The sequence below is a fragment of the Bos indicus x Bos taurus genome, chromosome 7 (assembly GCF_003369695.1).
Source record: "Bos indicus x Bos taurus breed Angus x Brahman F1 hybrid chromosome 7, Bos_hybrid_MaternalHap_v2.0, whole genome shotgun sequence".
NCBI lineage: Eukaryota > Metazoa > Chordata > Mammalia > Artiodactyla > Bovidae > Bos > Bos indicus x Bos taurus.
Genome location: NC_040082.1, coordinates 96,154,719 through 96,226,807, shown reverse-complemented (window position 1 = coordinate 96,226,807; position 72,089 = coordinate 96,154,719). Strand labels below are relative to the sequence as shown.

The 72,089-nt window shown below is 41.2% G+C and overlaps 2 protein-coding genes and 2 long non-coding RNA genes across 6 annotated transcripts in view; 1 reads left to right on the top strand and 3 right to left on the bottom strand.

The window, feature by feature from the left end:
* The window catches only part of LOC113895970, an 8,758-nt gene extending 5,254 nt beyond the window's left edge, over positions 1-3,504 (bottom strand). For both annotated transcript variants that reach the window (XR_003511957.1, XR_003511958.1), the window contains exon 1: positions 3,312-3,504. This is a non-coding gene — a long non-coding RNA (uncharacterized LOC113895970). The remainder of the gene's footprint in view (positions 1-3,311) is intronic.
* Positions 3,505-4,677: 1,173 nt separating this feature from the next.
* LOC113895946 (zinc finger protein 266-like) lies at positions 4,678-23,243 on the top strand. The gene is given in 8 exon segments (XM_027547816.1): positions 4,678-5,534; positions 6,173-6,341; positions 13,560-13,648; positions 14,149-14,275; positions 14,899-14,979; positions 15,709-15,791; positions 20,419-21,839; positions 21,841-23,243. Coding segments are annotated over 7 exon segments (1,926 nt in total). The 5' UTR covers positions 4,678-5,534; positions 6,173-6,322; the 3' UTR covers positions 21,947-23,243.
* A 29,642-nt stretch (positions 23,244-52,885) lies between these two features.
* Positions 52,886-65,768, bottom strand: LOC113895962 (zinc finger protein 177-like). Of its 2 annotated transcripts, none has more exons than XM_027547835.1 (6): positions 65,729-65,768; positions 61,197-61,285; positions 60,459-60,662; positions 58,941-59,024; positions 57,711-57,793; positions 52,886-56,979 (listed from the first exon to the last, which is right to left on the bottom strand). In XM_027547835.1, exons 3-6 carry the CDS (start codon positions 60,592-60,594, stop codon positions 56,857-56,859), a joined length of 426 nt encoding a protein of 141 aa, XP_027403636.1. In that variant the 5' UTR covers positions 60,595-60,662; positions 61,197-61,285; positions 65,729-65,768; the 3' UTR covers positions 52,886-56,856. The 2 variants fall into 2 exon arrangements, with proteins under 2 accessions (XP_027403636.1, XP_027403635.1); XM_027547834.1 differs by having other exon boundaries at positions 60,459-60,585.
* Positions 65,769-65,782: 14 nt separating this feature from the next.
* Positions 65,783-70,729, bottom strand: LOC113895944. Its single transcript, XR_003511955.1, has 3 exons — positions 70,489-70,729; positions 68,655-68,728; positions 65,783-65,819 (listed from the first exon to the last, which is right to left on the bottom strand). It is a non-coding gene; the product is annotated as an uncharacterized LOC113895944 (long non-coding RNA).
* Positions 70,730-72,089: the final 1,360 nt, after the last annotated feature.

Below are 72,089 nucleotides of genomic sequence, written 5' to 3'. Positions count from 1 at the left end.
ATCAAGGAAATGGGAACAAACCGATCCTGCAACTGAAGATTAACTACTTAAACAAGATGAATCTGATTAGGACACCACATGACCAATTTCAAGGAGATTATCAGAGCTGACTGTACTATATCTGCATGTAGGCCCCTCCCTCTGTCTATAAAAGCTCTTGCCCACTGATTGTCAGTGCAGGAAGTCAGCCTTCTGCTAAGCATCTGCCCTCCCCCTGCCCCCCTGCTGGTTGCCAGCATCCAAAGTAAAGCAAACTTTCCTTTCCACCAATCTCACTTGTCTATTGGCTTTTGAGAGGTCAGCTGCTGGACCCCACAAGGAGACAGGCCTCAGAGGAAACCAACCCTGGTGGGACCTTGACATTGAACTTCCAGACTCTAGGATTGTTAGAAAATATATTTCCATTGTGTAAGTCACCCAGTCTAGCATTATTAGGATAAGGCAAGCACCATTTCAAAATCCTCTTGGTACAGCTGTTAGTTGAGCCATGTCTCCTGTAATTATTTCAGTGGAAGTTGTGACAACTTTTTTGCTCAGTCCCAGCTAGACACCTTGCCAGTCAGTTCAGTTGCTCAGTTACGTCCGACTCTTTGTGACTCCATGAACCGCAGCATGCCAGGCCTCCCTGTCCATCACCAACTCCCTGAGTCCACCCAAACCCATTTCCATCAAGTCAGTGATGCCATCCAACCATCTCATCCTCTGTCATCCCCTTCTCCTCCAGCCCTCAATCCCTCCCAGCATCAGGGAATTTTCAAATGAGTCAGCTCTTCGCATCAGGTAGCCAAAGTAGTAGAGTTTCAGCTTCAAAATCAGTCCTACCAATGAACACCCAGGACTGATCTCCGCACATACCAAACATCTCCTGCTTTCTGCCCTGAAACTTCTGATACCAAATTATGGGACATTTGAGGGAATCTGCTCTGTATTCAGAAGTGTGCAACTCAGACATAAAGGGATGCTAATCTCTCTAGGACCATCTCTGGCCCATAGAAAGCATGAGCTGAGGTCTTTTCATCTATTGAATGGAAAGTTCTGGGACACATATCATGTTGTACCTCAGGAAGGTTTGGTGGGATTTAGTAGCAGTCATCAATAAAAGCAGTCATTATTATTTTGATTCCTTAATTGATATGGTTTTCCTTCCTTCCCTAGTAGATAATAATAGGAAATATATACAACAAATACATACATATTTGTTCTGTTTCTCTGGATAACCCTAACAACAAGGCCCAAGAGAAATGAAAATATGTTTGAATATATATGGGTTTTCATAGCACCATTATTCATAATATGCACAAAGTGGAAACAATCCAAATATTCATCAATTTATAAGTAAATAAAACAATATATTCACTGCTGCTGCTGCTAAGTCGCTTCAGTCGTGTCCGACTCTGTGCGACCCCATAGACGGCAGCCCACCAGGCTCCCCTGTCCCTGGGATTCTCCAGGCAAGAACACTGGAGTGGGTTGCCATTTCCTTCTCCAATGCATGAAAGTGAAAAGTGAAAGTGAAGTCGCTCAATTTTGCCAACTCTTAGCGACCCCATGGGCTGCAGCCCACCAGGCGCCTCCATCCACGGGATTTTCCAGGCAAGAGTACTGGAGTGGGGTGCCATTACCTTCTCCAATATTCATACTATGGAATATCATTCTGAAATACAAAGAAATTATATATGCTACAACACGTATGAATCTTGAAAAAATTACTGATGAAAGGTTTCATGATCTTATTTACATGAAATGTCTAGAAAAGGTAAATGGATAGAGACAGAAGGTGGAATCATGGCAGCATGGATGTTAAGTGTCTAGGAATATGGGGGTGTAACAATCAAAAGGTACTTTATAATGGAACCAAAATTCCATTATATTTTTACAACTAGGTTTTAAAATAACATAAATCTGTTGTTATCAAAGAGTCTGATACAGGTACAAGTAAATAGTACTGACACAGAAGAGTCTAAAACCTGAATTAAGTATATACAGGAATTTATTGAATAAAGGTGGAATTTCAAATTAGTATGTCAAGGATCCTCTCTCTGGAGGAAAAAACATAATTGTATCCACTACCCCATGTGTGTGTGTGTGTGTGTGTGTGTGTGTGTGTTAGTTACTCAGTTGTGTCTGACTCTGTGACCCCATGGACTGCAACCCGCCAGGGTCCTCTGTCCATGGAATTCTCCAGACAAGAATACTGCAGTGGGTTGCCATTTCCTTCTCCAATGCGAATATTAGTAGTAGTTAGTCACTAAGCCATGTCTGACTCTTGCGACCCCACAGACTGTAGCCTGCCAGGTTCCTCTGTCCATGGGATTCTCCAGGGAAGAACAGTGGAGTGGGTTGCCATTTCCTTCTCCACCACTACCCCATAACACATGCCAAAACACATTCTTTCACGATTAAAATGTCCGTAAAAATATAAATTTTAGAAGAAAATTAGAAAATCTGTATGTAACCTAGAGTTAGAAGAGAATTTTTAAGGAAGGCTAGGAGAAAACCCAGAGTTTTTTGGTTTTTTTTTTTTAAGAAGAGAGTCCTCTGGCTATGTAAAAAGTGAATTTCATTTGCAATTGATGAAACATTAACATGGCAAAACAATTACCAGTTTAACAGACGCATAAAACACATTTGATAAGGCACATAAGCAATTTTCGTAAATGTGCTAACAAGTAGGATTTCAAAATACCTTTATAAACTCCTCTGCGGCCACCCACTAAAATACACAGAAAACATGATTAAGGAGAAAACAGAACTATTTCTGAATGAGTGAAGAAGGCCTGGTTATCAGAGCTGTTTCTCAGCTAGGAGGCCCTAGACGGTATGGTAAGATCGAAAAAATAAAAAATCGAAATACATACTTGAACACAATATATACAAAGGTTACAGGAAAATGTCACTACTTAGAATACTCAAAGGAGTCAATAATTTAAGTTTAGCACGGTGTCCTAACTTCATACAAAGAAGGCAAAAATAAACGTTAAATATGAGATTGATTGAATAGAGGAGATAGACCATATCTCGGGTTGACAGGTTTATCAATATAGGAGACTAAGGGCTCCAGGGAGCTGAGAACAGACAGGTACAAAAGCTTTCGAGTACCATCCATTTGGACGCCTCTCCCTTCTGACCCCTAAACTCGGGAGTGCGCCTCTTCTCGCCTCCCCATCACTTCCGGGCATGGGTCCCGCCCTCCACTCGGAGCTCCGCCCACGAGCCTAGTTTTAGCCTCGGAATCATCCACTGGGAGTGTTTCTGCTTCCAGCCCTGCCCCCCAACCCCCCACCCACTGAATCGACTGCAAGACCCCTCACCCGCAACGTTGGGAGAAACTGCAAGTTTTTTCTGCATTGGCTGAATTTGACTGACAGTCCCAATCTCAGAACTCCACCTCGTCACGGCCGAAGTAGGAAACGGAAGTGGCGTCACTGTCTGCGTCGGTTTTCCGTCCGGCGGCTTCGTGCTTCTAGGAGGGAGTGGTTTTGGTCGTCCTGTTTCAGCGTGTCCTTGGTGAGGCTCGCGTTCAGGAAGGGCTGTGGGATACAAGGAGCGCGTTAAAGGACAGGTTTGGTCCGAGTTTTCGAGAGGTCTCCTTGGGCAGGCCTGGCCCCTCTCTCTTACATCATTCGGGACCTAAGGCCCCGCTTTCATCCAGGTCGTAAGGGGAGTTTTCGGGGTGTTGTCATTCACTGTGCTTCCCTATTCGAAAGCCTTTGTGACTTTAGTTCTTGAGATCATGAATATCCACTGTTTGATTCCGGTTACTCAGGCCCCTGCACCTTCTGGTTATCTTGAAGTTAGTGATCCTGCCGTATTCCTCTAGAGTATGAAGATGTTCACTTGAAAATGAAAGAGTTGAGTTTATTCAGTGTTTTATCTGGGAACTGTTGCCCAGGAATCAGCCTCTGAGATAGCTGTGAGAAATTATTTTGAAGAGATGAGGTGGGATGTTAGTATATATGTGATTCGGGGGAAGGATATGGGTAATTTTCCACGAAAAATTAATCTAAGAAAGAGTTGGACCACTTTATTTGAGCCAGATTTGAGGATTCCAACCCTGGAAGAGCATCTCAGAAGGCTGTTGTGTGTGTATGTGTAACTGAATCTTCTTTGAGTACATCTAAAACGAACACTTCATTGTATTTCAAGTCATATCCGACTCTTGAGACTCCCATGGACTGTAGCCTGCCAGGATCCTCTGTCCATGGGGTTCTCCAAGCAAGAATACTGGCATGAGTAGCCACTCCCTTCTCCAGAGGATCTTCCTGGCTCAGGGATCTGCATTGCAGGCATATACCCATGTGAGCCACCAAGGAAGCCCAATATATACTATAGTATTACTTAAGCATGTAATCTATTTAAAATGAGATTTTTTATGTTGCTTTCTTCATTTAAAGTGTCCAAAATTAGCTGCACCCTAAATTTTTATCAGATGTACTTCATTAGTGTGCATTTAGGATCTTATTTTCACAACCAGGGATTGAACCCATGACCCCTGCAGTGGAAGTGCAGAGTTTTAATCACTCAACCAGCAGGGAAATCCCTTGATTAGTGTTTAAAGTGAAAGTCGCTCAGTCACGTTGGACTCTTTGAGACCCCATGGACTATACAGTCAATGGAATTCTCCAGGCCAGAATACTGGAGTGGGTAGCCCATTCCCTTCTCCAAGGGATCTTCCCAACCCAGGGATCGAACCCAGGTCTCCAGCATTGCACGCAGATTCTTTATCAGCTGAGCCACCAAGGAAGCCCAGATTAGTGTTTAGACCATATGCAATATACAGTTGAAAGAGCAGATTCAAATACTGAAGTTATTCCAAATATAAAACGGACTTAAAAGGTCCTAGTGAGATAGTTGGTACATAATGGTTGTCAATAAATGGCAGTTGATGATACTGATCCTCTTGTTGTAGAGCATACAGTTTTAGTAGCTTTCATATATGTCCTCTGCACAAAAGGAGCTAATTTATCATGTTGATGACTGATAATTAGTATTTGTTGATTTGTGCTTGATACGAAGCTGAGCTCCAGATAACCGTATCTTCAGAGGGATGGAGATAGCCCTATCCACTTACATTCTTAAGCTACCCTGAAATGATCGTGATTCAGGAAAGAGTATGCAAATTTCACTATCCGTCTTGCAGCATAGCAGCCTATCATACGCCCCATGGTAATTTGTCATTAATGCTTTTTTTTTTTTTCCAGAGACTTAGCTTTGGGTTCTGTTTTTTAAGTACAGATTTCTTTGGTGTGATTCTGAGCAGTTGTGTTGCTTGTTTTTATCTAAGAGGAGCTGAAATGAGCCAGAGAATGCTGCTCTCTAAGACAGCTTCCTAGTATGTATGCATGAGGTAGAGTTGCCACATAGTCCTACTCATGTATTTTATTGCCTTGATAAGTAAAAAGTCACATTACTTATGTTTCCTTGCCTGTGAAATGATTACTCTTTGCCTGGTGTGTAACATGGCACACCATTTATCTCTCCGGCTCCAGATGGGACAGGACTTCCCTGGTACTTCATGGCAGTAGTGTGTACTTGTGAGTTTTTTAGTTTTTGGTTTTGAGTGTGTGCTTATCTCAGAGTTGCAATGTCTATTTTATTTTTTTAACTTTTTGTTAAAGTATAATTTATTTACAGTAGTGTATTGGTTTCAGGTATGCAACACAATGAATGTATTTTGATCGGTTATACTCCATTTAAAGTTATTATAAAATATCACCTACATTCCACGTGCTGTACAGTATATCCTAGTAGCTTTTTGACTTTATACATAGTAGTTCATACCTCTTAATTCCCTACTCCAGTCTTACTGGCTCTCCCACTGGTAGCCACTAGTTTGTTCTTTGTATCTCTGAGTCTGTTTTGTTCTATTCGTTTCCTTCATTTTTTAAATTTCACATATAAGTGATAACATGCAGTATTTGTCCTTGTCAGACTTGTTTCACTAAGCATAATAGCCTCCAGGTCTATCAGTGTTGTTGCAAATGGCAAAATTTCATTCTTTTTTATGACTGACTGATATTTTGTGAAACTTCTTTATCCATTCATATGTCGATGGATACTTAGGTTGCTTCTATATCTTGGCTCCTGTATGTATGTAATGTTGCTATGAACATTGGGGTGCATGTGTCTTTTCAAATTACTGTTTTCATTTTCTTTGGATATGTACCCAAAGGAGTGTAATTGCTGGATCATATTATAGTTTCTTGAGGAATCTCCATACTGTTTTCCCTACTGGCTACACCAATTTAAATTCACATCAACAAAATACAAGGGTTCCCTTTTCTTCACATCTTCGCCAAATTTGTCATTTGTCGTGTTTTTGATGACAGCCATTCTGACAGGTGTGTGGTAATATCTCATTGTGGTTTTGATGTACATTTGTCTGATGGTGAATGATGTTTAGTATCTTTTCATGTAACTCTTGGCTGTCTGTATGTGTTCTTTGTGGAAATGTCTTTTCAAGGCTTCCCTTCATTTTTTAATAGAATTGTTTGGTTTTTTTTATTTTGAGTTGTACAGCTGTTTATATATTTTGTATATTAACCTCTTATTGGTCATATCATTTGCAGGTGTTTTTCTCCCATTCAGTAAATTGTCTTTACATTTTGTTGATGGTTTATTTTGCTGTACAAATGCTTTTAATTAAATCCCATTTATTTTTGCTTTTGTTTTCTTTGCTTTAGGAGACAGATCCAAAAGTCATCCAAATTTATGATTTATGTCACAGACTGTTATGCCTGTGTTTTCTTCTAGGAGTTTTATGGTCTTACTTTTAAATCGTTAATCCATTTTGAGTTTTTTGTACATAGTATGAGAAAATGCTCTAGTTTCATTCTTTTACATGAGCTGTCCAGTTTTCTGAGCACCGTTTATTGAAGAGACTGTCTTTTCTCCATTGCGTATTCTTGCCTCCTGCGGGGAGCGAGCTCCGCCTCTGGCAAAGGTCATGAGGAAGGAGGCTTGGCATACGCAAAGGTGGGATCAAGCCTCAGGAGTCTCCCTGGAAATTCTCGAGCAATCTACCCCCAAAACCAGAGTCTGCCTACTTTCTGCTTTGTGCTTTCACCTATACCTCTGACTTTACGGGGGGCTGTCCCCCACTACCTCTCTGAAAAAAGTTAGCTTACAGCTCCAGTTAATAATTCCTGGGTGTGACAGTGTTTAACTTAAAAACTCCTTTGGAAATCCTCTAGCCTGCCTGAATAGGTTTTTCCGGCCTCGTGTGATTGTTCAGAGCCTCCCAACTGTGAGAGGCAGGAGATGTTCTAAACTGTCTAAACACAGATTCTTTTGAGTAGTTAAAAGATTGATTAGAAATTGTATTGGTGAAGGGATTTTCACTTGTTGGGCCAATGTTTGCTGCTAAGTCTCCATATCCCTTACCTGCTGTGTCCCTGGCAGTGTATTGATTAATATAGTTGGTGTAAGTAGTAGCTTTAATGTTTGTAACCTGGGACCCTTGAGTTAATTCTTTTTCTTGTTATAGCCCACCACACTTTGCGCTGTAGGAATGCAACTTTATCTAATGCTTTTGGAGGGTGGCTCCTGACCAATCACCTTTAGAGAAAAATAAGTTTTCTGAAGAAAAGGTCTTAAAATGTTAACAGGCCTCCGGGCCAGAAGATGATGCAAATCACCTAACTTTTGCATATGCTAAGTTTGCAGGAAGAAAGCCTGGCTTGCTGCCTGACTCTACCCCTTCCCCCATTATCCTCTATGCATAACTTAAGGTATAAAAACTACTTTGGAAAATAAAGCACGGGCCTTGTTCACCGAAACTTGGTCTCACCATGTCGTTCTTTCTCTTACCTTCTGGCTGAATTATTCAGCCTCTTTTCTCCACTGAATTTCTTCACTGAGCTATCCTTATTTCAGCCTCTTTTCTCCACTAAATTTCCTCACTGAGCTATCCTTATTTCAGCCTCTTTTCTTCACTGAATTTTACTGAGCTATCCTCATTCTATTACTCTTTATATCCTTAATTAACATTTAATTAAGCAATTGTTTCCTGATCTTCGCCTACGCCGTCTCTCCTTCGAATACCCTGGATCAGCCGGGGCTGGTCCCCGGCAGCCTCCATTGTGTATTTTGTCGTAGATTAATTGACTGTAAGTGTGTGGGTTTATTTCTGGGCTCTGTATTCTGTTGTTCTATGTGTCTTTTTTGTATCAGTGCTATACCATTTGATTACTGCAGCGTTGTAGTATTGTCTGAAGTCAAGGAATGTGGTATCTCCAGCTTTGTTCTTTTTTCTCAAGATTGCCTTGGGTATTTAGCCCAGACTCCCAGGACTTCTTTTCTGGTTCCATATAAATTTTAGGATTATTTGTTCTAGTTTTGTGAAAACTGTCATGAGTACTTTTCTGGCGATTGCATTAAATCTGTAGTTGCTTTGGGTAGTATGGACATTTTAACAGTATTAATTCTTCCAGTCCATGAGCATGGGATATCTTTCCACTTCTTTGTAATATCATCTTGAATTTCCTTCAGTGTTTTATTGTTTTCAGAGTATAGGGGTTTTTTTGTTAAGTTTTTTAATTCTAAATTAGTAATTTAATTCTCTTTAATGCATTTTTAATGGGATTTTTTTCTTGCTTTTTGTCTCTGATAGTTATTATTGTATAGAAAAGCAATGGATTTCTGTATATTAATCTTGTATACTGCTACATTACTGAATTCATTTATCTTTAGTTTTTTGGTGGAGACTTTAGGGTTTTATATTATATATAGTACCATGTCATCTGCAAATAGTGACAGTTTGACTTCTTCCTTTCCTATCTGAAAAAGAAAAAGTGAAAGTGTTAGTTGTTCAGTCATGTGTGACTCTTTGCAGCCTTTCCTATCTGAATGCCTTTTATTTCTTTTTCTCATCTGATAGCTGTGGCTAAGACTTCCAATACAAGTGGGGAGAGTGGGTATCCTTGTCTTCTGATTTTAGATGAAAAGCTTTCTGTATTTCAGTGAGTATGGTGTTAGCTGTGGGCTTGTATAAATGGCCTTTGTTATGTTGAGATATGTTCTCTACATACCAGCTTTGATGAGAGTCTTTATCATGAATAGATACTGAGTTTTGCAAAATATTTTTCCTGCATTTATTGGAATGATCTTGTGATTTTTATTCGTCCTTTTGCTAATGCGGTGTATCACATTACTTGATTTTTCAGATGTTGAATCATACTTGAATTCCTGGAGTAAATCCCACTTGATCATTGTGAATGATTTTTTTAATAGATTTTTGAATTCAGTTTGCTAATACTTTGTTGAGAATTTTTGCCTCTATATTCATGAGAGATATTTGCATGTAATTTAATTTTTTATACTACCTTTTTCTGATTTGGGCATAGGGTAATGATGGTCTCATAAAATGAATTTGGGAGTGTTCCCACCTCTTCAGTTTTTCAGAATAGTTTGATAAGAGTAGGTATTAAAGGGACTTCCCTGACATGCCAGTGGTTGACTCTGCTCTTCCAGTGCAATGTGTGTGGGTTCAACCCCCGATCAGGGAAATGGGATCCTGCATGCTATGTGGCATGGCAAAAAAGAATTAAGTATTAAGCCTTTTTATGTTTGGTAGGATTCCCCTGTGAAACTGTCTGCCCTGAACATTTAGTTTTTAAGGGCTTTGATTACTATTTCAGTTTCAGCAGTGGTAATTGGTCTGTTTAGATTATTTATTCCTGATTTAGTTTTGGAAGATTGTGTGACACTGGAACTATATTTCTTCTAGATTTTCCAATTTTTTGGTATATAACTGTTCATAGAATTCTTTTTTTATATATAATATTATTTTATGATTATTTGCATCTCTGATATCAATTGTAATTTCTCTCCCATTTTTTATTGCGTTTGTTTGGTACCCTCTTTCCTCTTGTTTCTTGATGAGACAGGTTAAAGCTTTATCAACATTATTTATCTTTTCAAAAGACCTACTCTTGGGTTCACTAGTCTTTTCTTGGATTATTTCCTCTCTGATGTTTTTTATTTCTTTCCTTCTGATAACTTTGGGCTTTGGTTGTTCTTCTTCTAATTCCTTTCAGTATTAAATTAGGTTGTTTATTTGAGTTTTTTCTTATTTCTTGAGATAGGATATGATAGATAAATATGATAGATATTTACTATCATAAAATTTTCTCTTCTAACTGCTTTTGCTGCATCCATAAATTTAGTGAGGTTTTGTTTCTGTTTTCACTTGTTTTGACATATTTTCCAGTTTCCTCTTTGATTTCATCATTGACCCATTGGTTTTGTAGTAGCATGTTGCTTTGTTTCCACATGCTTATTCTTTTCCCATTTTTCTTTCTGTAATTGATTTTTAGTTTCATACCACTGTGGTCAGAAAAAAAAAAATCCTTAATATGATTTCTATCTTTTTAAATTTGTCGAGCTTACATGTTATCTCTCTTGGAGAACATTCCATGTGTACTTGAAAAGAATATTTATTTTGCTATTTGGGGATGGAATGTCTTGTAGTTATCTATTAAGTCCAACTGGCCTAAATGTGTCTTTTAGTACCATTGTTTTCTTACTTATTTTCTTTCTTGATGATGTATCCACTGATATAAGTTGGGCATTAAAATTTCCTATTTTTATTGTATTATGGTCAATGTCTCCCTTTATGACTGTAAGTAATTGCTTTATTTATTTAGGTGCTCCTGTATTAAGCCATATATGTTAACAAATGTTATATCCTCTTGTATTGATGCTTTTATCATTACCAAATGCCTTTCTTTGTCTTTTGGACTTTGTTTTAAAGTCTTCTTTGTCTGCTATGAGTAATGCTACTTCAGAGTTTTGTTTGTTTGCATTTGTGTGTAATATCTTTTTCCATCCTTTCACTTTCAATCTGTGTATGTCTTTAGCTTTACTAATTTGTGGTTACCATGGGGTTCATATGTTGACCTGTAATTAGATCTACTTGTTTTAAACTAATAGTCATTTAACTTCAAGCACATTCTAAATTATTTGCTCCCTTCTTCCACATTTTTTGTTTTAATGTCATGTTTTATGTTTATCCCTTAACTTATTATTATAGTTACAGTTTCTTTTAATCTTCATGCTAGCTTACTTAAACCCTTGGTCTACAGCCTTTACTATATATTTACCTTTACTGGTGGGATTATCCTTTCCTATACATTCTTTCTTCTTGTTGTAGCCTTTTTGTTTCTACTTAGAGAAGACCCTTTAACATTTCTCTTTGGGTTCTTTTAGTATTGATGAACTCTTCTAGTTTTTGCTTGATTGATAAGTTCTTTATCTCTCCTTCAGTTTTGAATGATAACCGTGTTGGGTAGAGTATCTTAAGTTGTAGGGTTTTGCCTTGCAGCACTTTAAATGTATTATGTCCTTCTGTTCCGCAAAGTTTCTGCAGAAAACAGCTGATGGCCTTAAAGGGGTCCCTTGTATGTGATTCTTTGTTTTTCTCTTGGCTGCCTTTAGAATTTTCTCTTTAGCTTTTGCATTTTATTATTATATATTTTTGTATGATCTCTCTGGATTCATCTTGTTAGGGACTCTGTACTTTCTGCACCCGGATATTTGTTTCCTTCTCCAGATTCAGGAAATTTTCAACCATCATTTCATCAAATACATTTTGACCCTTTTCTCTCTACTCATTCTGGGACCCTTCCAACCAGAATGTTAGAATGCAGCATGTTGTCTCAGAAGCTCCTTAAACTGTGTTTTGTTTTTTCTTTTTTTGGCCCCACCGTGTGGCTTTGAAGATACTTAGTTCCTCGACCAGGAATCAAACCCAGGCCCACAGCAGTAAAAGCGCTCAGCCCCAGTCGCTGGACCACCAAGGAATTCCTACTCCTACTACTAAGTCACTTCAGTCGTGTCCGACTCTGTGACCCCATAGATGGCAGCCCACCAGGCTCCCCTGTCCCTGGGATTCCTAAACTGTCCTAATTTTTTTAATTTGTTTTTTCTTCCAATTTTTCTGATTGAGTGATTTGTTATTCTATTTTCCAGATCACTTATACTTTCTATGTCAACCCATCTACTGTTAATCCTTTCTAGTGTGTTTTTCATTTCAGTTATTGTATTCTCCACTTTCCACTGGTTCTTTTTTATATTTTCTAGTTACAATTCTCATTGTATTCTTCCTTTCTTTTCCCCAGTTCAATTAGCATTCTTATTACTACTGCTTTAACACCTTGTTATTTTTATCTTCATTGAATTAGTTGTTTGTCAGGGTTTTGTGTGTGTCCTTTCATTTGAAACAAATTCTTTTGTCTTCTCCTTTTGTTTAACTTTCTCTGTCACTATGAAATTAAGTAAAACAGTTGCCTATCCCATCTTGAAGGTGTGTCGTTTTGTGGGACGACCCTTATGCATTCTTCATGTACCCCAGAGCTTGGATTGGTGGCTGGATCTAAAGTAAGCACAGGGCAACTTCCCTGGTGGTCTGGTGGTGGAGACTCTGTGCTTCCACTGCAGGGGGATGGGTTCATCCCTGGTCAGGGAACTAGGATCCAACAACTTGTGTGGCGTGGCCATAAATAAATAACATTTTAAAAAACAAAGTGAGCACATGTTATGTCTTTTTTCGGGGTGTTTTGGCAGCTGTCACCTTGTTGGGTGATAGCTGGAGATAGAATTGGAGTTGGGCTGGAGATAGAAGGGCTAGAGCCAGAAGCCTGTGTGGGCTGGTTTTTCTATGCCCAGTGGCTATCAGTGTCCTGTCAGCAGGGGCAGGGGCAGGTCCCAATGTGCTCGAAGCAGAAGCCTTGACTGTTGAGTCTGAGTTGGTTCTGTTCCCTCCAAGTGTGCACTCTCTTTTCTCTCAGCAGCTAGAGCAGGAGGTTGGTTGTGTGTCAGACACACACTGAGACTGTCTAGGAAGCCAGTCAAGGATCCAGACAACTTGCCATCCACCACCTCCGCAAGTGCCAGCAGTATGCTCCCTCACCCCATTCAGATGAGGTGTTGGGTCCAAATCTGGTACATCCCCCAAGTGTACACTCTTCCTTGGCAGCAAACACTTTTCCCTAGTTAGAAACTGACCTGAGCTTCAGGCAGGTTCAGCCTGCTTCCTCCACCTTGTTCCTGGGAATAAGCAAGCTGTGCAGTCTCATCAGGAGAGGAGTCTTGGATTCTTACAGCCTTCCTGTAAGTCCCACTTGTTTTCAAACCAGCTAAGGGAACTTGTCTTCCTAATGTCAGACCACAGGTTTGCAGTGTCCAATTTGTGGTTCAGACCTCCAGGCTCATGATATTCTCTTCTGTGTCCCCTTCCGGGTGGACCCCCGACCACTTACCCTCCTTTCCTACCTGACTCTGTGGGGACCTTTTTTATAGACTTGGTTTTGGAAGCATCTTTCTGCTGATGTCCAGTTTGTTTTCAGTGAGACGTGCTCCACATGTGGATGTACTTTTTATTTGTTCCTGAGAGGGATGTGAGTTCAGTGGCCTCCTACTTCACCAACTTACCTCTCTGTGAGATTTTCTGAATGCACATGGACATTCGGAAATTCTGAGCTAAAGTGGAATGACTTCCAGGCAAGGACTGTGGGAATTATGATCAATTCTGGGTGCTCATGCCTTCTTTCTTCTCCTAGGTGTTCTTACTAAGGACTCTTTCTGCCTTCCTGAGGAAAAGATAGAAGCAAACAGGATGGTAACTGAGTGTTTGAGAAATTGTTCTCAGGTGAGAAGAAAGTGTATCCTTGTACAAAATGACCTAGTGCATTTACCAGATAGACACATTTGAGGTACTTAAATAAAGTCTGTCTGAATCCATGTTGAATTGCCTCACAAAGTGGAAGCTCTCATATTGCTGAGGGATTGCTCTGAATAATCATAATATTCAATAATTACCTTCTGATATTATCTCATGATTGCAACTCCTGTTTTGTTTTGTTTTGTTTTTGCCTGTTGTTCTGACATGATAAGGAACGATAATGTGTATTTCTCAGTGAATTTATTTATTCATCAGCTTGTAAAAATATTTGTAATTTGCTTAGAATTGTGTTACTGGTTCTATATTGATCAGAATTAGTGTAGATAGAAAGAAGACCATTGTGTCATGGGGGAGATGATGAGAGAACTTGAAGCCCTCTATTGATGCTGAGTCTTCCTACTTCATTCCCCACTGAACACTGTTGAAGATCTTACTTTACTGAAGCTAGTATATGTATGATGGTTCAGGACTCAGTGACCTTTGCTGATGTGGCTGTGAACTTCACCCAGGAAGAGTGGACTTTACTGAACCGCTTTCAGAGAAAGCTGTACAGAGATGTGATGCTGGAGAACTACAAGAACCTGACCACAGCAGGTACAGCCACCATCATTCCTTAGCCTCTTAGGAGACAGACATATATGTGCTGTACCGTCTGTGTTCTGAGATGGGTGATGTCAACCTGAACACAATGGAAACTAGTAGACATTCGTCTCTACATGAATGAGTTTTAACCCAGTATGGTTTCTGTAAAAATATGGTTTTAGAACTAACAGTGTTACTATCATTCTTTTAGAAACGTGCATTCTCAATTGTTCACCTACGGCATAGTAAATGAAACACTGGGATCTGGGCCCAGTCATCTGTGTTTTGACAAGCACTGGACATGATTTTCATAGACACCAAAATTTGGGAACCACTAGTTTAGTGCCTTCTCCATGAGAATGACTATTTCTTTTTGCACTTATTTCATTTCCCACTTTAATAAAAGTCTTAGTGCTTTGTAAATGTACATATAGGTCTGAACATGTATTTCAGGGGCCAGAGAGATGATCACTCTGAGACACAGAAAGAGGAGCTATTCACCTTTATATCTCTTTTGGAATATTATTAATACCACATTCATTCTAATGACCTGACTAGATACTGGAACTTATTCATGGGAAGATTTGTGTTGTTTGGAGGGCTGTTTCTATTAATAGATCTTTCCTCATGAACAGGATATCAGGTGTTCAAACCCACTCTGATCTCTTGGTTGGAAGAAGAAAAGTTGAGTACTGTGGAGAGAGGAGTCCTCCAAGGTGAGTGATTGTAAAGGACTTTGCATGTTAATAAAATTTCAGTGTGTTTTTAATTTGTAAGGAGGCAACATGTTAAGATGTGCTTTTCTCTCAGAAGGCTGGGGTCATTGGTTTCTGATGCTCTGTACCTTCCTCAACTTCTCATATGTACTTGTATGTGAGTGCTAAGTCGTTTCACTAATGTCCAAGTCATCGTGACTCTTTGGATTGTAGTCCCCCAGGATCCTCTGTCCCTGGGACTCTCCAGGCAAGAATACTGGAGTGCCCTCCTCCAGAGGATCTTCCCGACCAGGGATCGAACCCGTGTCTCTTGTGTCTCCTGCATTGGCAGGCCAGTTCTTTACCACTAGCACCACTTGGGAAGCCCCTCATAGGTACTTACTTTCCATTTAATCAGAATTTCCAGTGATCTCATAAAATAGCCTTTTGTTTCTTCTTTAGTTTTAACATTTTGATGTATACTTTTTGTCCAGAACATTCCCTGGTAATACTGTCTCTTTCCTTCATATTTAATTTTCAAAGATTTGTCTTTTAAATCAAATGCTGAATTTTGACTGCATATACATATATTACTACTTACTTTTTGACATAATCAAACTCCCCAAATCTATCTTGCCTTTTTAAAAGATATGTGTAATTTGGAAAAACATACAACTGAGCCTTACTGTTTTTACTTCCTCTAACATCCACTTCTTTTTGCAAAGTCTTAAATTTGTAATTCTCTTTTAGAGTGGGGAATGCAACTTAAAGCCAAAGACTCAAGAATTGGGCAGAATATTTTGGGGAAAAAAATGTCAAATGGGATAGAAAAGGTAAGATCACTAAGTTTCAAAAAAATATTTCTTATTTTCCACATAGATGATTTTAGGATTTTTGTTAGAATATGAGCACAAGTGATAGATATTTGAGATCAAAGGCATTCACCCTGGAGATAGCAATGTCTCTCAAAGAATTCTGATTATGACTAGCTTGGGGATAGCCTATCCCTAGGTTGATACTTGTTGCTTCAAAATTCCCACAAGGAATCATTCCCACTTATATAAATTAGACATGGAGTTTTCAAAACAATTCAATGAAGCTGTATAGAAGCCTTTTTTTCTTTTTTAAGAAACAGGTTTATTTTTTTGTTCTGTTTTCTTGTTGTTGTTTTAAATTATGAAAATATGATAACACATTTACAGGAGACTTGGAAAATACAGAACAAAGTTACATATATATACTACATTTATACACTATATATACTACAATTACTGTTTCAGGTATAAAAATTAAGGTTTTTAGTAGAGTTTCAGTATCAACTCTCAGAAATTAATAGAATGAACAGAGGAAAAGTAGAAGGGTATAGCAGACCTTAAAGACACTATGAACTAATTCAACATAATTAAGATTTATACAATTTTCACACAACTGCAGGATATAAATTCTATTCAGGTTCCCATAGACTATAAACCAGGCGACACTAGAACATATCCAGGGACATAAAACAAGGTACAGAAATTTCATGCTCTAAGAGTATTGAAATCATAGTGTCTGTTCTCTTGTCACCGTAGGAAATTATGTTAGAAATCAATATCAAGAGATAAGTGAAAATAACCCTCATATTTGCAAGTGTAATGTGACATTTACCAAGAGAGGTCTTTGACTTAGCCATTGAAAGCCTCAATAAAGTTGAAAGACTGAAAGAACACAGAAGGTGATGGCAGAGAAGAAAGCATTTAAATGAGAAGTTAATATCAAGGATACTTTAGAAACCCCATGTATTTGGAAATTAAATGTCCACTTTTAAATGATAGGTGTAGCTAAGAAGCCATAAGAAGAAAAATTAGAAAATATTAGCAACAATAAAAATGAAAAGAAAATTTATCAGAACTTATTGCATGCAGCTGAAGTTGCTCAATGCATCTAAATACAATGTGGAATCTTGAATAACAAATAATGGACACTAGCATAAAATTTTGTGAAATTTGAACAAAATCTGTACTTTAATTAATAATATTATATCACATGTTAATTTTTTTAGCAACATAGTATTTCTTTATATTCTGAGAATTGGATTAAACGTTTCAAGCCTCATTCAATTTTTTTAAAAAAACAACTAAAATAGTAGGCTTTCTCGGCTTTTACCAGTAATATTAGATGCTAGAATAAATGGATATATATCAGAGTTTTGAGTGAATATAAATTAGAAATCTAGCACTGTATTATATTTAAACATGTAGAACCAAAATGTCATAAATTTTTTAGCTAATCAAAAATTTGTAAGTTTTCTAAAATATATATTATACATGCTATTTATGTATATATATGTATACAAAACTTTTCTTCTACTTCCTAAAGGCTTGAGAAAGAACAACAACAAAAAAACTGGAAAACATAAACTAAGTGAAATAGGAGCACTGAATATGAAAAGAAAAGGTGAAATTATATAAAAGTAAAAGCTCATCATATAGTTCAGTTATTTTTAAACATGACCGCTCATTAGAATCACATCTGGAGCTTTGGAGAAAAAAAAAAATACCTGGGCATTTGTATTTTTAAAAAAAATTCCAAGATAATTCATGGATAAGTCATCTGGATTTTAAAAAGTGGTTATAGGTTTTTCTATTAAGTGGTAATTTTAGTAATATAGAATTCTATTATTTTCTGCTGACCAATTATGATACAGTGGGGTTAAAATGAATAATAGTTACATTATCACAATAGTAAAGGATGTTTATCAATTTTCACAACCAATAGCCAGACAAAAAATAAAAGATAATTATAATTGCAAGCTGTAATGGACACATGATTAACCTAACAATATAAAAGAATTACGTACAATTTAGGTGGTTAAGTAGAGTGATATGGTAAGTGGAAGTGCATATATGTGCATGTTTTCATCCACCCAGCCAATCTGCTTTGGTTGGTGCATTTAACCAATTTACATTTAAGGTAATTATTGATATGTATGATCCTATTTCCATTTTATTAATTGTTTCAGGTTTATTTTTTGTAGGTATTTTCCTTTGCTTGTTTCCTGCCTGGAGAAGTTCCTTTAGCATTTGTTGTAAAGCTGGTTTGCTGCTAAGTCGCTTCAGTAGTGTCCGACTCTGTGCGACCCCATAGACGGCAGCCCACCAGGCTCCCCCATCCCTGGGATTCTCCAGGCAAGAACACTGGAGTGGGTTGCCATTTCCTTCTCCAATGCATGAAAGTGAAAAGTGAAAGTGGAGTTGCTCAGTTGTGTCCGACTCTTAGCGACCCCATGGACTGCAGCCTACCAGGCTCCTCCATCCGTGGGATTTTCCAGGCAAGAGTACTGGAGTGGGGTGCCATTAGTGGTGCTGAATTCTCATTAACTTTTGCTTGTCTAAAACTTTTCTTTGTCAAATCTGAATGAGAGTCTTGCTGGGTAGAATATATTTGGTTGTACATTCTTCCCTTTCATCACTTTAAGATTAATATATCATCATTCCTTTCTGGCTTATAGAATTTCTTTTGAGAAATCAGGTGATAACATTACAGGAGTTCCCTTGTGTATTATTTGTATATAAAAGCAATGTTTTCCCTTGTTGCTTTTAATATTTTATTAATATCTTTGTCTTTAATTTTTGTCAGTTTGATTACTGTGTGTGTCAGTGTGTTCCTCCGTGGGTTTATCCTGCCTGAGATTCTCTGCACTTCCTGGACTTGGTTGACTATTTCTTTTCCCACATTAGGGAAGTTTTTGGCTATTATCTCTTCAAATGTTTTCTCAGATCCCTCCTTCTGGGACCCCTATCATGTGAATTTTGGTGCATTTAATCTTATCTCTTAGGCTGTCTTCATTTTTTTTTTCCTATATTCTGTTTTGTGCCAGTGATTGCTGTAATTTTGTCTTACAGGTCACTTATCCTATCTAGTTATTCTGCTATGGTATCTTCTAGTCTGTTGTTCATCTCTGTTTGTTGTTTAGTTCTTCTAAGTCTTTGGTAAACATTTCTTGTATTTTCCCCATTCTTCTTCTGAGATCCTGGACCATCTTCACTATTACTATTCTGAATTCTTTTTCTGGAAGGTTGCATATCTCTATTTCATGTAGTTGTTTTCCTAGGGCTTTATCTTGTCCCTTCATCTCAGAGATAATCCTTTGCCTTTTCATTTTGAATAACTTACTGTGATGTGGTTTCTGTTCTGACAGCTGAGGAATTGATGTTCTTCTTTCTGCTTCTGTCTGCCCTCTGGTGGATAAGGCTTTGAGGCTTGTGTAAGCTTTCTAATGGGACAGACTGGCAGTTGGAAAAACTGGGTCTTGCTCTGGTAGGCAGGGCCTTGTTCAGTAAAACTTTAATCCAGTTGTCAGCTGATGGGTGGGGCTGTCCTCCCTCCCTGTTAGTTGCTTGGCCTGAGGCAGCCCAGTCCTAGAGTCTACAGGCTCTATGGTAAGGTTAATGGTGACCTCCAAGAGGACTTACACCAAGGGGCACTCCCAGGACTGCTGCTGCCAGTGCCCCCATCTCAAGGTGAGCACTGGTGGTCCACGCTTCTGATAGAGACCCTCCAACACTAGCAGGTAGGTTTGGTTCAGTCTCCTGTGGGGTCACTGCTCCTTTCTCCTGGGTCCTGGTGCATGCAAGATTTTGTTTGTGACTTCCAAGAGCACAGTCTCTGTTTCTACCAGTCCTGTGGAAGTCCTGCAGTCAAATCCCACTGGCTTTCAAAGTCAGATTCCATGATGATTCCTAGTCCCTTTGCTGGATCTGGAAGCTGAGAAGCCTTGTATGGGGCTCAGAACCTTCACAACAGTGTGAGAACTTACTTGGTATTATTGTTCTCTAGCTTGTGGGACACCCATGCAGTGGATATGTGATTTGATTTTATCGTGATAACACTCCTCCCACCATCTTGTTGCTACTTTTCCTTTGTGTGTGGACGTGGGGTATAATTTTTTTGGTTGGTTCCAGCATCTTTCTGTCGATGGTTGTTCAACAGCTAGTTGCAGTTTCAGTTCTCTCACCTGAGAAGAGTGCACATCCTTCTACTCCGCCATCTTGAATCAATCCCCTACTTTATTTTGATTGCTTATTTATTTGACTACTGTGGGTCTTAATTGCAGTGTGTCAGCTTTCTCTCTAGTCGCAGCACACAGACTCAGTTGCCCCATGGCATATGGGTTCTTAGTTCCATGACCAAGTATTGAACCCACATCCTCTGCATAGGAAGGTGGATTCTTAACCATTGAACCACCAGGGAGTCCCCTGTAGAACTCTTTTAGGATGAGAGTATATGGCACATCATTCTTAAAGAAGGATTTCATCATTTAAATTGAAATAAATCAACAGGGCAAGAATAGTATGAATGTAATGGAGATGGTATAAATCATTCATCCTCATTATAATAATGTTTCTGTTTTGAGATGGGTAGGAGGAGTTAAATGAGTCTGAGAAATCTTTGAATCATCATCCTTCCATTTCTCCACAGGCAAGAGGCCATAATGTACAGGAACTCTATGACAGTGAGCAATGTGGGAAAGACCTCAGTGACCACTCATGCCTTAGGACATACAGGAGTACTCAAAATGGAGGGAACCCTTATGAAGATAATCAGTATGGGAAAAACTTCCTTACTCTGCACAACAAATCCTTTACTGGAGAAAAATGTTCCATGTTTAATCAGTGTCGAAAAGCTGTCATGCTGACTCCAGATATTGTACACTGGAAATCTAACATACAGGAAAAAGCCTTAGAACCCAGAGATGTTGGGAAAGCCTTTGTTAATCAGTCTTACCTTCGGACACAAGTGAGAGCTCACAATAAAGAAAAGCTCTACAAATGGAAGGAATGTGGAAAAACTTCTGTTCACTCAACAAGCCTTCATGCACATGTGCCAACTCACACTTCTAACAAATGCTACAGATGTGAGGACTCTGGAAAAGTCTCCACTGCATCCCTAAGCCATAGACAACATATAAAAACACACACTGGAGAGAAGCCTTTTCAGTGTGACACATGTGGGAAAGCCTTTAGGTTTTCCTCATACCTTCTTGTTCACAGTCGAATTCACACTGGAATAAAACCCTACAAATGTAAGGAATGTGGGAAAACCTTTAGATTGTCTTCATACCTTCGTGTTCACAGTCGAATTCACACTGGAATAAAACCCTACAAATGCAGGGATTGTGGGAAAGCCTTTAGATTATCCTCATACCTTCGTGTTCACAGTCAAATTCACACAGTAATAAAACCTTACAAATGTGAGGAATGTGGGAAAGACTTCAAACATTCTCTACCCTTTAACATTCACATGGGAACTCACACTGGAGAGCAACCCTATAAATGTAAGGAGTGTGGGAAAACCTTCACTCGATCTTCAGGCCTTATTGAACATATGAAAACTCATACTGGAGAGAAGCCTTTTAAGTGTGACACATGTGGAAAAACCTTCACTCGATCTTCAGGCCTTACTGAACATATGAAAACACACACTGGAGAGAAGCCTTTTAAGTGTGACACATGTGGAAAAACCTTCACTCGATCTTCAGGCCTTACTCGACATATGAAAATTCACACTGGTGAGAAGCCTTTTAAATGTGACACATGTGGGAAAGCCTTTGCTTCTTCTTCCCACCTCATTAGACATCTACAGTCTCATACTGCACAGAAGACTATTAAATGTGACAAATGTGGGAAGGCCTTTGCTAATTCCTCATATCTTACTATACATTTTAGAACTCACACTGGAGAGAAGCCTTTTGAGTGTAATGTGTGTGGGAAAACATTTACCACTTCTTCATATCTTATCATACACAAACGAACTCACACTGGAGAGAAACCATATGAATGTAAGGAATGTGGAAAAACCTTTTCTCACTTCTCAAGCCTTTCTTACCATATAAAACGACATTGAAGAGAGGCCATTGAAATGTGACAAGTGTGGAAAAGCCCTTGCTGCTTTCTCAAATCTTATGAATCATTTTTTTGAAAATTTTGGCTGCACCCACAGCATGTAAGACCTTAGTTCCCAGTGACTGAACCCAAGTCTCCTGCATTGGAAGGCAGAGTTTTAACCACTGGACCACCAGGGAAGTCCCTTACTAAATATTTTTGAACTCACAATGGAAAGATGCCTTTACAGTGTAATAAGTGTGGGAAAAGATTTGCAAATTCTTCACCCTTTGCCATTCACAAGTGTATTCACACTGGTGAGATACCGTATAAATGTTTGGAATGCGGGGAGGCATTTGCTGCTTCTAAGCACTTTTAAAATGTTATTTATTCATTTTGGCTGTACCGTGCAGCTTGTAGGGTATTAGTTTCCCAACCAAGGATTAAACCTGGGCCCTTGGGAGTGAGAGCATGGAGCTGTACCCACCACTGGACTGCCAGGGAATTACCTAAGTATTTTAGAGCTCATACAGGGCAGAAGACTTTCAAGTGTAATATATGTGGGAAAACATGTACCAGTTCATCCGTTACCACACACAAAGCTATTCACAGTGGAGAGAAACCCTATAAATGTACAGAGGAAAACTTTTTGTCTTTCTGATTCACTTCAACAACCTGAAAGGTCAACACTTGGGAGCTGCTCTACAAATGTTAGGAATGTGGGAAGCACGTCAGTCCCACAGCTGGTATGTAAGATATCACAGTGGAGATTTCCCTGGTGGTCCAGTGGTTAAGGATCTGCCTTGCAATGCAGTGGACACGAGTTCAATCCCTGCTTGGGGAACTAAGATCCCACATGCCACAGAGCAACTAAGGTTGTGCGCTACAAGTGCTGAGCCTGCACATTGCAACTAGTGAGTCCACCCACAGCAACAAAGGATCTGGCATGAGGCAACAAACCTCTTCCATGCCACAAATAAGACTCAAAGCAGCCAAATAAATAAATTTAAAAAACTCACAGTGAAGCCATATTATAATATTAAAGACACATGGACAGCCCTTTACTCTTTCCTCAGTGAAATTAATATTTTTTAAATATGGGAAATCTTGCAGTAGACAGAAATCCTACTGATTTAAGCTATGTGGCTAAGTTTTATTACTTTTTACATTTTATACCTTTAGGAAAAAGAAAGTAATTTTAACTTGTTCTTAGAGGTTTAAATGGTTATTTATTGAAGACATCCAATGTATCTTTTCCTGTGTAAATTCTGGTTCTGCTAAATACCTTAATGTTCACTTATAATCTCACTGTGGAGCAAAACTTTATGAATGTAAGAAGTTAGTTGTAGAGTCATCATTTTCCATTAGATTGTTCCTCATTCTTAATAAACATGAGGTATTTCACAGTCAAGAGAAACTGAATATGGAGTATTTGGAAAATACTACCCTGAGTCTGAGATCTTAGAGTTGCTGAGAGGTGTAGAGTGCTGGGGGTTCTGTATATCTGTTTCAAGCATTTGTGATTTGCTCTGACCTTGGGGAGAGTCTTGACACGACTGAGGAACTAAACAACAAGAACAAGTTCTTGCACACAGTGTGCCTTTCTTCACTCTCACAGCTAGACCAGGCCAGTATAGTGACTACACTTTCAGTTTGCACCTGGGTCTGAAGTGGACCTACAGGATACACACTTTATCCTTGTCTAACCTGCTGGATTCTCTTGTTGGATTGACATTGTCTTCACATTGTGAAGACAGGGAGTGCTTAAATGTGTACAGTGCTCACCAACCTCATTTATGGTGAGGACTTCCCTGGTGGCTCAAACATTAGAGAATCCACCTGCAGTGCAGGAGACCTGGGTCGGGAATATCACCTGGAGAAGGGAATGGCTACCCATTCCAGTATTCTTGCCTGGAGAATTCCATGGACAGAGGAGCCTGGTGGCCGACAGTCCATGGGGTCACAAAGAGTTGGACATGACTGATCAACTAACTTTCTTCTCATGCTGTCCAAGGTGAGGGATATGGTATGTCTATAAATTCTGTAAAATTATCGTGTCGTTCTTACCCTGATCCTGGCATGGCACGAGTGGAGAAGATTACATCTAATGTGAGTCACCCTGATTTCATGACTTTTGTAGGTGAACACCCCAGCATCTGAGGGAGAATCTTTAATCTCAAGCTGTGCAGAAAGTAATTGAGAATAATGTTCTCTTTCACCCCTAAACCCAACACCACAGTCTGACAAAACAACTGTATTTTTCTTGGTCAGACAACAGCTGTCACTGATGATATAACTTGCTTATGTATTTTTTATTTCACTCATCTGTGAAAACAAAAACTCATGTGAATAGAGCTGGTCCTGATCATCTACTGTGCTTGATGCCATCAGTGGCAGTTCCTGAGTGTGGGTCTTGGGTGCAGATACACACTTGCAGAAACTCGTTTTAGCCTTGACAAAGTTCTCATGCTTGAGCAGCCTTGGATTATGTTGAGTTTGGCTATCATGCCTGCAGCTGCTTGATGATGCTTTATTGAGGTTTAATCAAACCATTGTAATAATAATGATAGTCCAGATCAACCTTAATGATAAATCCTGAACAAGAATTGCATGTGCACTTTTGTGTTACACATTTGTATGTATGGAGGAATATGTCATGTTGTAGTTTAATTTGGGGTGTGTACATTGTGACTTAGCCCATCTGTTGCCGCCTTTAATTATTTGCAATGACTAAGGGCTACAGATTGGCTTTAGATGTAGCCTAATTGTCTGAAATAAGACCTGAGTATCCTAGAGATTTTTCCAGTGGTCCAGAGGTTAAGCATCGCCTTATCCTTAATGCAGGGGACTCGGGTTTGATCCCTAGTCTGGGAACTAAGATCCCACATGCTGCAGAGTAACTAAACCTGCGCATTACTAGAGTCCATATATCACAATGAAAGATCCCACGTGCTGCAACTAAGATCCAATACAGCCAAATAAATATTTTTAAAAAGACCTACCCACTGAATTTCTTATAATTGCCTGAGTCTGAGACCATGTGGGAAATGTTGAGATCACCACTGCAGATTGACCTCATTCTGCTTGGCCTCCTGTTGACAGTGTTGTCAAGTGCTGAGCAAGATAAATCAAGTAAATATGGTCCCAGCTTTTGTTATTCAGTGAGTCACAAAGTGGCATATTCACATGGAAATTCTCCAAAGCCAAGATGATGTGAGCCATGTACACATGGATGAACCTTGAAAAACATTTTAAGTGAAAATAGTTGTCTGTATGAAAAATCCAGAAAGTGCAAATCTACGTATAGAGAAAGTATATTTGTGGTTGTTTAGATATTGAGAGAAATGAAGTGGGTGATTTGACAGCCGGAAGCTGCTTTTGAAGTGAAAAGATTATAAAATTGTGACAACATTGAGTCGTATAAATTAAATAGGTGTATTGTATTGTAGGCAAATTATGTCTCAATAAAGTAGTCCCAAGAAACAAAATAAAAAATCTTGATTATACCTACACTGATTGGGTAGTTACCAGCAGAGCCAGCCAGGCCGCCCAAAGGAGGCCCATTGAAGCCTCCTACTAGGAACTCGTCCTTGGACGCCCTCCTTCCAGCATGATACACTCAGGTTCACTGAGGGCCTCACCTAGCTGGGATGCAACTAACCACCACAAAGCTAATCACACAGGGAGAGGCACAGATAACGGGAATCTCTTGCATCATTTCCGTTCCGCACCTTGAAACGTGGGGCTTTGGATGTCAGCCATATGAGGCCGATTCACACAAGTTGTAAGTAGTTCCCTCATGACTGGATGCAGTAGGACTTTGGCTCCGCCCAGAGAGGCAGGTGGAGAGAGCATTGTACCCAAGGAAAGAAGTTGAGGCTAGAAACAGATTTGAGACCCGGGCTCTGCGCAGAAGGCGGTGCACACACCCAGGGTCGGGACTGGAGGTAGGACCAGGTCTAGCGTGGGGTTTAGAGGCTGGAAGGGCAACACAGGTTGAAGGCTCACCCTGCAGGATATTCATCAAAAAGATTTTCCATCACTTAGCCAGTTTCCTAGAGCTTTTGTAGGAATTCTCCCCATACTGATGGGCCTGCTCATCTTCAAAGTCGTGGTCTATTCAGTCAATCCCATTGTTAGGCCTTTGTTTCCTCTTACTGCTTTTTATTTACACGGATACCATGCTAAAGTCTAATAATACCACTGGGTTCCTTTGGAATTTTAAGGGTAGAAATTGAAATATCTCTTTCAATCGAGATATGTAAATTTGAAAAAAAAAAAAGTTTTCAAATATGTATTTCTGGGTTTGTTTTCCATATCTAACAAAACAGGCTAGGACTTCCCCTACTATGTTAATATAGCACTGAATCAGGCATTTTTTGTCTGTTCAGGAACAGTACCACAGTTTCTCTGGTAGTCTTGTTTGCTGTGTGTTTCAGGGGGTGGCCTTTAAGAATTGAATTTTTTAAAACCCTCATGTACTAACATGTTTTATCAGAAGATTCACAGACATTATCAAATGTGTTAACATTTACGTAATGGTTATTCTACTACATTAATTTTCCAAATTATGCTGTAATTTTTTTTTATATAACTCAGGATTCTGTTTTTAAAAATAACTTCTGGATTTACTACTTTGCTTTCAGTTCAGTTCAGTTGAGTCGCTCAGTCGTGTTCGACTCTTTGAGACCCCATGAATTGCAGCACGCCAGGCCTCCCTGTCCATCACCAACTACCGGAGTTCACTGAGACTCACGTCCATTGAGTCGGTGATGCCATCCAGCCATCTCATCCTCTGTCGTCCCCTTCTCCTCCTGCCCCCAATCCCTCCAGCATCAGAGTCTTTTCCAATGAGTCAATTCTTCGCATGAGGTAGCCAAAGTACTGGAGTTTCAGCTTTAGCATCATTCCTTCCAAAGAACACCCAGGACTGATCTCCTTTAGAATGGACTGGTTGGATCTCCTCACAGTCCAAGGGAGGCTAAAGAGTCGTCTCCAACACCACAGTTCAAAAGCAGCAATTCTTCAGCACTCAGCTTTCTTCACAGTCCAACTCTCACATCCATACATGACTACTGGAAAAACCATAGCCTTGACTAGACGGACCTTTGTTGGCAAAGTAATGTCTCTGCTTTTGAATATGCTATCTAGGTTGGTCATAACTTTTCTTCGAAGGAGTAAGCGTCTTTTAATTTCATGGCTGCAATCACCATCTGCAGTGATTTTGGAGCCCCCAAAAAATAAAGTCTGACACTGTTTCCACTGTTTCCCCATCTATTTCCCATGAAGTGATGGGACCAGATGCCATGATCTCCATTTTCTGAATGTTGAGCTTTAAGCCAACTTTTTCACTCTCCTCTTTCACTTTCATCACTTAGTTCCTCTTCACTTCCTGCCATAAGGGTGGTGTCATCTGCATATCTGAGGTTATTGATATTTCTCCTGTCAATCTTGATTCCAGCTTGTGTTTCTTCCCGTCCAGCGTTTCTCATGATGTACTCTGTATATAAATTAAATAAGCAGGGAGATAATACACAGCCTTGACGTACTCCTTTTCCTATTTGGAACCAGTCTGTTGTTCCATGTCCAGTTCTAACTGTTGCTTCCTGACCTGCATACAGATTTCTCCAGAGGCAGGTCAGGTGGTCTGGTATTCCCATCTCTTTCAGAATTTTCCACAGTTTATTGTGATCCACACAGTCAAAGGCTCTGGCCTAGTCAATAAAGCAGAAATAGATGTTTATCTGGAACTCTCTTGCTTTTTCCATGATCCAGCGGATGTTGGCAATTTCATCTCTGGTTCCTCTGCCTTTTCTAAAACCAGCTTGAACATCAAGAAGTTCACGGTTCACGTATTACTGAAGCCTGGCTTGGAGATTTTTGAGCATTACTAGCATGTGAGATGAGTGCAATTGTGCAGTAGTTTGAGCATTCTTTGGCATTGCCTTTCTTTCGGATTGGAATGAAGACTGACCTTTTCCAGTCCTGTGGCCACTGCTGAGTTTTCCAAATTTGTTGGCATATTGAGTGCAACACTTTCACAGCATCATCTTTCAGGATTTGAAATAGCTGAACTGGAATTCCATCACCTCCACTAGCTTTGTTCATAGTGATGCTTTCTAAGGCCCACTTGACTTCACATTCCAGGATGTCTGGCTCTAGGTGAGTGATCACACCATCGTGATTATCTTGGTTGTGAAGATCTTTTTTGTACAGTTCTTCTGTGTATTCTTGCCACCTCTTCTTAATATCTTCTGCTTCTGTTAGGTCCATACCATTTCTGTCCTTTATCGAGCCCATCTTTGTATAAAATGTCCCCTTGGTATCTCTAATTTTCTTGAAGAGATCTCTAGTCTTTCCCATTCTGTTGTTTTCCTCTATTTCTTTGCATTGATCTCTGAGGAAGCCTTTCTTATCTCTTCTTGCTATTCTTTGGAACTCTGCATTCAGATGCTTATATCTTTCCTTTTCTCATTTGCTTTTCGCTACTCTTCTTTTCACAGCTATTTGTAAGGCCCCCCCAGACAGCCATTTTGCTTTTTTGCATTTCTTTTCCATGGGGATGGTCTTGATCCCTGTCTCCTGTACAGTGTCACAGACCTCATTCCATAGTTCATCAGGCACTAGCTAATGTTTTTTAATGTTACTCTTCTAGATGCTTCATACATTAAAGTTTTATAACCTAACTACTCAGTGATGTAGGTTCTGTCACAATTTTTTGTTTTGAGAAAACAGCTTTATTGAAATATAATTTTTGTACTATATAATTCATGCATTTCAAAATACTCAGTTTTTCTTCTGTTTTTCTATTAATCTGTTCCTTAGATTTCCTTCATGTTCATGTATTTGGTGTATTTCAGTCTTACATGGTGTAAGGTCAACTTTTTTGGTTTAAAATAGACTGCAATCTTAATAAACCAAAATTATAACACCAGCCTAATTTATTGTTGTTCAGTTGCCAAGTTGGTCAATTCTTTGAGACCCCACAGACTGCAGCACACTAGGCTTCCCTCACCATTTCCTGGAATTCACCCAAGTTCATGCCCATTGAATTGGTGATGCCATCCAACCATCTCATTCTTTGTCATCCCCTTCTCCTCCTGCCTTCAATCTTTCCCAGCATCAGGGTTTTGTCCAGTGAGTCAGCTGTTCGCTTCAGGTGGCCAAAGTATTGGTGCTTTAGCATCAGTCCTTGAAGATGTATTCAGGGTTGATTTCCTTTAAGATACACACTGATCTCCTTGCTTTTCAAGGAACTCTCAAGAGTCTTCTCCAGCACCATAGTTTGAAAGCATCAGTTCTTCAGTGCTCTGCTTTCTTTATTGTCTGGCTCTCACATCTGTACATGACTACTGGAAAGACCATAGCCTTGACTATGCGGACCTTTATTAGCAAAGTGATGTCTTTGGTTTTTAACACACTGTCTAGGTTTGTCACAGCTTTCCTGCCAAGAAGCAACTGTCTTCTAATTTCATGGCTGCAGTCACCATCTGCAGTGATTTTATAGTCCAAGAAGAGGAAATTCGTCACCGTTTCCACCTTTTCCCCTTGTGCATGCTGCTAAGTTGCTTCAGTCATGTCCGACTCTTTGTGACACTGTGGACTGTAGCCCACCGGGCTCCTCTGTCCATGGGATCTTCCAGGCAAGAATACTGGAGTGGGTTGCCATTCCCTTCTCTAGGGAATCTTCCCAATCTTCCCAGGGATTGAACTTGCGTCTCTTATGTCTCCTGCATTGGCAGGCAGGTTCTTTACCACTTGTACCACCCAGGAAGCCTCTTCTGTTTCCCCTTATGTTTGCCATGAAGTGATGGGACCAGATACCATGATCTTATTTTTTTTAATATTGAGTTTTAAGCTGGCCTTGTCACTCTCCTCCTTCACCCTCATCAAGAGGCTCTTTAGTTCCTCTTCGCATTCTGCCATTAGAGTGGTATCATCCGCATATCTGAGGTTGTTGACATTTCTGTCGGCAGTCTTGACTCCAGCTTGTAACTCATCCAGCCCGGCATTTCCCATGATGTTCTCTGTGTATAAGTTAAATAAACAGAGTGACAATAAACAGCCTTGTCGTACTCCTTTCTCCATTCTGAATCAATCAGTTGTTCCATATGGGTTCTAGCTGTTGCTTCTTGATCCACATACAGGTTTCTTAGGAGACAGGTAAGATTCCCATCTCTTTAAGAGTTTTCCACAGTTTGTTTTGACCCATACAGCCAAAGGCCTTAACATAGTCAATGAAACAAAGGTAGATATTTTCTGAATTCCCTTGCTTTCTCTATAATCCACCAAATGTTGGCAATTTGATCTGTGGTTCATCTGCCTTTTCTAAACCCAGCTTGAACATCTGGAAGTTCTCAGTTCACGTAATCCTGAAGCCTAGCTTGGAGGATTTTCAGCATAACCTTACTACCATGGGAGATGAGTGCAACTGTCTGGTGGTTTGAACATTCTTTAGTACTGCCCTTCTTAGGAATTGGAATGAGGGTTGATCTTTTCCAGTCCTATGGCCACTGTTTGGATTTCCAAATTTGCTAACATATTGAGTGCAGCTCTTTAATACCATCATCTTTTAGGATTTTAAATAATTCTGCTGGAATTCCATCATCTCCACTAACCTTATTGGCAGCAGTGCTTCCTAAGGCCCACCTGACTTCACATTCCGGAATATCTAGCTCTGAGTGAGAGACTACGCCATGGTGGTTATCCAACTCATTAAGACCTTTTTTGTACAGTTCTTTTGTGTGTTCTTTCCATCTCTTCTTGATCTCTTCTGCTTCTATTAGGTCTTTACCATTTCTGTCCTTTATTGTGCCCCATCTTTGGGCAAAATGTTCCTTTGATATTTCCAATTTTCTTGAAGAGATTTCTAGTCTTACCCTTTCAGCCTAACTAGTAATCCCAAAAATGGTATCCTAATGGTGACAGACTTGGAAAGTTCCACTGGTCATTATGCATGAAACAAATTCACCCTGCTCAGGATGAGAAGCTTGAAACCTGAAATCCTGGAATAGTCTGCGTTATCTGACATTAGGATCTGCCTTCTTATAGAAGGGTTTTGCGTGCTGTGGGAAGCATTATGTGTTTTCTATTTTCTAATATTTCTTTGTTACCCTGAAGTTTCATAGGGTCGTAGGTAAAAACCGGCTATCTACTGCCTAGTAGAGATTGTACTTAACACCACAGTCCTCGAATTAGGAAACCTTGTGCTCAACACGTCCACAGAAGAGTTAGTTTCATGGTGACTGCACAGGATATTTACTTTTTTTTTTTTTTTTGCATTGAGATACTGTTAGTGTTCAGTGAAATATACATTTAAGTATTCCACAAATGACTTTTGAAAATTGAGTATACTTATGTAATCACCAGCCTACACAAGATATAGAAAATATTAATCTTCCGCAAAAGACCTTTGCACATTTTAGTCCATTCCCTCACCATTACCCGCAAACACTTTCTAGTTTCTAACAGTTACTTGACACTGTATACTGCGTACATATATTAGGCAGTTTGCTCATCATTTTCACATTGTATCCTACCTAATTTTTCTCTACTATTTGAAGAAACATTATGGGAGAGGTGATCAAATCTCCCAGTGAAATTGTGGGCTTTTTTGCCTTGTATTTCTGTCAAGCATTGCTTTATATATTTTACAAATAAATTACTAAGTGGCTCATAATGCACATCTCAACTTTTTATATTATGAAGAATCAGAATTTTATATATAATTAACTCCATCTGTAGAAATGCATTAAAGTTTACACAGACTGACAGTAGGGTCTGCTTCTGTTTTCTTTTTGAGGGTTTTTGCATATTGTGGGCAGTAGTATGTTTCATCTGGTTACCAATGACATAGAGCCTTGCTCAGCAAAGAGTAAAGGCACCAGTGATCTTCTTTCTTTTTTTTTTTTGGTCATGCCACATGGCCTTTAGGATCTTATTTCCCTGACAGGGATTAAACCTGGGCCCTCATCAGTGAACGTACAGAGTCCTAATCAACGGACCGCTAGAGAATTCACACCCAGTGATTTCTGACTAACAGACAACTGAGATCCTTCACAAGACTGTTGAAAGTACCTTGATATAATGACACCTGGATCTTATTGCTTGATGTGACGCACAGTCCTCCAGAGGATATAATTAAATTTGTCCATGTAGAGACAAAACAAAAAGTGCTCTGGCGTAACAGTTGCTATATCTTGATACCCAAAGTAGAGATTTTTTGTATTTATCAAAAGCTCCCAATTTTCTGCTTTTTCTCAATATGCCTATGAAAAACACACCTGCCAAGATATTGTAGATGAATCCTGAAGACATTCAGCTATGTGAAATAAGCCAGATACAAAAAAATAAATAAAAACTATAAGCTGTATTATTCCGCTTACATTAAGTTAACTGGAGGAATCTATTTCATGGGCAGAGACAAAGTAGAAGAGATGTCAAGACTAGGGAAAAGGGCATTGGGGAGTTAGTGTTTAAGTACCAAGTATCAATTTGAGATGGTAAAAAATTTCTGGAGATAGATGGTAATGATGGTTACATAACAATAAGAATATACTTAATGCTACTGAATATACTTAATGCTTTTTTTAAATTTGTTTTTATATTTTGCTATGCTGGGTCTTTCAGGATTTGAAACAGCTCAACTGGAATTCCATCACTTCCACTAGCTTTGTTCATAGGCCCACTTCACATTCCAGGATGTCTGGCTCTAGATGAGTGATCACACCATCGTGATTATCTTGGTTGTGAAGATCTTTTTTGTACAGTTCTTCTGTGTATTCTTGCCACCTCTTCTTAATATCCTCTGCTTCTGTTAGGTCCATACCATTTCTGTCCTTTATCGAGCCCATCTTTGCATGAAATGCTCCCTTGGTATCTCTAATTTTCTTGAAGAGATCTGCCGGTAGCCGGTGTGAGGAGCTCCGCCCATTGCAAAGGTCATGAGGAAGGAGGCTCGGCATACACAAAGGCGGGATGGAGCCTCAGGAGTCCCCCTGGATATTCTCGAGCATCTACCCCCAAAAAACCAGAGTCTGCCTACTTTACTGCTTTGTGCTCTCACCTCTGACTTTACTGGGGGCTGTCCCCCACCACCATCTCACTCTCTCTGATAAACAGTTAACTCACAGCTCCAGTTAATAACAGCTTACAGTTCCTGGGCATTAGGAGTGTTTAAATCCAAACTCCTCAGATAGCTCTCTAACTCGCCTGACAAGTTTACCCGGACTCCTACAGCTATGCATACAATTGTTCACAGTCTCCCAGCCATGAGAGGCACGGGAAGCTTAAGATATTCAAATAGCTTAGAGCCTCTCGGAGAGTTAGAAACTGTCAGGATAAAACTAGTAAAAGATTTCATTGATGAGCCAATGCTTGCTGCCAAGTTTCCACATCCCCGGTATTGTATCCTTGAATGTGTATTGATTAATATAGTTGGTATGTAGAAAAAATAAGTAGTGGCCTTGGTGTTAGCAACTTTAGAACCTTAAGGTAATAAATTCTTTCCTTTGTTATAAACCCACTGCACCTCTGCCCTATAGGGAATGCAACTTTATCTAACACCTTCGGAGGATGGCGCCAAACCTTAAAATAATTACTCTTAGAGAAAATAAGTCTTATGGTTGACAAACCTTTGTCAAGAGTCATAAAATGTTAATAGGCCTTCTGACCAGAAGATGATGTAAATCATCTAAACCATTTGTATATGATAAATTTGCAGGAAAGAAACCCTGGTTTCGATAAGGATCAAAGACTGCTGACTTTGCATGATTTCACATGATCCCTATTATCCTCTATGTGTATACTTAGAGTATACAAGCCCCTGTTGAAAATAAAGCTATGGGCCTTGTTCACCGAAGCTTGGTCTCCCCATGTCATTCTTTTTCTCAATTTCTGGCTGAGTCTCCATCTGGAGCACGGAGGTCCTCTGCAACCATTTATTTGCCTGGGCTTCTAAGACCCACTCAAGAAGGTGCCTAAGGTGGAGCACCTTCCACTACTCGAGAGGGCACCTGCGGCCTCCGTGGTCAGAGCTAACCTGATGTCACAGGTTATATTGATTTTCCCCGTAAACCAAGCCACTCAGCCTCTTTTCTCCACTGAATTTTCCTACTGAGCTATCCTCATTCTATTACTCTTTATATCTTTGATGAATATTTAAATAAAGCTATTGTATCCAATTGGAGAAGGAAATGGCAACCCACCCCAGTGTTCTTGCCTGGAGAATCCCAGGGAGGGGGGAGCCTGGTGGGCTGCCGTCTATGGGGTCGCACACAGCCGGACACGACTGAAGCGACTTAGCAGCAGTAGCAGCAGCATTGTATCCAGTGAACTCGCCGAAGCCATCTCCCCTTCAAATTCCCTGGATCAGCCGGGGCTGGACCTCAGCAGAGATCTCTAGTCTTTCCCGTTCTGTTGTTTTCCTGTATTTCTTTGCATTGATCTCTGAAGAAGGCTTTCTTATCTCTTCTTGCTATTCTTTGGAAGTCTGCATTCAGATGCTTATATCTTTCCTTTTTTCCTTTGCTTTTCATTTCTCTTCTTTTCGCAGCTATTTGTAAGGCCTCCCCAGACAACCATTTTGCTTCTTTGCATTTCTATTCCATGGGGATGGTCTTGATCCCTGTCTCCTGTAAAATGTCACGAACCTCCACCCATAGTTCATCAGGACTCTATCAGATCTAGTCCCTTAAATCTATTTCTCACTTCCACTGTGTAATCATAAGGGATTTGATTTAGGTCATACCTGAATGGTCTAGTGGTTTTCCCTACTTTGTTCAATTTAAGTCTGGATTTGGCAATAAGGAGTTCGTGATCTGAGCCACAGTAAGCTCCTGGTCTTGTTTTTGCTGATTGTATAGAGCTTCCCCGTCTTTGGCTGCAAAGAATATAATCAATCTGATTTTGGTGTTGACCATCTGGTGATGTCCATGTATAGAGTCTTCTCTTGTGTTGTTGGAAGAGGGTGTTTGCTATGACCAGTGCATTCTCTTGGAAAAATTCTATTAGCCTTTGCCCTGCTTCATTCCGTATTCCAAGGCCAAATTTGCCTGTTACCCCACGTGTTTCTTGACTTCCTACTTTTGCATCCCAGTCCCCTATAATGAAAAGGACATCTTTTTGGGGTGTTAGTTCTAAAAGGTCTTGTAGGTCTTCATAGAACCGTTCAACTTCAGCTTCTTCAGCATTACTGGTTGGGGCATAGGCTTGGATTACTGTAAAATTGAATGGTTTGCCTTGGAAATGAACAGAGATCATTCTGTCGTTCTTGAGATTGCATCCAAGTACTGCATTTCAGAATCTTTTGTTGACCATGATGGCTACTCCATTTCTTCTAAGGGGTTCCTGCCCGCAGTAGTAGATATAATGGTCATCTGAGTTAAATTCACTCATTCCAGTCCATTTTAGTTCCCTGATTCCTAGAATGTCAATGTTGCCATCTCCTCTTTGACCACTTCCAATTTCCTTGATTCATGGACCTAACATTCCAGATTCCTATGCAATATTGCTCTTTATAGCATCGGACCTTGCTTCTATCACCAGTCACATCCACAACTGGGTATTGTTTTTGCTTTGGCTCCATCCCTTCATTCTTTCTGGAGTTATTTCTCCACTGATTTCCAGTAGCATATTGGGCACCTACCGACCTGGGAAGTTCCTCTTTCAGTATCCTATCATTTTGCCTTTTCATACTGTTCATAGGGTTCTCAAGGCAAGAATACTGAAGTGGTTTGCCATTCTCTTCTCCAGTGGACCACATCCTGAAAGATGATGCTGTGAAAGTGCTGCACGCAATATGCCAGCAAATTTGGAAAACTCACCAGTGGCCACAGGACTGGAAAAGGTCAGTTTTCATTCCAATCCCAAAGAATGCTCAAACTACCACACAATTGCACTCATCTCACATGCTAGTAAAGTAATGCTCAAAATTCTCCAAGCCAGACTTCAGCAATATGTGAACCGTGAACTTCCAGATGTTCAAGCTGGTTTTAGAAAAGGCAGAGGAACCAGAGATCAAATTGCCAACATCCTCTGGATCATGGAAAAAGCAAGAGAGTTCCAGAAAAACATCTATTTCTGCTTTATTGACTATGCCCAAGCCTTTGACTGTATGGATCACAATAAACTGTGGAAAATTCTGAAAGAGATGGGAATACCAGACCACCTGACCTGCCTCTTGAGAAACCTATACACAGGTCAGGAAGCAATAGTTCGAACTGGACATGGAACAACAGACTGGTTCCAAATAGGAAAAGGAGTACATCAAGGCTGTGTATTATCACCCTGCTTATTTAATTTATATACAGAGTACATCATGAGAAATGCTGGACGGGAAGAAACACAAGCTGGAATCAAGATTGCCGGGAGAAATATCAATAACCTCAGATATGCAGATGACACCACCCTTATGGCAGAAAATGAAGAGGAACTAAAGAGCTTCTTGATGAAGGTGAAAGAGGAGAGTGAAAAAGTTGGCTTAAAGCTCAACATTCAGAACACGAAGATCATGGCATCTGGTCCCATCACTTCACAGGAAATAGATGGGGAAACAGTGGAAACCGTGTCAGACTTTATTTTGGGGGGCTCCAAAATCACTGCAGATGGTGATTACAGCCATGAAATTAAAAGACACTTACACCTTGGAAGGAAAGTTATGACTAACCTCGATAGCATATTCAAAAGCAGAGACATTACTTGGCCAACAAAGGTCCGTCTCGTCAAGGCTATGGTTTTTCCAGTGGTCATGTATGGATGTGAGACTTGGACTGTGAATAAAGGTGAGCACCAAACAATTGATGATTTTGAACTGTGGTGTTGGAGAAGACTCTTGAGAGTCCTGTGGACTGCAAGGAGATCCAACTGGTCCATTTTAAAGGAAGTTAGTCCTGGGTGTTCTTTGGAAGGAATGATGCTAAAGCTGAAACTCCAGTACTTTGGCCACCTCATGCAAAGAGTTAACACACTGGAAAAGACCCTGATGCTGGGAGGGATTTGGGGCAGGAGGAGAAGGGGACGACAGAGGATGAGATGGCTGGATGGCATCACCGACTCAATTGACATGAGTCTCAGTGAACTCCGGGAGTTGGTGCTGAACAGGGAAGCCTGGCATACTGCAATTCATGGGGTCGCGAAGAGTCGGACACGACTGTGCGACTGAACTGAACTGAACTGATGTTGGGTCTTCAGTTGCTACATGCAGGCTTTCTCTAGTTGTGGGGAGAGGGACTACTCTGTAGCTGCTGTTCATGAGCTTCTCTCATTGCAGTGGCTTCTCTTGTTATGGAGCACGGGCTCTAGGGCAGTCAGGCTTCAGTAGTTGTGATGTACAGGCGTAAGTTGTCCTGAGGCATGTGGAATTTTCCTGGACCAGGGATTGAACCCATGTCCCCTGCATTGATAAGCAGATTCTTAACCCCTGATCCACCATGAAAGTCCTAAACTACACAGTTTAAATGGTTGAGCATAAATAATATGTGATGTATATTTTATCATAGTAAAAAATTGTGGAAGGAGATTATATGTATTATTTGTAGGAATCTCGTAAAATACCATTTCCAGGGAAAAGAAATTCTAAGTAGGCTTGGCTGACAGTACCTCTCAGAGAGTCCCAGGTCAACAAAATACCCATCCAATATAGAAGGCTCTTACGTGCTTGAGGTTCATTAATTTATATATCTGAGGCACGTGTTTAGAACAGTCATTTTAAAGCAACTAACCAATAAAAAATCAGATTTTTAAAGGGCTAGATTTTAAAATTGCTACTAAAACCAGACCCTGAACTGAGAGATATATTGAGTTAAAAAATGAAAAGAATAAAGCAACTTGCTCAGACAGTATTTCACAGAAAGGGAAAACCAAACAAAACACCTGAATAAAACATCTAACAGAAAATGGAATTTTAAAACACCCACATGTAGGGTCAGTCCTGCAGGTTTCCTGAATAGGGACGTTAGTAGGCTCACAAGTTCAGCTGCCTCAGCCTCTCAAAAACAGGAATGTCCCAATCCCCCAGATCACAAGCCATTCTTTATGTGACAAGTGACTGAGCAGTCAGGAGGAAGACAGCTGCCTGTGAGAGTGGCAGCTCTAGGTGAAGAGTAAAGAAAGGACCAGAGCTGCATTGACTGCAGGATCCCAAATAGCCTAGGGGATAAAGCCAATGGGATAAACTCAATGGATGGCCCCACTGGAGGCTGATGGAGACAGCCAGGTCCAGAATAGAAAGGGTTAGAAAAGACCAACATGAATCCTTCATGACCCAATCCTTCATCACCCAAGCTGGTGAACAGTCACACCTGTTCCTGTCATCAATACTGTAATGTCCACGGTGGGGCAATCATGCACTCAGTCTACATGACTGTGTTCCCTGTACTGTATTGTTTAGTCACTAAGCCATGTCCAACTCTATGACCCCATGGACTGCAGCATGCCAGGCTCCTCTGTCCTCCACTGTCTCCCAGGGTTAGCTCAGATTCATGCCCATTGAGTTGGTGATGCTATCTAACCACCTCATTCTCTGCCACCCTCTTCTCCTTTCCTTCAATCTTTCCCAGCATCAGGGTCTTTTTCTAGTGAGTCAGCTCTTTGCATCAGGTGGCCAAAGTATTGGAGCTTCAGCTTTAGCATCAGTCTTTCCAGTGAATATTCAGGGTTGATTTTCTTAAGGATTGACTGATTTGATCTCCTTGCAGTCCAAAGGACTCCCAAGAGTCTTCTCCAGCACCACAATTCGAAACTATTCATTCTTTGGCATTCAGCATTCTTTATGGTCCAACTCTCACATCTGTATGTGACTACTGATGTAGTCACGATGTACTGTGTATGTAAGTTAAATAAGCAGAGTGACAATATACAGCCTTGAAGTACTTCTTCCCCAATTTGGAATGAGTCTGTTGTTCCATGTCCAGTTCTAACTGTTGCTTCCTGACCAGCATACAGATTTCTCAGTGTGCAGGTTAGGTGGTCTGGTATTCCCATCTCTTGAAGAATTTTCCTCAGTTTGTTGTGATCCACATAGGCAAATGCTTTTGCATAGTCAATAAAGCAGAAGTAGATGTTTTTCTGGAACTCTCTTGCTTTTTCTATGATTCAACAGATGTTAGTCATTTGATCTCTGGTTCCTCTGCCTGTACTAAGTCCAGCTTGAACATTCATGGTTTATGTACTGTAGAAGCCTCACATGAAGAATTTTGAGCATTACTTTGCTAGCATGTGAGACGAGTGCAGTTGTGCTGTAGTTTAAGCATTCTTTGGCATTGCCGTTCTTTGGTATTAGAATGAAAACTGACCTTTTCCAGTCCTGTGGCCACTGCTGAGTTTTCCAAATTTGCTGGCATATTGAGTGCAGCACTTTCACAGCATCATCTTTCAGGATTTGAAATAGCTCAACCGGAATTCCATCACCTCTACTAGCTTTGTTCGTAGTGATGCTTCCTAAGGCCCACTTGACTTCACTTTCCAGGATGTCTGGCTCTAGGTGAGTGGTCACACCATCATGGTTATCTGGGTCATGAAGATCTTTTTTGTATCGTTCTTCTGTGTATTCTTTCCACCTCTTAATATCTTCTGCTTCTATTGGGTCCATACCATTTCTGTCCTTTATTGTGCCCATCTTTGCATGAAATGTTCCCTTGGTATCTCTAATTTTCTTTAAGAGATCTCTAGTCTTTCCCATTCTGTTGTTTTCCTCTATTTCTTTGCATTGATCACCAAGGAAGGCTTATTTCTCCTTGCTATTCTTTGGAACTCTGCATTCACATGAGTATATCTTTCCTTTTCTCCTTTGCCTTTTGCTTCTCTTTTCTCAGCTATTTGTAAGGCCTCCTCAGACAACCATTTTGCCTTTTTGCATTTCTTTTTGTTGGAGATGGTCTTGATCACGGCCTCCTGTACAATGTCACAAACCTTCGTCCATAGTTCTTCAGGCACTCTATCAGATCTAATCCTTTGAATCTGTTTGTCACTTCCACTACATAATCGTAAGGGATTTGATTGAGGTCATACCTGAATGGTCTAGTGGTTTTCTCTACTTTCTTCAATTTAAGTCTGAATTTGGCAATAAGGAGTTCATGATCTGAGCCACAGTCAGCTCCCAGTCTTATTTTTGCTGACTGTATAGAGCTTCTCCATCTTTGGTTGCAAAGAATATAATCAATCTGATTTCAGTATTGACCGTCTGGTCCCTTGTGTTGCTGAATAGGAGGAGAATCCTGAAATCCTGCAATCCACGCAAGATGCTGCTTGAAAAAAAAAAAAAAAAACCAAGATAGATTGTATAGGAGGTAATACTACAAAAGAGCCGCAAGTTCAGAGGAATTGGTTTTGGACTTGGAGGACGGGATTTTGGTAACAACTTTATTGAGACATTATTCACATAGAATTCACCCACTTAATGTGTACATTCAATGGTTTTTCACAAATTCTGAAAACATTACTATAATCAATTTTAGAATGATTTCATCACCCCAAATACACCATCCCATCCACAACCCTAAGCAGCTACTAATCTATTGATTATCTCTACAGATTTGCCTATTCTGACAATTTCATATCAGTTTTTTTAAAAAATTACCATATGGGGGACTTCCCTGGTGGTCTGGTGGCTAAGACTCTGAACTCCTAATGCAGGAGGCCCTGATTTGATCCCTTGTCTGGGAACTAGATCCCACATGCCGCAACTAAGACCCAGCACAGCCAAATAGATATTTTTTAAATAAAAAAATTAAAATACTATATGCCTTCTTGTGACATTTCTTTCACATAGCATAAACATCTATGCTGTAACATTTATCAGTATTTTTTTTTTTAGATGATGAGTTTGAATTTGAATATTAATTCAAATGAGCTATCATAAAATGAGACAATGGGTTTGAATTTGAATATTAATTCAAATGAGCTAGGTAAGTATTAGCAAGTAGAATATAAAGCCACATTAAGAAAATAATAAGCCTTGACCAAGTGGATTTACTCTAGGAAGTCAAGGTTTGTTCAGTTATTAGGAAATCCATTAAATAACACATCCTATAGGACATCTAAGAAGGTAAATTATATGATTATCTACATTGATGCTGAAGAAGCCTTTGACAAAATTCAATAGCCATTATTTATATAAACACTCAAGAAAATAAAAATTGGCGAATACTTTGTTGGTTGATTATCTATATCTATAGCTATGTGTGTGTCTGTGTACTGGTGACATTAGCTAATGCAATTAGATGAGAGAAATTAATTGCAAGAGAAGTAAGACCACCTCTTTTTGCAGATGATATGTTATTACACATGGAAAGGTCTACAGTATCAATTATAAAATTAATATAAGCAGGGAAGTTTCTGGTGGTCCAGTGGTTAGGACTCTTGAGTTTCCACTGCTAGGGGCACAAGTTTGACCTCTGGTTGGGGAGCTAACCAGGTTTCATCTGAAAGTCGCTCAGTCGTGTCCAATTCTTTGCAACCCCATGGACTATACAGCCCAGGGAATTCTCCAGGCCAGACTACTAGAGTGGATAGCCTTTCCCTTCTCCAGGGGATCTTCCCAACCCAGAGATCGAACCCAGGTCTCCTGCATTGCAGGTAGATTCTTTACCAGCTGAGCCACCAGGGAAGGTCTCACATGCTGCACGGCAAAAAAAAAAAAAAAAAAAGTAAGCAATTAAAGAATTCAGTATCTTTGCAAGATATGGAATTGCCATTTAGAAGTCAAAAGCCTCCATCTACTAAGCCAGTAACTAATAAGGTGATACAATGGTAAAGGAAAAACTCAATTACAATAGTAAAAAAAGAAACTTTGGTTCAAACTTAACAAGATATGGACAAAACCCAAATGAAGAACCTTAAAACACTCTTGTAAGACAAAATAGATTTGAACAAAAGGAAAAACATCCTTTGTTCTTCAATAAAATGGCTTAACATAATAAAGATATAAATTTCCCAGGATTAATTTGGAAGTATAACATAATCCTGGGCTGCCCTTGTGGCTCAGTTGGTAAAGAATCCACCTGCAATGCAGGAGACCTGGGTTTGATCCCTCCGTTGGGAAGATCCCAGGGGGAAGGGAAAGGCTACCCACCCCAGTATTCTGGCCTGGAGAATTCCATGGACTACAGTCCATGGGGTCGCAAAGAGTCGGACTCAAGTGAGCGACTTTGGTTTTCATAACATAATCCTAATACGAATGCCAAGAATCTTTTTTTATTAGGCAAACTGATGCTAAAGTTTATATGGAAGAACAAACATCTGATGATACCCAAGAAAGCACTGAAAAACAAGCGATGATGCCCTACTGATGTTAAAACATGGCACAAAGCCACTATAACACTATAGTATTGTCACATAAATAGGAATCAAATGGAATAAAGTAGAATATCTCAAAATAGGCACAAAAACATATGGAATTTTAGTTTGTAAAGGTGGTGTTTCAGATCACTGAGACAAACATGGAGTTTTAATGAAAAGTGCAAAGACAACTAACTAGTTAGCCATCTGGGAAAAGATAAAATTACATATGTACCTCCCACCACTCACAAAAATAAAACACCAAATGGATCAATTATCTAAATGTGTGTTTTGGGGAAGCTGGGAAGCCATACACATTAAGTATTCAAGTGATTTCTGGACTAATTAAGGAAAAAGATATGACCATGAGGTGGCAGTACAGACACCTTATTTGGGTAGAACTTTGACAAGTTTCTTGGTCTTCCTGGTAGCTCAGCTGGTAAAGAATCCACCAGCAATGCAGGAGACCCCGGTTCAATTCCTGCATCAGAAAGTTCCCCTGGAGAAAGATCGATTGGCTCAGATGGTAAAGAATCCACTTGCAATGTGGGAAATCTGGGTTCGATTCCTGGGTTGGGAAGATCCCCTGAAGGAGGGCATGGCAAGCCACTCCAGTATTCTTGCCCGGAGAATCCCCATGAACAGAGGAGCCTGGTGGGCTACAGTCCATGGGATCACAAAGAGTCGGACACAACTGAGCACACAGTTGACAGGTTTGCATATGAGAAAAGTACCAGGAAATACCAAAGTTATAGCATCAGGGTTACTACTCTGAAGGGGGGAGTAGCCAAACTTCTATTCCAGGAGGAAAAGGCAGTTGCAGAGGTGGTTTATGTATCTAGGTGATATTCAGAAGCCTCATGGGGAGTCTCTGGGTCAGAAAGCTCTGAAGGGCGACAGCACTTTGGGGTCTTTATAGCCCCAGGATTTATCTTCTCATGGTGGGCAGATTTTATTTCTGGGGTATGCTAAGCAGCTGTGTTCTAAATGACTGAAAATCTCCATCTCTTTGTTTGGGCTATGTTTAAAGCTATGAATTTATGTATGTATAACTGAATCACTTCTCTGTACGCCTGAAACTAACACAATATTGTTGATCAACTATATTCCAATATAAAATAAAAATTAAAAAAAATAATTAGGACTTCCCTGGCAGTCCAGTGAACACTCTGTTCTTCCATTGCAGAGAGCACAGGTTGATCCCTGGTTGGAGAACTAAGATCCTGCAGGCCACACAACAAGGTTTAAAAAAAAAAATTTGTTTTTAATTTTTTTTAAAAATGTTTAAATAACTTATATAAGGAAAAATAAAAACTCCAAAAAAATAAAAACAACTTAATTTGTAAATTTTTGAGTTTGGCATCAGTAGGCTACTGTGAATAATGCTGCTGTGAATATTATTGTGCAAATATTTGAATCCATGCTCCCAGTTCTTTTGGATTTATCAGATCAGATCAGTCGCTCAGTCATGTCTGACTCTGTGACCCCATGAATCGCAGCACGCCAGGCTTCCCTGTCCATCACCAACTCCCGGAGTTCACTGAGACTCATGTCCATCGAGTCAGTGATGCCATCCAGCCATCTCATCCTCTGTCATCCCCTTCTCTTCTTGCCCCCAATCCCTCCCAGCATCAGAGTCTTTTTCAATGAGTCAACTCTTCGCATGAGGTGGCCAAAGTACTGGAGTTTCAGCTTTAGCATCATTCCTTCCAAAGAAATCCCAGGGCTGATCTCCTTTAGAATGGACTGGTTGGATCTCCTCACAGTCCAAGGGACTCTCAAGAGTCTTCTCCAACACCACAGTTCAAAAGCATCATTTCTTTGGCGCTCAGCCTTCTTCACAGTCCAACTCTCACATGCATACATGACCACTGGAAAAACCATAGCCTTGACGAGACGGACCTTTGTTGGCAAAGTAATGTCTCTGCTTTTGAATATGCTATCTGGGTTGGTCATAACTTTCCTTCCAAGGAGTAAGCGTCTTTTAATTTCATGGCTGCAGTCACCATTGGCAGTGATTTTGGAGCCCAGAAAAATACCCAAAACCAAAAATCCCATGGATGGAGGAGCCTAGTAGGCTACAGTCCATGGGGTCGCAAATAGTTGGACATGACTGAGTGACTTCACTTTCACTTTTCTTTCCCAGTTCTTTTGGATTTATACCCAAAGTGAAACATAATTGTTTCATTATTTGAGGAACTTCCAAACTGATTTCCACAGCAGGTGAATTTCATATTCCCACCAGCAGTGTACAAGAGTTTGTTTCTCCACATGCTCACCAGGATATTCTTTCAACTTCATGGCAAGTTTGAAATATTTAAAAATGAGAAGTTGATCACCTGAAACTATCACAACATTGCTAATTGGCTATACCCCAATCCAAAATAAAAGTTTAAAGAAAAAAAAGGTTGTTAAGGGAATTCCTTGGTGGTCTGGTGGTTAGGACTCAACACTTTTATTGCTGAGGGCACGGGTTCAATCTCATGATTGAACTAGGCTGGGGAACTAGGATCCCCCAAGCAACACAGTGTGGAGAGAAAAAAAAAAAAGTTGATAGAGGGGGCAAAAGGGGAATCTACTTTTGGTCAAAAAGACACTTCATGCTATGATAAATTCTAAATTCTCAAGTGACATTTTTTCCAAAGAAATTAGCATGTCATAACATACCTTTGTAGTGACCCTGGCAAGCGGCAGCTGGATGAAATGTCAGTAGCACCACTGAATCTAAAATTATTTCAAAATAAAAGGTTTTTCTAAATTCTATGTTGATTAATTTGGGGTACTGTTTAATTCTTGAAGTGTGCCTGAGGAGATGCCTGCTTGACGTCTCCACTACTGGGTGTGATGGGCATGTTAATTTTCAGATTCCCAAAACTAATGCATGATTTTCCCCAACATCTGTTCCTGCTCAGTCTTACCCCATTTCAGTAAATGACAGTTCCATTATTGAGCCACTGCTCAAGCCAAAATCCTTGAAGTCACCTTTTATTCTTTTTCTTTTTTAATTAGTTTTTTAACTGAAGGATAATTGCTTTACAGAATTTTGTTGTTTTCTGTCAACATAAACTAGTATAGAGTAGTATTTATGTAATCTACCACAAAATCTTGTCAGTTCTACATTCAGCACATATAAAGAATATACAAAATACATCTTTAATGCTACATTGGACTTCAGGACTTATCTGTTTCAACAGCCAGCATTACCTTAACTAATATGATTGATTAAAAGATTGATAGAAAGAAAGAAGAAAGAGATAATGTTAGGTAATAAAAAAGCATTTTGTATTTTTATATAATATTCTTCTACTTATTTGTGAATTTTAATATTTATTAATTGATTCTTAGACATACATACAATCTTATTTTGATCTCTTTACCTTTTCTTTTGAAATAAGTTTCTCTCATTTCTATAAAAGATTGTAAGGCTCTGCTAAAATCTTCTTAAACAATGTCAAATTTCAAGAATAATGTTAAAGCTGGGTTTTTTTAAAATATTACTCAAAACATATTATTACTCATCTGTTAAAAATAAGTCATTACATGCAAACATAAATAAATAGTACTTTATTTTTTAAGTATATTTTCCAAAACAAAAAAAGAGTGGCATTATTTTACATTTTTGCATTATCTCTTTAATGTCCACTTAACAGGAACAGTTGTATTCTCATACTTGCTTTTACAATCGTTCTGCTGTGATACATTGTTTTGATTGAACTAGGTGAAGAAATTCAGCTACATACAGATACATACAGATGGAAAGGGGGGGAGTATTTCTATAGCCTCTTAAGATAATTGAAAAGTCTTCTTTGATACAGTATCAGTATTAACAAGTGGTAGTTTATTTATTAAAGATTAGTTGCACTGTGGAATCTGAAACCATTATCAATAAACTTGTCATACACTGTCACAAACGTCAGTTTCAGGTTGATTGAAAATTTAAATGTGAAACCAAACATGAATAGCTGAAGAAAACAATGAAGTTGAACATATTTAGAATTGAGTTTGGGAAAGGATTTCTTAAATGAGACACAAAAACTAACACATTAAAGTTCAGAATCACTGTTCAAGACACCATAAAGAAAGAGGGACATGTACAATGAAAACAGAATTGGTATCAGAAATATCACACTCCTAAACATCATAGAGAAATGACAAAGATACAGAGAGAAATCAGTAAAAACATGTAAAGGTAATTTCCAAAGGGAAACTCACAAGAGCCAATAAATATAAAAAGATGCCCATTCTCATTACTAATCAGCAATGAGATACATTTTACATAAAATACAAAAGAAATCTGAACATAAATATTCTACACCCAGTGAGTTCATGGGAGGTGTACAAGAATGTTTATGGCAACTTTATTAATAATGGATAAAAGCTACAAACTACCCAGAGAGGCCCATCCACTGTAGACTGGATAAGTAAGTTGTATACATTCATACAAAAGATCCCTATGTAGCAATTAAATAAATTATACTTTCATGTGACTTAAATCTCAAAAATGAGTGAGCAAAAGTAAGAATGTATTAACACGCTATTCATTTAGGTAGTGTTGTTCCTTTCTCAATTTTTAGTCATGTTTTATTTTTAATAATTTAAGAATCACAAGAAGTTACAAAAATAGTACTGAGGTCCCACGGACTCTTTGTCCAGCATCTCCTAATGACAATGTCTTACATAACTGTAATTCATTATCAAGATAAGAATACTGACATTGCCACAATATGATTAACTCAGGTACAGACATCTGTATTTCACCTGTTGTTTACTTGCATTCTTTTTCCTTCTTTTGGCAGGGGATACATATTACCCTGGGGAAGAAAATGGCAACCCACTCCAGCATTCTTGCCTGGAGAGTCCTATGGACAGAGGAGCCTGGAGGACTGTAGTCCATGCAGTCGCAAGAGTCGGACATGACTTAGCGACTAAACCACCACAAGTTTATTGTTTTTTTTAACTGTATCTATACATTTTCATCACATCTTCTCTATTGCCATTTTTTAAAAGAAATCTGGATAGAAATCATAACTATGAGGTGGTAGAGGTTAATCTATTAGAAATCACAATAAAAAACTAGACAGGTTTACAAATAGGTAGAGGAGTACGTCAAGGCTGTATGTCACCCTGCTTATTTAACTTCTATGCAGAGTACATCATGAGAAACGCTGGGCTGGAAGAAGCACAAGCTGGAATCAAGACTGCCGGGAGAAATATCAATAACCTCAGATATGCAGATGACACCACCCTTATGGCAGAAAATGAAGAGGAACTAAAGAGCCTCTTGATGAAAGTGAAAGAGGAGAGTGAAAAAGTTGGCTTAAAGCTCAACATTCAGAAAACAAGGATCATGGCATCTGGTCCCATCACTTCATGGGAAATAGATGGGGAAACAGTGGAAACAGTGTCAGACTTTATTTTGGGGGGCTCCAAAATCACTGCAGATGGTGATTGCAGCCATGAAATTAAAAGACGCTTACTCCTTGGAAGGAAAGTTATGACCAACCTAGATAGCATATTCAAAAGCAGAGACATTACTTTGCCAACAAAGGTCCGTCTCGTCAAGGCTATGGTTTTTCCAGTGGTCATGTATGGATGTGAGAGTTGGACTGTGAAGAAAGCTGAGTGCCAAAGAATTGATGCTTTTGAACTGTGGTGTTGGAGAAGACTCTTGAGAGTCCCTTGGACTGCAAGGAGATCCAACCAGTCCATTCTAAAGGAGATCAGTCCTGGGTGTTCTTTGGAAGGAATGATGCTAAAGCTGAAACTCCAGTACTTTGGCCACCTCATGCAAAGAGTTGACTCATTGGAAAAGACTCTGCTGCTGGGAAGGATTGGGGGCAGGAGGAGAAGGGGACGACAGAGGATGAGATGGCTGGATGGCATCACCAACTCGATCGACATGAGTTTGAGTGAACTCCAGGAGTTGGTGATAGACAGGGAGGCCTGGCGTGCTGCGATTCATGGGGTCGCAAAGAGTCGGACACGACTGAGCAACTGAACTGAACTAAACAGATTGAAAGATACTTTCAGAGTGGACTGACGTGGGAGTTGGGGTCTAGCTAAATCCTTTTTACAAGAGACACATCTAAAGTACACAGAAGGCTTAAATGAGAAGGAGGGAGAACCATCTGACAGAAAACTGGCATGGCTTTATTAATAATACTGAAAAAAATAGACCTAAAAAATCTTTCTCCTTGCTGTCTCCAATTTTTCTCCTAGTTTCTTCCAAACCCATTTCAATCAGCCTTTTGTGACAGCAGGTCACAGAATCAGCTTTGACAAGTTTATCAACAACTCCCATTGATATTCTGTTATCTGTTGTCAAGTCCAGTCAGAACAGAGAGGGTGGAGGAAGGCTGGGTCAGGGCAGTCCTAGACAGAGGAACAGTCTAGCCAAGTTTGGGCCAGACTAGTGGGGGGTTCTTAAACCGTGGCCATCAGTGGAAGAGCCCTGTGACCCACAGGGATGGGCTGGTACTATTACTCCTGCCAGGCTTAGTCACTGCCAGGAGCAGTCTTAGCACAACCCCAGAGGTAGGTTCTGGGCAGGTCAGCAACCAGGGCCACTCATAAACTAAGCCCACTAGGTGGATACCCAAGATGCAGGTTCTCATGGCTACCATACCAGCAGACACTATACTCAGCTGGGAGTAATAAACATTTCTGAAAGGGAGGACTTCCCTGGTGATCCAGTAGTTAGAATCCATGTTGTACCACAGGGGAATGTAGGTTCAATCCCTGGTCGGAACTAAGATCCCACATGCTGTGAAGCAATTAAGCCTGTGAGCCACAACTAGAGAAAAGGCTGTGTGCCGTAACGAAAGACTCCACATGACGAAACAAAGATCCTGTGTGCTGCAACTAAGACCCAATGCAGTCAAAAAAAAAATTTAAACTCCTACGAGAAATAAAAAATTCTTGATAGCTCTCCCATCATGAAACTACAGTGGAGACTTTAAAAAATATATATATTTCTTTTTCTCATGTACCATGAGTCTAGAGATAAGCAGTTCAGTGTAAGTACAGCTACTCAGAGAAACTGCTGAGAAGCAAGGAAGCCTTGTGTTCTGGCATCACCATCTTTGCCGGTGGCTTCTGCCTACTGGTTACCTTCTTCCAGTCCCTGGCACTGTATTTACTTTCCAGGCAGAAAGAGGGAGGAAGTACCAAGGAGAAAGAAAGTAAGATAACAAACATGGGATTGTCCCCTTTTCAACGGCTTTCCTAGAAATCACACCAGTGGCTCTGCCTCTCTGCCATGTGCCAGGGCTGTGAGGCATTCCTTCAAGAAAGATGGGGAGGGACTTTCCTGGTGGCTCAGTGGATAATAATCTGCCTGCCAATGCAGGAGACATGGGTTCGATCCCTAGCCCAGGAAGATCCCATATGCTGCGGAGCAACTGGGCCTCTGCACCACAACAACTGAAGCCCGTGCACCTAGAGCCTGTTTTCCACAAGAGAAGCCAGCACAATAAGAGGCCTGTGCATCATAAGAGAAAGCAGCCCCTGCTCACCCCAGCTACCGAAATCCTGTATGCAGCAACAAAGACCTAACATATCCAGTGATAAATAATTTTAAAAAGAAAGACAGAGCAAGCTGGGTTTTCTGTTTTTTGTTTTACTAACATTTAACAAGTTGAGCAAAATCCAGGTTGTGATAGTAGGAAGTGGCAAGAATGGACACAGAGCAACGTGTGCTACACTGGGCCCGTAAAGTCCCAACAGATGCCAGAGGTTCCACATCCTACAGGTCACTGCCTCCAATCACAAACAACTAGAATGGAAATGAAAAACAAGGCAACCGAGAAACCCCAGCACTGCATCTAGAAGACATATTCCTGAATAACCCATGTGTCTCAGGGGCTGTTAAAATGGAAATAATACAGTATTTAGAACTGAGCCACAATAAGTAAAAAGATCACCTATCACAACTTGTTGAATAACTTGGAGGGCATTTAGAGTGATATATGTGGCCTTGCGTATTTATATTACGCAAGGAAAAGCCAAGAAGCCAATGAACTCGGGGTCCACATAAAAAATGCAGCATTGGGAACTATGTCTAGAAGGGAAAAGAATCTGGAAACAATATATACAGGCACATATAACTGAATCACTTTGCTGTACACCTGAAACTAACACAACATTGTAAATCATATTTACTTCAATAATTTTTAAAAAAAAATGTAGCATAAAGTCAAATCCACATTCGTAACACTGACAGAGCCCCTCTCTCAAAATGAGTTCTCTTGTGAATACCAGTGAAGGTCCCATCTGAAGGCCCGTACATAGTCGTTATACTAACACAACCATTCTCTATTTGTCCTTCCATATGACACAGAAGGATGGGTGCTCACGAGGGCTTTCACAACTTCTATGGGAAAAAAAAAAAAATGACAGTTTTCTGTACAGGCATCCAGTTCCTGTCCTACCCGATTCTTCTGGGTTGAATACAGTCACTTTTGTCAGAAGGCTATATTTAAGTGTCTATTTTCCCAGGACTTGTTATGTAAGTTTTTTGCTTTTTTTCGGCTGCATCTCGCAGCTTGTGGAATCTTAGTTCCCAGACCAGGGATTGAACCCAGTAGGCCCCTTGGCAGAGTACAGAGCCCTAAACAGTGGACCACCAATGAATTCCTAAGGTTTTTTTAAAAAATAACTTAAAAATTAAATTATATTTTGAATCCTCAAGAAAGGATATTTGTGGGGAGAAATTTGATTAGAGGTTGTGTGCGCTAACATTTTATCCATGTTAAATTTCATATGTGCATTCATTATATTTTGATTATAGAGGAAATGTCCATTGGGAGATAGTTCTCCATGGGCTAACTCACATTTCCACATGTCTTGCTCTGTTTTGCACTGTGTCCTTGAGGATGTTTATAGACCAGACATCCTCGGAGCAGAGGGCAGGTATGTTTGCAGTCCAGTGTCCTAAAGTTAAAGTCCCTCCCGGGCAAAGATGGGGCAGATTTGTTTACAGCTCATTAGAAAATGAGCTGGGGTTCCTGAGCTGTGACACAAACTGACTCCATGAGTAGCATCCACATGGGCCATTTTACATCATCCCTGTGCAACTTGGGAGTCCAGGAGAATCAACAGGAACGTGAAGCATCTGTTGCCTCCTGCATTGTTAATAAAGCCCTTGGTCTCTGACCCAGAAATCCGGTGTCTCTGGCCAACGTCCATGAAACTGTGGCAGGCTAACGATCAGCCTGGAAGTAGGGAAGATCTTTTTATTTTTTGACAATATCCTGGTTCTTAGGATGAATGCTAAAGAAATCTTATGTTTGTAATGGCTCACCCATTAAAAAAAGAAAGGGGGGTTCCCTGGTGGCTCAGATGGTAAAGAATCTACCTGTAACACAGGAGACCTGGGTTCAATCCCTGGGTGGGGAAGATCCCCTGGAGAAGGGAAGGCTACCCACTCCAGTATTCTTGCCTGAAAAATCCCATGGACAGAGAAGCCTGACAGGCTATACAGCCCATAGGATCACAATAAGTCGGACATACATAAGGAGAGAAAACATAAAACAGTTGTCCAAAAAAAAAGTTGATAATTGGTGAATGAAGGCATGGACTTTGAGGGACTTTCCCCAACTAACTTTATGAGGCTGGCATATCCCAACAAAAGAACAGCATGACAAAGGAAAATTTGCAATTTGGTGTCACTCAAAGATGCAAAAACCCTAGCTAGCAAACTAGGAACAGTGCTGTGTAGTAGACATGAGAGGGCAGCGTTACCCAGGAACCCAAGGGTAAGAGCACAGTAGAAGAGTCCATTCATTTGCCACACAGACATGTTAAAAAACCAAAGAAAAAGCCACCTGTATTCATTCATTCATTCAACAAATACTTATTGAGTGCCTGCTATGAGTTCTACCCTTGTTCCAGGGGTTTTGAAATACGTCAATGAACAAATACTATCATCTCACGAGATGCAGAACAGACATTTGATTTTGTGAAAAAAAAATGCAATGCCTGTTCATAAGAAAGAACACTAATGCCCTAGGAAGAGAAGGCAACTTTCTCATCCTGATAAAGTCATCCACCAAAATGTAACAGCAGATAACACTTTGATACGATAGGAACACAATGCCCTTTAAGATCAGGAAGAAGACCAGGGTGCAGAAGGCCCCTTCTAATCAATATGATTCAAAAGCTGCTGCCAGAGAGCATAAGAGCAACAAGAGCATAAGAAAGTGGTAAGAATTTAAAAGGAGCAAATGAAATCTGTCTGTATATATAGATATGATTATCTGTAGAAATCCCCCCAACGATCTACCCATCAGTTATTAGACAGGAAGGAGTATATCCAATTTGCTATGAATAGGCTCAACAAAGAGAACTCTATGAGGACCAGCAAGATACATATACCTCTAGGTCTTCTCCAGAAATACCCTGTGAAGTATTCTAGGAAAGAAAACCATGCCATTTCTCACAAAAAGTCCAAAAAGACTTCTAAATAACACAAGGAAAAGAATCAAAAGTGTAGCATGGAAACTGTGGGTTAAAAGGAAGAAGACCCTGAAAGAAAAGATGACACTGCCAAGATAAATACCCCCAACTGAACCCCAATAAATGCGTTAAAGAGTGTTGCCCTCTTTAGATCATTCATTCAATCTAAAAAAGATTCATTAACAACTGAATGCCAGCATTTGAGAAAACAAGACCGTGACTGTCCTCTCCAAGGAATGCCACAATTACAAGATGACTTCAAAATAGTATTATGGGTCTATCCTGCCATGATGAAGACGGTAGCTATGTTTACCAAAATGAATGCACATTGGAAGAACCTTTTAAAACAACTTTAGTGGGGTATCACTTACATACTATAAAACTCACACATTTGAAATGTACAGCTCAAATGATTTTTAGTGGTCTGTCTACAATGCGGGAGACCCGGGTTCGATCCCTGGGTTGGGAAGATCCCTTGGAGAAGGAAATGGCAATCCACTCCAGTACGATTGCCTGGAAAATCCCATGGACAGAGGAGCCTGGTAGGCTACAGTCCATGGGGTCACAAAGAGTCAGACACGACTGACTCCACGTTCACATTCATCACACTGTGCAGCTATCAGCATGAACCAGTTTTAGAACATTTCCATTACCCCAGTAAGATCCCTCATGCCTGCACAGTTCACTGGGTTCTCCCCACCAGCCCAGGCAAAAATGGACCTACTCTATGTTTCTATGGCTTCTCTGCCTAATCTGGATATGTCACATAAATGGGATAGTACAGTCTGTGGTGCTTTGTGACTGGTTTCATTCACTGAGCATGTTTGGCGAGGTTCATTCCTTTCTGTGACTTCCCTGGTGGTCAAGTGGTTAAGACACCAAGCTTCCACTGCACAAGTTCTATCCCCAGCTGGGGAACTAAGATCCCACATGCTGCATGGCACAGTTAAAAAATTGAGAGAAAAAAAAAAAAAACTTCATTTATTTGTATGGCCAAATAATATTTCATTGTATAGTTAACTATATTTTATTAATCCATTCTCCAATTCCCCAAAGGGAAATTTGGGGTTTTCTCTTTCTGGCTATCATGACACATGTTATGAACACTTGTGCACAAGTCTTTGAACAGCTTTTGATTTCTCTTGGGGGTCAAGTAGTTTTCTGTTACGACCAACACCACTTTAGGGTCCCACCAACAATGTGTGTTCTCTGAACTTTGGAAGCAGCATTTCCTAGTTCCCCTTTTCCCTCAAGATTACATTTGTCCATCGAAATTAATTTTTTTTAATATTTTTAACTTTTGGCCAGGCCTCTCAGCTTGTGGGATCTTAGTTCCCCAACCAGGGACTGAACGCGGAATCACTGCAGTGAAAGCGCCAAGTCCTAACGACTGGACCGTCAGGAAATTCCCAGTTTCTTACATATTGAGGATCCAGTGTCCACACTTCAAAGTTCTGCATGTGTTTTGTTTTTTTAATAATAAATAAGCCAATAAGGTTCAGTGCTTTTTGAAAGCACGAGTCTCCTTTTCCTCTTTCTTAATACAACTTCTGCCTTAAAATAAGGATAAGCCAGCCTGGCTTCTGTTTTTGTATAGTTTTGATGGTGCACAGCCACACCTGTTTATTTATGTATTTTCTGTGACCACTTTTGTGCCACATGGTAGAGCTGAGTAGTTGTAACAAAGATCATCTGGCCCACCAAATCAAAAATATTTAATAGCTCCCCATTTACCAAAAAAGTTTGCAGACCTCTGTCTTAAAGTGTAGATTTAGAAATATGCACAAAATACAAAGAGTTAAACTAGTGTGTGTGCGGGGGGACTTACCCTGATGGTCCAGGGATTAAGACTCTGTGCTCCCTATGCAGGCAGCCTGGGTTTGATCCCTGGTTGGGGAACCTGATCACATGTATCACAACGAAGACTTGGCACAGCCAAATAAATAAATTTAAATATACAATTTTTTAAAACCCTATTGTTTTGAAGGGCTGAGAAAGAAATACATCAGACGGGCCTAAGCTAGAACAGTAAATCTGCCCTGCAAATTAACCCCCAACGCAACTGCTTTAAGGTGTTTAGAGTCATGTGCAAAGCTCTTGATTAGGGCATTGAGAAGGACATCACGTCGTGTGATGCAGGCATGTGTGATGAGGCACATCACACATGCTTCTAGGCTGTCTGCTCAGGTTACACTGCCAGGCTTAAAGTCATGTTGTTTTTTGAGGGTTTTTGTTGTTTTTTGCCGCTAGGCAGCTTGCGGGATCTTAAGTTCCCCAAATAGGGATAGAACATGCACCTCCTGCAGTAAAGCATGGAGTCCTACCCACTGGAAATTTCCACCAGGGAATTTTTTTTTCCCTGTCAAATTGCTTTTATTATGGAACACAAAAGCATTTTCGTTTCCACAGTTTACAGCTTTCTTAATGATGGGCAAAATCAATGTTATTCTTTCTGGGAAGATGGTAATGTTTTATATCCTAATTCAGGTGGTGATTATAGGGGTTTACACACTGGTCAAATTTCATCAACCTGTACATTTAAAATGGTACATTTTACATGCAAGGTAAGTTTTCAGACAGAATTATAAAATTAAACATCATTCTCCAGAGAGAGATTCAAAGAAACAGCTGTCTGCATGAAAAATACATTTAAAGATTTCTTTTCTTGGTCTTGGAAATAGGGGAACAGAGATGTTTAAAAAACTGTCGTTCAACTATTAGCACAAAATTCCATTTCCTGGAGTTCATCTCCCAAGTTTGAACAGAAATTATGTTCGACTTAGCGACTGAACAACAAAACCTGACACCATAAATAAAAATCAACAATGGATAGGAAAACAGCTTAGAAGACATTTTAGAAGGGTGTTTTAGGAACATTTTAGAAGACAAGAATCTAAATATATTCTCATAACTAGTAGAGTGTATTCTATATAATAGAATAATAATGTGACTACACATTATTGTCCCAACACAAATCAGCCAAAGACCACCAGGGACAAAACCTATAGTCTGACAAAGTTGGATTTACCAACTTGTTACAGAGGAAACGACATACCTGAGGAACCACCAGGTGTCCCACCAAACCACGGAAGACATAGGGATATTAGAAGATTGGGGGGAAGGAAAGAGTTTGGATGAAATTCAAGTGAAGTAGTATTTTGATAGGCTTAAAAAGTGACACTGAGTTAAAACAGGTCTAACAGATATATCAGATGACACTTAGAACTAAACCAAAGTTTTAAAAACCTTAGCTCAAAACCCATGTGCAAGTTCAACTGGTGGCTCAGTGGTGAAGACTCTACCTGCCAATGCAGGAGACGCAGGTTTGATTCCTGAGTCAGGAAGATCCCCTGGAGATAGCAATCCACTCCAGTATTTTTGCCTGGAAAACCCCATGAAGAGAGGAGCCTGGAGGGCTACAGTCCTAGGGTGGCAAAGAGTCAGACACAGCTTCAGGACTGAGCACACACACATGTAATGTAGCCAAATGGGGTATTTAGCAGGATATCTATGGCCTTAACTGCTTAAATTCAAAAACACAGACTGAAAATTAATGAGCTAGATTTCCAGCTTCAAGATAGGACCTAATAAAAGCAAACCCACATTCTTCACGTTTATATGTTTTCTCTGCCACTCTGAATTTCCTTGTGCAGTAGTTTAAGCCCCAGCAGGATTCCCCCCATACCAAAGCTATTCACAGTTGCTCTCCTGTGGGATCGATGAGCCTTTCTCTGCTTCCACTCCCAGACTTGTCTTCAGTGTGCATCCTCACGTGTTTCCTACGTGATGAATGACTGGAAAGCTTCCGACACTGCTACGTCTTCCCTCTTGCATGTAGCCTCTTGTGGGCAGTTGCCTTAGAGCTCTTATGGAAGGCTTTTCTGCAGTCACTGAATGGGTAGGGCTTCTCCCCAGTATGGGTTCTCACGTGTGCCATCAGAAAGAACTTTCTGCTAGAGGTTTTGCCGCAGTCACTGCACTGGTGGCATTTCTCCCATGTGTACTCTCTTATGCACTGTCAGGTCACTGCTCCTGCCGAAGGCCTTCCCACAGTCACTGCATTCATACAGCTTCTCCCAAGTGTGCATCCTCTTGGGTACAGCAAGGCTCGAGGTAGAGCTGAAGATCTGTCCACACTAGCTACACTTAGACACAGTTCCTCTCCAGGATGAGTTAACACGTTCGGCCCGAGAAAGGAGTTGCAACTGAAAGCCTTCCCACACTGAGAACATTTGTAGGTTTTCTCACCAGCATGTGATCGCACGTGGACCCCAAGGAAGGAAGGATAACTAAATACTTCCCCACATTATTTACATTCATCACGTTTCACACCTGTGTAATTCCTCTTAGTAGTCAGGTCAGGATTTCTTCTGATGGCTTTTCCACACAGACTGTGTTCATGGGACTTCTTTCTAGGTTGAGTTGGTAGCTGTCAATGAAGAGATAAGCAGTAACTAAAGGCTTTCTCACTTTCATTGCACTCATGGGAATTCTCCCCCATAGGAAGTGTGTGGTGTAAAGAAATCAAATTCCTACCTTAGAAATTGCTACAATTTTCAGAGCACGTGCACTGCTTCTGCCCTGTCTGAGTTCAAATTGAGTAGACTTAATGAAGTGAAAGTGTTTAGTCGCACGGTCGGGTCCAGCTCTTTGTGACCCCATGGACTGTAGCCCTGCCAGGCTCCTCTGTCCATAGAATTCTCCAGGCAAGAATACTGGAGTGGGAGCCATTCCCTTCTCCAGGGTATGTTCCCAACCCAGGTCCTGAACCTGGGTCACCTGCACTGCAGGCAGATTCTTTACCATCTGAGCCACCAGGTAAATACAGGGAATGCTCTACCATAAGGCTCCATCATGGCTGCATTCATAAGACTTCTTATGTACTGACTTTTTTTTTCTGATAGTTTTGTAAAACAAAAATTCAATTCTAAGTCATATATACAGACCTGCTTACTTGTGGGATCTATCTCTCTATGAATCACTATTGAAATCAGTTTAGGATACTACCCAAATTCATGGCACCCTAGACTCTCTCCTGAGACATGACTTATCTTAGGTGAAGGCTACTGGCCCCTCGTGTCTCCCCAGGTTGTGCTGCTTGTCTGTCTCATGGCAATTTCCTCCTGCAGAGAACCAGCAATGAGTCCTCATGAGCCTTACCCCTTTCCTGCCAGTAAATGGTTTTTCCCACACTTTATTCCTCTCAGCCGTGGTCTCTTTGGTTTTAAGCTGAGAATTCTGGTCTGAAATGATCAGAAGAAAAAAGGTTTAAGTTCATGGAGAAATAAATGGTTAGATAACATAAAACAACAAACAGAGGCCCATGGAGTTTTTCTTTCATATACTGACTCTTCTCAGTCAATGTGACAGGGAAGAATACACCAGCAGTTAAAGACAGACTTAGGATTACAGCAAGGTAGAGAATTTGACAAGCATGCAAACAAGGGGTGAAAATGGCAAGTGACGGGCCAGGGAACAGTTCTGTTAAGAATGAGACAACTGCTAATAGTCTAAAAGAGGGCAAATACACTTTGAGGACAGTGGGAAAATGGGAAAATAGCACACCTGGGAATGTTCTGGAAAGAGGAAGCAGTACTCAGTACTCTGTAATGGCCTATATGGGAAAAGGACTTAAGAAAGAATGGATATATGTGTATGCATAACTAGTGCATAACTAGTTAGGTACTGCTGAATACCTAAAACTAACAGCATTGTAAGTCAACTATACTCCAATAAAAATGAATTTTAAAAAAAGAGAAAGCAGGACAGAGCTTATTCTTAGAGCAAAAGTGGTAGAAACAGCAAGAATTATGTTCAAATCTTATAATAACCTACAATGGAAAAGAATCAAACAAAAAAAAAGAATATAGATATATACATAAATGTTGTTGTTGTTTAGTCGCTAAGTCATATCCAACTCTTTGCAACCCCATGGACTATGTAGCCCAACAGGCTCCTCTGTCCATGGGATTTCCCAGGCAAGAATACTGGAGTGGGTTGTCATTTCCTTCTCCAGGGGATTTTCCCAACCCAGGGATAGAACTCTACCACTGAGCCCCCAGGGATACCCTGTATACATATATATTAATACACATATGGCTGGTGGGCTAAGTCCATGGGTCACAAAGAGGTGGCCATGATTTAGCGACTAAAACAACATGTATGTATGACCAAATCACTCTGCTGTATATCTGAAATGTATCCAACATTGTAAATCAGCTATACTTCAATTTAAAAAAAAAAAGTGGGAGAGAAAAGAGAGAAGGGAAGGAGAGGAAGGAAAGCAGAAGTTTCTAGAGGAAATTCACCCCAAGTGGCTGGACACAATTTCTCAGACAAAAATGACCTTTGAGAAACTCTATAAAGGGGCTCCTTTTCCCCAGGGCTCACCTGCACAGGTGTCTTGGAGAAGTCTCCTCTTCCGTGTTCTCAGCTCCTCCTGGGTGAGCAGGCGGGGTTTGCGGAGATGATACCCTGGCACGTGGGGAAATACACATGAGGTGGGGGGTGTGCAGGGTCGGCACGGAAACTCCGCCCAGAGTAGGGCCAACAGTTTCAGCATGTGTGGCCCCAAGAGCAGTAACATAATGATGGTTGTTGTTCAGTCACTCAATCATGTCCCACTCCTTGTGACCCCATGGGTTGTTGCCCATCAGGCTTCTCTGTCCATGGGATTTCCCAAGCAGGAATAGTGGAGTGGGTTGCCATTTCCTTCTCCGGGGATCTTCCCAGACCAGGATCAAACCTACATCTCCTGCACTGGCAGGTGGATTCTTCACCACTGAGGCACCTGGGAAGCCCAACATAATAACCCAAGACCCAAAACTCTGTCTCACATCATGCCCTCCAGGGATCAGGGATCCTCAGACCCAAGCTCAGAGACACACAGAAGGGGCATGAAAGCTTCCGATCATGAAGAAAATCAGGTTGATATAATGAATAAATCTTCACTCTCAAAAGGAAGACAGGAGACTAGGGGCTGGTGACTGCAGCCCAGGCACTAGCCACCTGCTTCTGTAAGTCAAGTTGTATTGGAACACAGCCCTGACTATTTGTTTATATGCTATCTGCGGTGGCTTCGGCACCATAGTGACAGCATTCAGCAGTTGCAACAGAGACCCAGGGTCCACTGAGCTGAAAATATTTACTCCCTGGCCGCTTAACAAAAAGAGTGCTCACCCCCATTCTACACAGTCAATTTTTTTTTTTTTTTGGCTATGCTGCAAAGCTTGCAGGAGCTTAGTTCCCCAACCAAGGATCAAACCTTTTCCCCTTCCAGAGAGGAAGTGTTGAGCCCTAATCACTGGACTGCCAGCGAAGTCCCTACAATATCACTTCTTAAGGATAGACCACATGCTCCTCCCAAGAGCAAGGATAGTTCCTGCAACACAGCAGGTGCTTGAGAAAGGTTTGCAGCAAAAACCTATGAATGGCACTTCCCTGGTGGTACAGTGGATAAGAAGCCACCTGCCAACACATGGGACATGGGTTTGATCCCTGCTCCAGGAAGATTCTACATGCTGAGGGGCAACTAAGCCTGTGCGCTACAACTACTGAGTCCTTGCACCCTAGAGCCTGTGCTCTGCAACAAGAGACGCCACCACAATGAGAAGCCTGTGAACTGCAATGAAGAGTAGCCCCCACTCGCTGAAACTAGAGAAAACCCACACGTAGCAACAAAGACCCAGTGCAGCCAAAAAAATAAAATAAATAAATAATTTTTAAAAATAATAAATCTGCTTAAAAAAAAAAAAAAATATGAATGACATCCTGCCCATTGTGTACATGTTGGGGGGTGTTGCTCCAGGACCTTACTTCAGACATGTAAACTCCCAGACGTGTAAGCTACCACTGATAGCTCTGAAAAACAAAATCTACTAACGAAGAGAGGTGGCCAACCACACTCACCCACAGAAGTCAGGTTCCTGTAGTTCTCCAGCATCACGTCTTGGTACAGAATTTTTTGAGCGGGGGCCAGCTGGGCCCACTCCTCCTGGGAGAAGTCCACTGACACTTCCTCTAAGGTTACTGGGTCCTGAAACATCACAGGCTCATCTCCATCAGTGTCCCATGAGGCCAGGGCATCAGGAAGATGGAGCCAGATGACTGAGGCTTGGGAAGTTCAGACAGAAAGGTGAACTTGACCTCAGCAGCCCCATGTAGCCCCATCGATATGTTAATTTTTCAACACACACTTGAACTCCTCTCCAGCTAGTCTGTGAACCCATCCTGCCTGGGTCCCCTCAGTCAGGTAACACCCAGCCCTGAGCTCCCCAAGGTCCTGGAAGAATACTTGGTAAATGAATGAGTTAAAGCAACTATACTCCAATATAAATTATTTTTAAATAAACAAATGGTGACAAATTTTAATTTTTTTTTTAATTTAGATAAATGAATGAGTGATGTTCCCAAGAGTTCCTGAGACAAAGTGGTCTCATAGATTTTCTTGGTTTTCTGTCACAGCCCAGAAGTGACTATACTGAGAAAAGTTCATAAATACTGAGGCAATGCCAGCATTCTCTGGGAAGCTCCTTCACCACCATTAGAGGAAGAGTAGGGACAAGTCCCAGTGGGATTTGAGGCTCCAGGCCACCCACCCTCAAGGAAGGGAGATGCCATGTTGGATGGAAGGGGATTTCCAGTTACCTCTGACCAGGCTGTTGGCAGCTCTGCAGCCATTGCTTCCTCCTCCACGTTCCCCTGCTGGTGACAGGTGGGATCCTAAGCAGGTACAGCTGGAGGACAAGGGAGATGCTGTGAGAAACAGGCCAAGCCTAGATTCCACTCCACCCAAGCCTGGACACTGCTTCACATGACCCTGAATGAAGCAAAGGCAAGCCCACCCACCTGCCTTCAGGCAGGTTTCCTAAAAGGCCAGGGAGGCCCTGTCTCTCTCACAATTAGAAAAGAGGCCTGTGGACCTTGCCACCCAGGGGAAGCTTAGTAATCTCCCGTGACTATTGTGGGTAATCAAGTTTCAGAACAGTTTTGCAAGTCGATTGTCCAAGTTTATAAAGCAAAAACAAGGAGGGGAATGCCCTGGCAATCCAGTGGCTAGGACTCCAGGCTTTTACTGCCAAGGGCCCAGGTTGAATCCCTGGTGGGGGAACTAAGATCCCACAAGCCACTTGGCAAGGGGGAAAAAAAAGAAAGAAAAAGGAACAGGATGTCCCTGGTAGTCCAGGGGTTAAGACCCTGTACTCCCAGTGCAGGGGGCCAGGGTTCTATCCTTGGTAAGGCACAGCCAAAAAAAAAAAAAAAAATGGGAGGGAGGGGGGAAGGAAGGAAGCAAGAATAATACAATATTATCCCCCAAATATCCAAAACCCTAAAAAGCATTGATCCTGGAACGCAGGGGCTCCTGGGGCTCCACTCTCACTTCGTCCTGGCCTTTGGAAGCCCTAGAGGAAGAGGGTCTCAAAATACTGGCCAGGGCACGAACTAGCTCTGGGAGGGGGCTCAAGGGGGAAGAAAGCCCGTGTGGGAGTGGCTGGAGCTTGGTGACTGGAGTGTCTAGGGAGGAAAACTGAAGGAGCAGAGGGACCAGGAGCTGAGTCAAGACAGGGCAAAGGATGGACTATCTTGGTAGTCCAGTGGTTAAGAGTCCTCCTGCCAACACAGGGGACACGGGTTTGATCTCTGGTCCAGGAAGATTCCACATGCTGCAGGGCAACTAAGCCCACGCTCCACAACAAGAGAAGCCACGGCAATGAGATGCCCATGCAACGTAACAGAGTAGCCACCCCGCGACCCCACCCCACCACTCACCCCCAACTAGAGAAATGCACCCGCAGCAACAGAGACCCAGTGCAGCCAAAAGTAAATAAATAATAATAAAAGACCAGGGCAAAGGGACATGTGGATTTATACCCCATGACTAGCTTAGCAGAAGAATTAGGCACCAAGAGTATTCTGTTCCTGTTTTTATTTTTTTAAGATCATATTTACTGCTGTTCACAGGACAGAACTGGGGAGGGCAGAAATAGAAGCAGTGGGCTGGTAAGCAGCAGTGGCAGGGCCCAGAATGCCTTGGCAGAGGCCAGGAGCAGCAGACTATTCTAAGTCATTAGTATGGTATATGCATCAGAGGAAAGACCAAAGGATTTGCTAGGGAATTCAACTGGGGTAGAAGCGGAGCTGCGGGAGACCTTCAGCCAACGGGAGAAGGTAAAGAAACCAAGGAAGGACCACTGGATCCTTTATATTCACAATGTTGAACTTTTGGAGTTGGGGAAGGGAGGAAGGCACAGCTTGCAGGATCTTAATTCCCCGACCAGAGATTGAACCTGGGCCCCAGCAGTGAAAGCGCTGAGTCCTAACCACTGAACAACCAGAGAATTCCCAACAACTGAACTTTATACCTGAGCCCTGTGATCCTAGAAAACAGTGATGGGTAAGAACCGCCCCTCCAACCCTTTGTGCCCTGAAATGAAACACCCTTCCCCATACAACTCAGGTAGACCCAAGGATGACCCCTCTGTTTACCTAGGACAAGGCCAGGCAGAGGCTATCCGAATTCCCAATATCTGTCTTGTGAATGAGTAGCTGAACTGTCTGTCCCCCTTGAACAGCCTGGACAAAACTTTACCAAGCTTCAGTCAGGCTTCTCCCCACCCCCCAACCCCCAAGTCTCCTGGGTCATTGAACTTTGACCCACCCGTGAACCTGGAAACCAGCTGTCCGCCCTAACAAACTACCCTACCACCCCACCAGTCATCCCACTTCTCAGCCTTGTTTATTCTTTCCTATCAAAGAAAGCCTGACCTGGGATTTCCCTGGCAGCCCTGTGGTTAAGACTCCAAACTTCCAATGCAGGGGGCACAAGTTCAATCCCTGTTTGGGAACGAAAATCCCATATGCTGCATTGTGCAGCCAAAATGAAAAAAAGAGCCTGACCCTAGGATGGGAGGTTTCAGCCTACAGCAAGCCTCTCCTTACAATATTAGCACACTGGCTAAGAGATGACCACTACTTGAGAGGGAAAGATGGAGGAGAAGCAAGTTTGTTCAAGGTGAGGTTTGGCAGAGGCAAAAATATATGTATTTTGTATAACATGTGAAAATTAATATGTATATATCATATATACTTTACACACACATATGCATAGTGTATTTTACAGATTTAACAAATAGCATATTTTCCCATCAAATTTAAAAGAGTTATCCAAGGTGGCACAGTGGTAAAGAATCCAGAGATGCAAGAGACTTGGGTTCAGTCTCTGGGTTGGGAAGATCCCCTGGAGAAGGTAATGGCAACCCACTCCAAGGTTCTTGCCTGAAGAATCCCATGGACAGGGGAGCCTGGCAGGCTACAGTCTGTGGGGTCGCAGAGTCAGACACAACTGAGCATACACACTACACACACATCCCAGAAAGCTCAGGCACTAGTGAACTTGGGAGGACAGAGGGTGAGGGGCGTTTATTCACTCTGACTATGCTCTCCCCACTCCTTGGCAAAAGAGGAGGGGGCTGTTGTCAGCTGGAGGTTTCAGGAAGGTAAAGGAAATTTCCTCTTGGGGCAGGGCCACCCCTACAAGGCAGACTCCCTCAGAGAGAGGTTTGATACAGCAGAGGGGATTTTTTTTGTTGTTTTTTGTTTTTGCAAGAGGGATATCAAGGCCTATTCTCAGGCTTGTGGGAGTGACAGGGGTTGGAGAGAATAATTTCAAAATGTGGTAGACCAGCAGGCTGAGAGAGGGCTTCAGGGGATGTCTCTTTTTGAGGGAAGTGGGAGAGGGCCTACGCTAGCTCTAAGTTATAGCATGTGGGGTCTAATTCCCTGACCAGGGATCAAACCCGGACCCCCTGGGTTGGAAGCATGGAGTCTTAGCCATTGGACCACCAGGGAAGTGCCCCAGGGATGTCTTATCTGGGCTCCAGGTTCAGGCAGCCACCTGCCCTCAGTACCCAGTAGAAAAAATTCTTTGCCACAGATGACAAAGATGACCAGGGGCCCGTGGTAGTTGGGACTGTGCTGGGGATAATTCGAATTTATGTGTATAAAAATTTTAAATATCCCCATGCCTTCAACTAGCAACTTGCAGGACTGTAGCTAAGAGAAACCTTGGCAACTGTGCAGATATAGACAGATAAATAGATGTGTGTGTGTATTCAAGCTTGTTTACTATTGTACAAACTGTTTATAATGGGTAAAAACTGGAACAAACCAAAATATCCATTAGAGTATAGCAAGGGGCTAAAGAATGACCAGATATTTGTATGTGGGATATGATTATGGCCTTTAAAACCAAAAAACTGACATAGATCTTGAAGTATTCAATACGTTTACATAATCTATAATATATGTATATGCTCAGTGGCTCAGCCACGTCCAATTCCTTGGACCCCAAGGACTATAGCCCACCAGGCTCCTCTGTCCATGGAATTCTCCAGACAAGAATACTGGAGTGGGTTGCCATTCCCTCCTCCAGGGGACCTTCCCAATCCAGGGATCAAACCCAAGTCTCCTGCATTGCAAACCTGCAACTCCTGCACTGCAGGTGTATTCTTTACCACTGGGAAGCTTATAAAATATATGTACGTGTTAAAAATGACTGTGAGGAAAAAGCCTTCAATGAATACTTCTCCAAAGAAAATACATAAATGGCCAGTAAGCACACAAAAAGATGCTTGACATCACTAATCATTAGGGAAATGCAAACATGAACCATATTGAGGGACTTTCCTGGCAATCCGGTGGTTAAGACTCCACGCTTCCAGAGGGCATGGGTTGGATTCCAGGTCAGGGAACTAAGATCCCACAGGCTGGTGGGGCAAAAAAGAAAAATAAATTACGAGACATCACTTCATACACAGTAGGATGGCTCTTATCAAAAGAAAAAAAACTAACAATTGTTGAAGAGAATGTGGAGAAACTGGAACACTTATGCATTGCTGGTAGGAGTGTGAAATGTGCAGCTACTGTTGAAAAGTGTAACGGTTCCTCAAAAACCGAATTACAGAACTACCTTAACACAGACCCAGCAATTCGAGTTTTTCCATTCTTTTGGATCTGTATACCCAGCAATAGTATACACATCCAAAAGAACTGAAAACAGAGACTCACACAGATATGTGCACATGAATATTCATAGCTGCATCATTCACAATAGAGGAAAGGTAGAAAAAGCCCTCATGTCCATCAACAGATGAATGGGTAAGCAACATGTGTATACTTACAATTGAATATTATTCAGCCTTGTGTATTAGTCGCTCAGTCGTGTCCAATTCTTTGTGACCCCATGGACTGTAGCCCGCCAGGCTTTTCTGTCTGTGGAATATGAAAAGTAAAAGTCGCTCAGTCGTGTCCAACTCATTGCAACCCCATGAATTCTCTAGGCCAGAATACTGGAGTAGGAACCTCTTCCCTTCTCCAGGGTGCCGGGAGCCGGCATATTGCATATTGAGTGCATACTGCATATTGCATATTGAGTGCAGCACTTTCCACAGCATCATCTTCCAGGATCTGGAATAGCTCAACTGGAATTCTATCACTGCCAGGAGCCAGCATGAGGAACTCCGCCCATGGCAAAGGTCATGAGGAAGGAGGCTCGGCATATGCAAAGGCGGGATCAAGCCTCAGGAGTCCCTCTGGAAATTCTCGAGCATCTACCCCCAAAACCAGAGTCTGCCTACTTTCTGCTTTGTGCTTTCACCTACACCTCTGACTTTACGGGGGGCTGTCCCCCACTACCTCTCTCTGAAAAAAGAGTTAGCTTACAGCTCCAGTTAATAATTCCTGGGTGTGACAGTGTTTCAACCTACAAACTCCTTTGGAAATCCTCTAGCCTGCCTGAATAGGTTTTTCCGGCTACATGTGATTGTTCAGAGCCTCCCAACTGTGAGAGGCAGGAGATGTTCTAAACTGTCTAAACACAGATTCCTTTGAGTAGTTAAAAGATTGATTAGAAACTGTATTGGTGAAGGGTTTTTCACTTGTTGGGCCGATGTTTGCTGCTAAGTCTCCATAACCCTTAGCTACTGTGTCCTTGGCAGTGTATTGATTGATATAATGGGTGTATAGAAATGTAAGTAGTAGCCTCAATGTTTGTAACCTTGGACCCTTGAGTTAATTCTTTTCTTGATTGAGCCCACCTCACCTTTGCCCTATAGGAATGCAACTTTATCCAATGCTTTTTTGGAGGCTGGCGCCTGACTTTAGAATAATCACCTTTAGAGAAAAATAAGTTTCTTAAAATGTTTAACAGGCCTCCTGGCCAGAAGATGATGTAAATCACCTAAACTTTTGCATATGATAAGTCTGAAAGCCTGGCTTCGATTAGGATCAGGAACTGCTGTCCTTGCATGACTCTACCCCTTCCCCCATTATCCTCTATGCATAACTTAAGGTATAAAAACTATTTTGGAAAATAAAGTGTGGGCCTTGTTCACCGAAACTTGGTCTCCCTATGTCGTTCTTTCTCTCACCTTCTGGCTGAATTATTCAGCCTCTTTTCTCCACTGAATTTCCTCACTGAGCTATCCTTAACCACTCTTTATATCTTTAATTACATTTAAATAAGCTGAAGCTTTCTGATCGCCGACGCAGTCCCCACTTCGAATTCCCTGGATCCACCGGGACTGGACCTCAGCACAGGGGATCTTCCCAACCCAGGGACTGAACCCAGGTCTCCCACATTACAGGCAGATTCTTTACCAGCTGAGCCACAAGGGAAGCCCAACAATACTGAAGTGGGTAGCCTATCCCTTCTCCAGTGGATCTTCCCTACCCAGGAATTGAACTGGGGTCTCCTGCATTGCAGGTGGATTCTTTACCAACTGAGTTATCAGGGAAGCCATTCAGCCTTATAAAGGAATGAAATTCTGACAAATGCTACAACATGGAAGAATTTTGAAAATATTAAGTGAAATAAGCTGGACACAAAAGGATGGATATCAGATGATCCCACTTATCTGAGGTATGTAGCTAAGGGTCAACTCCACAGAGAAAGAAAGCAGGGAGTTACTGTTTAATGGGTACAGTTTCCATTTGGGAAAATGAAAACGTTCTGGAGATGGATGGTGGTGCTGACTGCACAACAATGTGAATATACTTAATGCTACTGAAAAGTACCCTCAAAAAAGGTTAAAAACTGGGATTTCCCTGCTTGTCCAGCAATTAAGACTTCACCTTCCAATGCAGGGGGTGAGGGCTGGATCCCTGGGTAGGAGCTAATAAGATCCCATATGACTTGGGGCCAAAAGACAGAAGCAATACTGTAACAAATTCAATAAAGACTTTAAAAAAAAATGGTTTACGTAAAAAAAAAAAAAAAAACTTAAAAAAATTTAAAAGGAAAATTTTATGTTATATATCATTTACTATAATTTGTAAAACAAACTGCAAAGGCCTACTGAGATAGGTAACACTGGGACCCTCTGGAGAAGAGCACAACACTGTTTCATGGGCATTTGGCAGGGGAAATATGAAGGGAAATGTTGATATATTTACTCTACAGTTTCCTGAATTACTTAAATTTTTTCATATTCAGTTTATTTCAATAATATAAATATTCCCTCTACTATTCCTACTTTATGGAAGTTGTGAAAAGTGAAAGTGTTAGTCCCTCAGTTGTGTCCAACTCTTTGCGACCCCATGGACTGTAGCCCGCCAGGCTCCTCTGTCCATGGAATTCTCCAGGCAGGAATACTGGAATGGGTTGCCATTCCTCTTCCAGGGGATCTTCCCAATCCAGGGATCAAACCCACATGTCCTGCATTGCTGGCAGATTCTTTACTGTCTGAGCCACCAGGCAAGCTTAGCTGAAATAAAATGTGTTTTGACTAATTGTTTAAAGAAAATAACACTAGGGACTTTCGTGGTGGTCCAGTGGCTAAGATTCGGTGTTATCAATGAAGTGAAGTGGCTCAGTCCTGTCCGACTCTGCGACCCCATGGACTCTGCGACCCCATGGACTCTGCGACCCCATGGACTCTGCGACCCCATGGACTCTGCGACCCCATGGACTGTAGCCTACCAGGCTCCTCCCATGGGATTTTCCAGGCAAGAATGAATACTGGAATGGGTTGCCATCTCCTTCTCCAGAGGATCTTTCCCACCCAGGGATCGAACCCAGGTCTCCCGCATCGTAGGCAGATGCTTTACCGTCTGAGCCTCCAGAGAAGTCTGAATTCTGCTCCTGGTCGGGGGAACTATATCCCGTATGCTTCAACTAAGACCTGGTGCAGCCAAATAATACATAAATAAACTATTAAAAATAAACAAATAGATTTTCATCTTTATTTTTTAAAAATTTAAAAAATAACAATACCATGCAAAATGACGTTTCAACTTGGCATAGAACAAAAGATACAGGGCATGTAACATTTTCACTTTCTGTTTTTAACTGCAATATTTACTCTGAAAAGCACAGCACTGTTTCTTTTAGAAATATTCACTTCCCCTTTCTTTTAGAAATATTCACTTCCCCTTTCTACATACACCAAAAATGATTCCTTCTCGTCTCTCTCTACAGTTAGAACTCTTATCCAGAAAGTAGCAGGCATGAGATTGCAGCCACAAACAACTACAGATGGAAGACAACTAAAGTGTTAAAAATTGCATAAGGACAAATGGCAACCTCTACCCCAATTCCATGCTGAGTTCTCTTCTGCTCAACCCCCTTCATGAGTATGAATGTACCCTTAGCTTAAAACTACCCCAATTTTGCTGTTCAAGGAGTCATTGCTTTGGGAAAAATCCCAGTGTCCTCTTTACTTGCCGTAAGTAATAAATCCTTACCTCTCCTGCTCTTTGGCTTGGTTATGTCATTTGGCTAGATGCCCACCAAGAGGTGAACCCACATTTCAGGCAACACTGCCCCTTCTTTTCTCATCACTCTCTGCCCTTCCAGGTCAGGTCTCTCTTTCCTTCATTCAAGCAATACACCAGGCTCTGTCCTGCTTCTGGGATTCTGAACTTTCTTCCACCTCTCAGACCCCCTTCTTCCACAGCCTCTGCCCAGCTCTGTCCTACTTATCTTTCAGTTCTTAAATATCAGTGCCTCCTAATATCAAGCCTCCTTCCCTGCTTGTCCATACAATTAAGCTCATCTGTCCATTATAGGCCCTCATATCAGTTTCACATCAGTTTCTCCTCTAAATAGCCTACTTGGTGGAGACAGCACTGTGCATTTTTTATTTTTCTGGTGCCCATTCATTGACTTAGGTTTGGCTCACACTCAGCAAGTTTTCTTGAGTGCCCTGGACAATGTTCAGTTACAGCTAGACTAAGAAGGTGCACACATCCAATAATAGATACAGTACAAATATTAACACTGGAATTAATTTAAATGCCTGTCCGCAATACAAACCACTCGTGTTATTTAAGAAAAGGTAAGGCAGGCAATGGGGTCGCAGAGTCAGACACAACTTAGCGACTGAACACTAAGGTATGAGAAGTATTTTCAGAAACAAGGAACCCATGTTGCTGAATTTCCTCCAGAATCATTCTTCCTCCAATTTCTCACCCATGAGTTTTTAACTTCACTGAAAAAATAAAAAACTCACTTGGTCAAAACACATCTCGTTTAAGGCTACTAAATTCAATTTTCTTCTACTAATATTAGGAAAGCTGCTTCCTCCCATTTACTGAAGAACCCTTTTGTTTTTATGAAATACAATCGCATGTATTTCACTTTGGGTTCTTGTCACGCTTTCACTACAAATATACGACACCAAAATCCCTTTTAATAATATCAATATTAAGAGATCCCTATATTTTTAAACTCAGCAGCAATCATAGCCGCTGGAGGAAAGTTGGAGCTGACTGGATGTAAAGAGCTGAATAATCTTTAAGACCTGTATTTACGTTTTCACTTTTCCTCCTTCGCCTTTTATTACACTTGCTTATTTACACTCACCCTAGAATCCTGAAATTATTTTCCCAAACGAATTTGTCAAACAAATAAAAGTTGAAAAAGAGTTTATCTTAACCTCACCTCAATGCCGCTCACGAAAGCAAAAGTCTCTTGTATAAGTAAAATTCTCTTGTACAAGGCCGGCAGAAAGGGACTCCTTGATTAAATTTCACCGGCACACACAAAAAATTTTTTCACCGGCGCCTCTCGCTGGAAAAACGGACGAAACGGCCAGATCACGAGAACCGAAGGACACGAGGACGGAAGGTCAACGCCAGCTGGATTCCCAGTCGCTCGAATCCCCGCCTCCGGAGGCATAAGGCCACACCCTCTTTCAGACCCCGCCCTTTGGAGTTCCACGCCCCGCCCCCCTATGCCCCGCCTCCCAGAATTCCACAACCACGCCGAGACCCCGCCCCTCTGAGCCCGGTCTCCGCGCCCAGACCCGGCCCCTTGGATCCTACGCCCCTGCCCCCGCCGAGACCTCGTACCCACAGGTTCATCTTCCCGCCCTTCTCAAGACCCCGCTCCGTGAGCACTGTCACCTGCCTTCCGAGCCCCATCTCCAGGCCCTTACCAAGACCCCACCCTACAAGCACCTTCTCCTCGCCCTCGCCGAGTCCCCGCCCGCCAAGAGGCGGGGCCGCACACGGATCTGCTCCTCGGTGCTGGAGGCAGATCGCTAGGAAAACAGTGGCGCGGTTTCGATAAGGATGGCCGCTCTAGGGACGCCCACTCCATTTCCTTAGAAGGGGGAAGACTCGGGGGGCGGCCTAGTAGCACCTGAGGCGGCGAGAACGGCGACCACAGCATCTTCTAGCCTTGGGGCCGGGGAGTCCCAGTATCCTCTCACTGGAGCCGTTGGGCCCCGCGGGGCAGGCTCCAATAGGGATCTTGGGGGCGGGGCCAGGCGGGAGGCTCGGGCGGAGCCGGGGAACCAGGGCCCCTGAAGTCGGTTGGACCGGTCCTCGTGCACACCTGGGAGCCGCCAGGCTGTGGGAGTCTCTGAGAACGCTTTTCTCCCAGCTCTAGCAACTCCTTAGTACCTCCTTTCACAAAGGGATACTAAGTTTGCCGGTGGTTTGTTATGCAGCAGTGGATAACTAATGCAACCCTCTTCAGTTTTTTATTTCTATTATCTTTGAACCTGTGTGTTAAGTAACTTCAGTAGTGTCCGATTCGTTACGACCCTATGGACTGTAGCCCGTCAGGCTCCTCTCTCCACGAGATTCTCCAGGCAAGAATACTGGAGTGGATTGCCATGCCCTCAGCCAGGGGATCGTCCCCGCAACTCTTAAGTCTCCTGCGTTGGCAGCTGGTTTCTTTACTACTAGCGGCACCTGGGAAGAATTTGTCTTACATTTGTATATTAATCTTGAGACTTGTTCAGTCGCTAGTCGTATCTGACTCTTTGCAACCCCATGGACTGGCAGCACGCCAGGCTTCCCTTTCCTTCGCTATCTCACTGGAGTTTGTCCATTGAATTGGTGATGCCACCCATCCCTCTCATCCTCTGTTGACCCCTTCTCCTCCTGCCCTCAATATTTCCCAGTATCAGGGTCTTTTCCAATGAGTTAGCTCTTTGCATCAAGTGGCCAAAATATTGGAACTTCCGCAATCAGTCCTTCCCATGAATATTCAGGGTTGATTTCCTTTAGGATTGACTGGTTTAATCGCCTTGC

What these genes read in the sequence shown, in the direction of transcription:
- LOC113895962 (XM_027547834.1), bottom strand. Translation starts at nt 61,229, where the DNA reads ATGGCTGCAGAGCTGCCAACAGCCTGGTCAGAG. An exon ending in TGCCAACAGCCTGGTCAGAG is followed by an intron (nt 60,586 to 61,196) that starts GTAACTGGAAAT and finishes GTGATGTTTCAG; the next exon opens with GACCCAGTAACCTTAGAGGA. An exon ending in CATTTACTGGCAGGAAAGGG is followed by an intron (nt 56,980 to 57,710) that starts GTAAGGCTCATG and finishes CTTCATTGACAG; the next exon opens with CTACCAACTCAACCTAGAAA.